Below are 72,089 nucleotides of genomic sequence, written 5' to 3'. Positions count from 1 at the left end.
AATTCTAGCACTCCAGTCGCGTCACCCTCGCCAATTTCAATAAATTCTGGTGTTAAGGAGATTTCATTGGGTTTTCCACATTTTGATGGACATACTCCAGTCATGGAATGGATTTTCAAGGCAGAGAAATTCTTCAACTATCATAATACTCCAAATCAGGATCGTGTTGATATAGCTTCAATTCATTTTGAGAAAGATGTAATTTCGTGGTTTCAAATGCTACAGAGAATGGAGACGGTGAATACTTGGACTGAGCTTCGACGTGCGTTGGAATCTCAGTTTGGTCCTTTACTTTTTGATTGTCCTATGGCAGAGTTATTCAAACTTCAACAACAAGGTACAACTGCTGATTATTATTTGAAATTTATGTCATTAGCTCATAGATTTGATGGTTTGACTCCTGAGGCCTTACTTAATTGTTTAATTAGTGGATTGAACAAGGACATACGTAGAGATGTGGTTGCTCAGGCTCCTAATGATTTGTTACGTGTTGTTGCTTTGGCTAAATTGTATGAGGAAAAGTATGTTACAGTGCCTATTACTCATCCTATTCCATTTTCACCTAGATACTCAAACTTGTCTTCTTCTAATACTCATAATAATGTCCAAAAAAATCCAGTGAAAAATAGTTTACCCCCATTGCTGCCTACTCCAAATGTACCTCCTATTTGAAATACTTTAGTAAAAAGAATAACTCCTGTTGAGATGCAATTGAGAAGAGAGAAAGGCCTATGTTACTTTTGTGATGAGAATTTTTCATTCAACCATAAGTGTCCTAATAGACAATTATTGTTGTTACAATCTAAGAATGATGATGCTGAGCTTGAATTTTATGATAGTGAAGACATATTTGATAGTGTGGCTGATAATGCGAAGGTGATTCTTGAGGATCATCACTTGTCATTGAATGCTTTAAAAGGTGGTATGGGTGTAGGTACAATTCGATTTATGGCTTATATTGGCAAGCTCCTAGTTAAGGTTTTGGTGGATGGGGGCAGCTCAAACAATTTCTTACAGCCAAGAGTGGCTAAATTTCTCAAATTACCTGTGGAACCAACACCTTTTTTTAAGGTTATGGTGGGAAATGGGAATTATATGGAAGCTGAAGGAATGATTAGCAAGTTAACTATCAAAGCTCAAAATGCCAGGTTTCAATTGCCTGTACTTTTATTACCAGTATCAGGTGCTGATCTTATCTGAGGAGCTAGTTGGTTGAAAACTGTTGGTCCTCACATAGCTAATTATGACAAGTTACAATTGAAATTTATGTATGATGGAAAATTTATAACCTTACAAGGAGAGAATGATATAATTCCAGGACAGGCTCATTTGCCTCATATCAGGAGGATGTTGAAGACATATGCTATTGCTGAAATTTTTACCATGCAATTAATTGAGCCCAATTCTATGCAATTTCCTTTATTGAAGTTGCCCACTGATATAGAACTTGAATTGGCCTTACTTCTGCATTCTTATAGTGTTGTGTTTGAAACTCCTACATCATTACCTCCTACACGAGCTCATGATCATTCCATTCCTTTAGTGGATGGTTATCAACCTGTTAAAGTCAAACCTTATAGGTACCCTCACAGCCAGAAGGAGGAAATAGAGAAATTCGTGAATGGTATGCTTGAAAAAGGAATTATTCAGCCAAGTAAAAGTCCTTTTTCATCTCCAATTATTTTGGTAAAACAAAAAGATGGATCTTGGAGAGTATGCACATATTATAGAGCACTTAATGCCATAACTATCAAGGACACCTTTCTAATTCCAACTATTGATGAATTAATTGATGAACTTTATGGGGCAGTCTTCTTTTCTAAGTTGGATTTAAGATCCGGTTATCATCAGATTCTTCTTAATTCTAAAGATAGACACAAAACCGCTTTTAGAACACATCATGGACACTATGAATGGCTAGTTATGCCATTTGGTTTGACCAATGCCCCAGCCACTTTTCAGAGTTTGATGAGTGACATTTTCAAAGGTGCTTTAAGAAGATTTGTTTTGGTATTCTTTGATGATATTCTTATATTCAGTCCTTCATGGAAGGATCATTTGTCTCATTTGGAATTTGTGTTGAGCATTTTGAAGCAACATCAGTTGTTTGCTAGATTCTCTAAATGTGCTTTTGGAGTTAGAGAGATTGATTATTTGGGACACACCTTATCAAGAGCTAGCAATGGAGACAACGAAATTACAAGCTGTTTTGGATTAGCCATTACCAAATTCTCTTAAGCAATTAAGAGGATTTCAGGGCTTGACAGGACATTATAGAAGATTTGTGAAAGGTTATGCTACCATAGCAACACCATTAACTGATCTTTTAAAGAATGACTCGTTTAAGTGGTCTGCAAGTGCCACTACTGCCCTTAATAAGTTGAAGGAAATCATGACTTCAGCTCCAGTCTTAGCCATTCCTAACTTCAAATAACCTTTTGTACTAGAGACTGATGCTTCAGGTACTGGAATTAGGGCTGTATTAATTCAGAATGAACATCCAATAGCTTATTTTTCCAAAAAGCTATCATCTAGAATGCAAAAACAATCTGCTTACATTAGAGAGTTTCATGCCATTATGGAAGCTTTGGCTAAGTTCAGACACTACCTATTGGGCCATAAATTCATTATCCGTACTGATCAAAAAAGCTTGAAGGAATTATTAAAGCAAAGGTTGAAAACTCCTGAGCAACAGTAGTGGTTACCCAAATTTTTGGGATATGATTCTGTTATTCAGTACAAGCCGGGTAGGGAGAATGTTCTTGCGGATGCATTATCCAAAAGTTTTTCTATGGCATGGTCTGAAGTAGTAGGAGTGTGGATGACTCAAGTAGCAACATTAATGAAGGAGGATGCTATTCTGGCTGCACTTTATAAACAATGTATAGAGGGAACTATGTCAGGAACTGAATATACAGTGAATAATGGATTGTTGTTTTGGAAAGGCAAGATGATGATTCCTTCGAATGAAGCATTGAAGCACAAAATTATTCATGAGTTTCATGTTTCTAAGATTGGAGTTCATGAAGGAGTCACCAAATCAGTTTCCAGATTTCGTAAAGAATTTTATTGGCCTAAAATGCAGCAAGATATAAGGGATTTTGTGAAAAAGTATAGTATTTTCCAAGAAGCCAAGGTAGAACAAGCGTTGCCAGCTGACTTATTACAACCACTTCCAATTCCTCAAAGAATTTGGGAGGACATTGCTACGGACTTTATTACACATTTGCCATCATCACATGGTTACTCTACTATCCTTGTTGTTGTTGATAGACAATCTAAATTTGCTCATTTTATACCATAAAAGTTGAATTCATCGGCAAATCTGTGGCAGATGCCTTTATTGTTAATATAGTAAAGATGCATGGCTTTCCTAAGACCATTGTTTCATATCGAGATCGTGTTTTTATTAGTGCCTTTTGGCAACAGTTATTCAAAGCCTAGGGCACCACATTGGCTATGAGTTCTGCTTATCATCCTCAGTCGGATGGCCAAACAGAGGTGTTGAATAAGACACTAGAGATGTACTTGAGATATTTTGTGTTTGATCATCCTAAAACTTGGTTTGAGATGCTTCCTTGGGCTCAACTTTGGTACAACACTTCCTTTCATCACAACATTGGTATGTCTCCCTTTAAGGCTGTTTATGGTAGGGATCCACCATCTGTTATTCCTTATGAATGTAATTTGAAAGATCCAGTTTCTGTGCAAGATTCTTTGATTACTCGAGATGCTTTGTTACAACAATTGAAATCTAATCTTTTAAGAGCCCAGAATTATATGAAGTAGAATGCAGATAAAAAAAAGAAGGGATTGTCAATTAGAAATTGGAGATTTGGCTTTGGTTAAATTACAGCCCTATACACAACACTCGGTTGCATTGAAAAAAAAAATCAGAAATTGGGAATGAAGTATTTTGGTCCATTTGAAGTGGTGGATCGAATTGGCATAGTGGCATATAAGTTGAAAATGCCTGAAACAGCTCATATACATCCTATTTTTCACATTTTTGTATTGAAGAAGTTCGTTGGTAGCTCAAATCAGCCTTACCATTACCCTTAACAGTGGGTGAAAGTGGTCCAATGGTTCAACCCATAGCAGTATTGGATTCAAGGGTGTTATTGAGAGACTCTTCTCAAGTGGAACAAGTGTTGATTCAATGGGAAATTGCTGGTCCTGAGGAAGCTACATGGGAGGATGTGACTTGGGTTAAGGCAAGTTATCCTCACTTCAACCTTGAGGACAAGGTTGTTTATAAAGGGGAGGGTAATGTAACATGTGGGAAGCAGGAAGGAAAATTGGTGCGTGAGTCAGTTACAAAGGAAGGACACGTGGCTGATGATCTGCATGTAGGGGTCAGAAAAAGCACACGTGTTAGGAGGGAGAATATAAGGTTGTGTAAATACTCATTCTAGGTCATGTTGATGGTGAACACTCTTCCTGATTGCTTCTCTGATCCTTCTGATATTTCCTTCTTCTCTATACCTTCTCTGAACCTTTCTGCTCTCCCTAATCTTCAGGTGCTATTCTGAACCGGTGATGGTATCGTTGTAGAATGCTGACTCTGCGTTGTTGATTCCACCTCTTTCCTTTTGCTGAAACACTATAGCTATTTTTCGATTTCGTTGTGAACATCGTTCCTTGTTGGTATACACACTATTTTCTGCAATCAATACAAATTATACGTTTCATAATGATAAACTGAACTTGAAATTGCAACTACAATTGTTGTGATACTTGCAGGTTCAAAGGATAAATAGTGCATATTTCCTAAAAGTTAATGCAATTTACCAACAGATGAATAGAAAACTTCAACAGGTTGGTGATTTATTCAAACAAATTATGATTCTAGAAAACTTGGATTTTGCATATTTTGTTACTACTAATCTTTTCTATTTATATTAAATTTCTCCAGCTTGAGTCTTCTCCTCAAGAACCAAACACATTGGAAAGAATAAGATTCAGTATGAAAGTATTAGAAAATCTTTTGGCACTCTTAAGTGTGAATAAATTCCAGATTACCACTAAATTCAAGGAGAAACTAGATAAAGTAGAAAAGTTTATACTACGTAACTTTTTCTCAAAGAATGTTTCTTCACGTTCTCAAGGACAACAACCTTTAGCTGATGTGCAATCCAGGCAACAATCTGATCCATCACATTCTAGTATTTCTCCATCGAAAATACTTGAAACAAAAACATCACCACAATCATTGGGGACACAAAACTATCATATGATGATGAATCTTTCTCGGCAAAAGAATATGTGTTTGCAAGAGCAGCAAGTGGCAAAAGAATATAGAAATTCACAACAGTCTGGTCCATCACATTCTTGTATTTGCCTAGTGAAAATACTTGAAACGAAACCATTACCACAATCATTGGCAACACAAAACTATCATATGATGAAGGATGTTTCTCAAAAAAAGAAGATGTATTTACAAGAGCAGCAAGTGGCCAAACAATATAGCAATTCACAACAGTCTGGTCCATCACATTCTAATATTTGCCCAGTGAAAATACTTGAAACGAAACCATCACCACAATCATTGGGAACACAGAACTATCATATGGTGAAGGATGTTTCTCAGCAAAAGAAGATGTGTTTACAAGAGCAGCAAGTGGCCAAACAATATAGCAACTCACAACAGTCAGGTCCATCACATTCTAGTATTTGCCCAGTGAAAATACTTGAAACAAAACCATCACAACAATCATTGGGAACACAGAACTATCATCTGATGAAGGATGTTTCTCAGCAAAAGAAGATGTGTTTACAAGTGCAGCAAGTGGCCAAACAATATAGCAATTCAGAACAGTCAGGTCCATCACATTCTAGTATTTTTCCATTGAAAATACTTGAAACAAAAACATCACCACAAGCATTGGGGACAAAGAACTATCATATGGTGAAGAATCTTTCTCAGCAAAAGAATGTGTTTACAAGAGTAGCAAGTGACAAAACAATATATAAATTCACAACAGTCTGGTCCATCACATTCTAGTATTTGCCCAGTGAAAATACAAGGGGCACAGAAAGCAACTGAAGCATTTAGTCTCAATGTCAAAAATCCGGGGATTTCAGCTTCACCCTTGATTGAAAACAGCAATATGCTTAAAGAAATTTCCTGTAAACCTACACTCACTTCTGATGAGCCGAGTGCTGCAATGCAATGCTTTCTTAAAGTGGTAGGTCTAAAACTTACTGTTTGCATGCTTCTATTTGTTTTTCTTTGAATAAAAAAAAGTGGTTGTCCTAAATTGTATTATTGTGATATACTTTCAGTTAACCTCCAGTTCACCTGAAGCATTAAATGCATCGCTTGGTGAAATTAGAAAGGTAGTCCATTTGAATGATGTGATACCAAGTTCAGAATTGATAAATGGACTAGGGACAAATTTAGCATCGGATATTGAGCCATTTTCACAAGATAGATACATCACTTGCAATGGTTTTGTTCCAAGGGGAAGGAAGAGGTCTCGCAGCATGATTTCAATGACTGCCTTTGGCACTTCTAGTATTTATACTAGTTCATGTGACAGTAACCAGTTGACTGATGCTGAGAAACCTGACTTGACTTTAGTCACATCTACAATAAAGCATCCTAGAATTGTGGTAATATGTCTTCTTTCTAATTTGTTTTTCACAAATGCAATCTACTAAAGAATATATCATTATTTTATTCAGTGAAATATGAAATTCTATATGTTGTACTTAAATATCAGTTTCTTCATTTCTGCAATGAAATTCATATTTTGGATAAGATTATGTGTTGGGCTTATATTTAGTATACATCACATTTCCTTTTGAATGGAATCTCACTAGTATATATGTCGAGGAAGTGAACATCTTTTTGTTGATTTCCTCTTTGTTTTTGTTGTTTTCTGCTTTTTACATATGCTAATTATGATATCTTATCCTTCGTTCTCTTTGTATTTTTTTCCCGTGACTTAAAATTGTTCTATTATAAACAAAGAAAAAATAATTCATATGCTAAAAAGGTTTCACAATCATACCATTAGTTATTACATCAACAATAGATCTAAGTTTATGGCCATATTTATAAATCTTTTTTGATGAAAACCAAGGATAAATGGTTCTGATGTTGGTGACATTCTATGGTAGACGACGTTCTATGGTAAATTTACCATAGCTCCAGTCAGTTGCTGAGAAGTAACCATTTTGGATTTTAGGCGATGTCAATTCCCAATGGTTCTCTCTTAACATATAAAATTTTTCTATCCTTAAAAGCTTCCTTGTATGTTTTTTATGCCCTCAAATTTTCATTTCTTGCTTTTTCCAATAAATTTTGTGACATTATCACACTTTGCATCATTGTTGTTAGAAAGGTCAGCTTATGTTATGATTGTTCCTTGGACGAATCACTTTTTCCTTTTCAATGACTTCACAATTGAAAACTATAAGAATGCAGCTTTCCGTTATATATAGTATTACTTCGCTTGTTTCTAAAACTTTGCCTCCTTCATATAACATAATAATTGGTAACTCTACCAGGAAAAATGTTCTCTCTTAGAAGAAATAAAGGAGATAAATAAACTATTGATAGACAATGAGATAGTTATTGGAGAAAAAGACAGCATTCAAAGTGCAGCTGGAGGAGCTGCTGAAGACGCTGAAGGATTGGTTATTAAATTCTTTTTCAATGTAGTAACTTGCAATCAGAACCTAATATCCCATCTCTCTGCTGATAAAAAGGTGAATTATTTTATATTCTGTTTTGAACTATGCATATTGATTTTTGTCTTTTATTTTATTGACTATGTATATTGGTCATGCAGTCAATAATCAAACCGTTGTGGTTGCTTGTTCCCGAAAGTTATTCATTTTGCCCACCTGTTGTTTTAGACAAAATGCCGTTGGAAGTATTAAAGATATAAAGGAATGCCATGGATGAACTCAAATGAAGAAGAAGAGATAGCTTATGAAGAAAATTATTGGAATAGAAAGAATATTTGATCATAGAAAAATGGTTCAGAATTATTATTACAAGAGTATCATACAAAGTATCTTTCATTACTTATATACACTCTATAACTACCATAATAGAAAACTAACCACCTCTAACTAATTATAACAGACTTAGTTAGGTAACTAACAACTAACAAACTTAGTTAGTTAGGATGGTTAATACCCCCCTCAAGTTGGAGAATGTATATCTGACATTCCCAACTTGCACTGAAGAAAATTGAAGGCGCCTGGTGAAAGTGCTTTAGTATATATGTCTGCAAGTTGTTGAGCAGAAGCAATGGGCAGCAACTTGATAAGTCCTGAATGCAGTTTCTCTCGCATAATGTGACAGTCTATCTCAATATGTTTCGTGTGTTCATGAAAGATAGGATTAGCAACAATGTGAAAAGCGGAGCAATTGTCACCAAACAAAAGAGCTAGTCGAGTGTAAACAATCCCAAAATCATTAAGCAAGTGGGTTAACCATTGTAATTCATATGTAGCACTGGCTAGTGCTCGATACTCAGCCTCGGAAGAACTTCTAGAGACCGTGGCCTGCTTTTTGGATTTCCAAGAAATAAGGGAATTACCAACATAAACTGAGTAGCCAATGATAGACCGCCTAGCATCAATGCATCCTGTCCAGTCAGAGTCACTAAATGCTTTGAGATGCAATATGCTGGAAGCAGAGAAAAATATACTAGAACCTAGTTCTGCTTTCAAGTATCTAAGAATCCTATAGGCTGCTTGTTGATGAACTGAAGAAGGATGAGCTACAAATTGACTTAAGTGTTGCATTGCATATGATATCGGGCCTTGTATTGGTGAGGTAAATAAGGCGACCAATGAGCCTACGATATGATGAATTTGATGTATCATCAAGTGGAGTTCCAGATTGTTGGTCTAGTCTTACAACATAATCAACTGGAGTAGAGACAGGTTTGCTTTCTAACATGCATGCATCATGTAATATATCAAGAACATATTTTCTTTGACAAATATTGATCCCTTGTTTACTATGAGCCACTTCAAGTCCAAGAAAATTTTTTAAGTCACCAAGGTCTTTGATTTTAAAGACTTCATCCAGAAGCTTAGTGATGGACTTAATAAACAAAGAATGATCAGAAGAGCACTATCTATAGCCATGTGAGATGAGGAAAGTAGACAATCGAGCATACCACTGTCTACTGGCTTATTTAAGGCCATACAAAGATCTTTGCAATCTACAAACTTGATTAGATTTTGTTGAATGCATACCAGGAGGCAAAGTCATGTAAACTTCTTCATTAAGGTCTCCATGCAAAAAGGCATTGTTCACATCTAAGTGCTTTAAATGCCAGTTGTTAACAATAGCTAAAGCAAGTAACAATCTCACAGTAGTTATCTTAACCATTGTGGAAAAAGTATCAAGGCAGTCTTGACCCTCAATCTGAGTATACCCCTTGGCTACTAACCTAACCTTATATCTTTCTACTGACCCATCAACCTTGTGTTTTACTTTATAAACCCATTTACATCCAATAGCAGATTTGTTAGGAGGGAAGTCAGTCAAAATCCAAGTATGATTAGCCTCTAAAGCCTCAATTTCAGCATTCATTGCTTTGTTCCATTTGTCTAATTGGGAAGCTTCTTTAAATGACTTAGGTTCTGTCTCTGAGGATGTAGCCATAATAAAACTGCGGTATGTAGGAGACAAATTTTTGTAAGATAGAATAGAAGCTAAAGGATAACGAGTACCTGAGGATTGACCAGTAACAGCTGATGTGAATGTAGCGTGAAAGTCTTGAAACTTATTTGGTCTGGTTCTATTCCTATTATATCTTCTAAGAGGAACAGTAATTGGTGAATTTGATGGATCAGAAGAAGTGTTTGAGGAATCCAATTGTGAATGATCAATAGAAATGTTAAATTGAGAATTATCAAGGATAGTAGAGTGTGAAGAAGGTGAAGAAAAAACCAAATCTTTACCATGGTCATAAATGGTAGGATAGGAATGTACAAGGAAAGTGGGAAAAGATTGAGAGGCACTAGGAGAGGCATAAGGGAAACAATCTTCATAAAAAATGACATGTCTAGATACCATTATGGCTCTAGAGGAAATATCAAAGGTAATATACCCTTTAGTGTGAGGCTTAAAGCCCAAGAAAATAGAAGTAGAGGCTCTAGGATCAAGCTTTTTCCTGTTATTAATGAGAGTGCTGGTGTAGCATAAGCAACCAAAGACTTTTAAAGAAGAAATGTCATATGCAGTGCCATATAATTTTTTAAAAGTAGACATATTATTAAGAAATGGAGTTGGCAAACAATTGATAAGTAAAACAACATGTTGTAAAGCAAAAGACCAAAAAATTGGTGGTAACTTGGACTGAAAAAGAAGGGCTCGAGTAACGTTTAATAAATGCTGATGTTTTCTCTCCACAATTCCATTTTGCTGTGGGGTTTCAACATAGGAAGTCTGGTGTATGATACCAGTATTATGATAAAACTATTTCATGATAAACTTTGCACCATTATCTGATCGAATAGCTTTCACTTTTGTATTAAATTGCCTCTCAACATAGGAAACAAAGGCTTGTAAATGAGTTTGAGTCTGAGCTTTTGAAGTCATTATAAAAATCCAAACAAATCTAGTATGATCATCCATAATTGTAAGAAAATACTTATGTCCATTCAAAGTAGTTGTGGTACAAGGACCCCAAATATCTACATGTATCAAAGAGAAAGGACTAGAAGCATAGGAGTCACTATTGGGAAATGGAAGTTTTCTCTGTTTTGCTTTATGGCAAGTATCACAAACAAAGGTTTTATCACAAGTCAACATAGGATAAGTTTGTTTCAACAATTGCATCCTATCATATGAAGGATGACCCAAACGGAAATGCCAAATATCAATGACTTCTTTATTACAAGACAACACAGATTTAATAGAAATGAAATTGTTGTTAGCCTTGGGAACTGAATTGGCAACAAGTATTCTAAGCTTGCACAAACCTTCCACTACATCAATTGTACCAATCATCCTCTAGCTGCTTATATCCTGAATCAAACATGAATTAGGAAGGAAGGTTAACTTGCAATTCAATGTAGAAACCAATTTTGATATAGAGATTAAATTGAAATTAAAAGATGGTAAGTATAGCACATCTTCTAAGTGTAAAAAGTCAGTAAATTTGATTGTTCCAGAGTGTGTGGCTATGACTTGTTGACCAGTAGGCAGGTGAACTATTATGGGATTTATTTCTCTATATGTAGAATAATAAGTCAATGAGGATGCAACATGATCTGTAGCACCAGAGTCCAAAATCCATGTTGCAGCTTCAAACTTGTGAATATTGCAAACAAAGGATAGTGTATTACCTATGGCTGATGTATGATCATAACTTGTACCAATCTGGTTAACCTGTGATCCATGAGAACTATTATGGTTGGCAGCCAGCAAAGACATAAGTGCTTGATACTGTTGCTGAGTGATTTTAATGTCTTGGCCATGATCACTAGTCTCTGAACTTGAAACATTTTCTTCTTCCTTAACAGTGTTATTAATTAAAGCTCCTTGAGGTTTATAGAACTTGTGACCAGGTGGTTAACAATGCTTCTTATAGCACTCATCCACTGTATGATTAGTGATACCACAGTGGGTGCAAACTTTACCATTGGTGCTTTTGCCTCCTATCCCCCCTCTACCAAAACCTCTACCTCCACCTCCTCTATTGGAGAAAAAGTTAGGTGGAAAACCATTTTTCTTATAACAAGTTTCTACTATGTGATTGTCTCTACCACAATAGCTGCAAGAATTAGATAATCTTTTATTAGCAGCAGCATTAACTAAACTTAGATTGCCAAGTGCATCAGAACTTGCAAATTGCCTTTCTTGTTGTGCCATATAAGAGAAGGCTTTGTTAATCGATGGCAAGGGATCCATCATGAGTATGTTTGATCTAACATGATTGTATTGATCATTGAGACCACGCATAAACTCCATTATTCTATCTTGATCTTTCCTTTTCTTTACTTTAACAAGAGCATCACAGCCACATTTAGAAGCACACGTACACACAGGATCGGGTTGATAACTCTCAAGCTCATCCCAAATTGTTCTTAGCTTTGTAAAATAATCAGTAATATTCATGTCTCCTTGTTTAATTAAAGCTAATTTATGTTGTAAATTAGAAATTTGAAGCAAATCACCTTATGAGTATCGGGCTTTCAAATCTTTCCAGATATCAACCGCGTTGTCCATCCATAAGATGCTTTGACGAATGGAAGTTGCAACTAAGTGTACAAGCCACGAAACCACCATGTTATTTGCTCTTTTCCAAGTTGTGTACAATCTATGATTCGAGGTTGGTCGAGGAAGGGAACCATAAAAAATTTCCACTTTATTCTTTGCACTCAAGGTCGTGAGAGCTTATCTGCTCCAAGAATTGTAATTTGTTGGATCCAGAAGAGGCGAAACTAATGTGATTGCTGGATTTTCACTAGGGTGCAAGTAGTAAGGGCTATGAACACTGAGAGATTCATCTTGTTCTTCATTCATCTTGAAGAATCAAGAGAGTACAAACAAGAGAAAGAGGAAGGATATAGCGCAGCAGAGTTCTTCAATTGAAGAGCACTGATATCATATTAAAGATGTAAAGGAATGTCATGGACGAACTCAAATGAAGAAGAAGAGCTAGCTTGTGAAGAAAATTATTGGAATAGAAAGAATATTTGATCATAGAAAAATGGTTCAGAATTATTATTACAAGAGTATCATACAAAGTATCTTTCATTACTTATATACACTCTATAACTACCATAACAGAAAACTAACCACCTCTAACTAACCTCTAACTAATTATAACAAACTTAGTTAGTTAGATAACTAACAACTAACAAACTTAGTTAGTTAGGATGGTTAATAGGAAGTCAGGTTAGAGATTATGATGGTTCTCTTTTATTTATACTTTTATGCAATTATTCATCTAATTTTGAGTAGTAATGTAGTCAAGTTTGTAACTAAGGAACTATTTGATTGGCCAAAAAAGAGGCAATAAGAATATTATTTAATAACCAAAAACTTAAAATCACAGTTTTTACTTTATTAAATCATAATTCATTAATGATTTTGATGTCTATTTCCTAAGCCTTGCATTTATCAGCATAATATAACTACATTTTTTTTTTACAGATATTCATCTCGTCTAGATAACAAAAATGTGAAATATTCATTCTCTATCCACTATATTGAGTTGAAAAAATCAATGATTTTGGCACCTGTCTTCTAAGCCTATACGAATAATTGGAATAGAATTATCTCAAAAATTAAATTATTTTCACCTTTCCTTCATTTTATCTTTATTACTTTGAAATTTACATGAACCTTTATCAAGGAGGAGGTTTGTAACAATTTATAAAGTTCATTGGAGGTTGGCATAGGTCTGTATGGGAGGTTTGCGTAGATTTGGTATTTATTCAAGAGCTAGTTTGGTTAAACCTTTAAACAAACACTTATAGTAGAAGAAAATTAAATGAATCAAGGATGTAAATTGAATAAAACACGTAAGTTAAAATCCATTTAAGCACCATAACTTTTTTAGAAGCTCCCTTATTATCTATTTACTCCATAATCACCTATGAAATTAAAGAGGCTCAGCACTCTAACGTTAGAAAAGTCTTAACAATAGAGTAAATCTTTCAGAAGAAGTATCTGTATTTCATGGCCCCGCAAAAATGTTTATAATTTGAAAAATGATCAAGCCTCTAAATTCAAACTTTGGCCTTTAAGTCTGATAAAAGATTATCCTGAAGACCATAACACAATAACCAAACTTATAGTCAAATTTATTATAATGGTTGAACTCCAGCTTGGTCATCGTCTTTGAAAGTTATAATTTCAATGTCCTTGTGAGGATTAACCTTTGATTGTGAAACTTACCATTCCAAATTCAGTAGTATAGTTGTCTAATCATTTTGTAATTTATTTTAGTATCATACACTTATATTTGTTAGATTTCATCTGAAAACCAATTGACATTAAATCAATAGATAGATAAGCTTCTCCCCAAGAATTAAGTAGGTGTGATGTGGGACCTTCCAACTCTCCTAGATGCTTGCTAGAACAGATGAGCCTACCAAAATAGAAAATTTACCAAGGTAGGTTATAAGCTCTCTTATACCATGTTAGATTTTATTTTAAAATAAATTGACATTAAATGAAATTTTTCAATAAATATATGGACTACATCTCAAGAATGAAGACAAGCGATCTGGAACCTTCCAACAATATTTTAATGAGAATTGAAACTCTATTTTAAATAATATATTTTGAATTTTTGTACAGTTACTAAGTCAATTGGTAGGGACTTTATTGTGAATAATATCCCTCATGATTTGGTTTATAACCGAGCCCAATAACGTTGTTCAATCTGTGTAGTTGACCTCAGCTGGTGGGATAAAAATTTTGTTGTTGTACTTTGTCAATTGGTGGTATGGTATTTTAAATTTAGGTACTTCTAAACTCCAGATTGTGATCCTTCACTCTTGTAGTCAGATGGAAGTAGTTCCCTGCATTCAGCAATTATATTTTTCAGGTCCCTGCCCCCTGCATTTGATATGTGGACCGGAAGTTCTTATAAGGGTTCACTAGCAACTAGTATGGTGACAGCACATTGGAAGTATAGTGCACTAAATAACATTGTAGAATGTGCAAATGCAGTAGTATGAGAAAATAGGAAATAGAAATCAACCACATGCCATGATGACAAATGATACTACAAAATAAAAGAAATGTTCCTTAAAAATTCTGGGATTGGAAATGCTTCAATTGTCTAAACCTAATTGATACGATGTCTCATTTATTCAAAATTCTGATCATAAAAGTAGACTCTGACTTCTAATTACTATCCTATACATTTGAAACTATATTGATGTTTCTAAATGTTTCATGTTATACTGTCGATAGTCACACAGTTCTTAATCCTGCATGATAGGCTTTTAGGAGACAGGTGTTAAGATCTAAGATATTGGATTCTATATATGTTAAGTTTCATATATAACTAGTGGAGAGTCTGTGCGATGCACGGGTCAGTATTTTACTGTAAGTGACATAAATACTATTGATCAGGGTGTTGTTTGTATATAACATAAAGATTGTTTGTAAAAAGAGTTGATTGTGTCAGAAACATGTAAGTGGTATAAATATTGTGTAGATAGTTTTTTTAAAGGAATGAGTAATTGGTGATTGTAATTACAATAGATCGAGGATATATCAGATGTTTATTAAGAACAAATTGTAAATTATGTAAGGAGGTAGTTAATATATTGTTGGATACGCATGTCAAACGTTGTTATCATGATTCCATGTAAATAATGTGGCAAGCAGTGCGGGTTTTAAGATGATATTGTGAGAGGGATAAAAATACTAACATTGTTGGATGATAACAAAAGAAAAGATTGTTCAATACCGTAAGATATTTAAGTTTGTTTGTTTAAAAATACAAAATAAATTTGTTCATTGAAGAGAAGACAGTTGTCAAGGTGGATGTCATCCTCGTCCCATTCAATATCTTTCCTGATCCAAAGCTCCCATGCATGGTCATCAAACTGGAAGTAGAAGACAACCTCATCTCCGACCATCAATTTTTTTTCATGAAGGTACTGGAACCATGGGTCTGCAATAGATGGCACACCATCGTGGTTGCTGAAGCGTAATATATTTTTTGGAACCATATACAAATTTGAAAGTCGGTGCTGGAAGAAACTGTATCAACACCGAAAAGAATAGTCATACAATTTGAACAATTTTTTCATTTCCCTTCATTTCTCGCACTGCAAAAAGCTTCTCCCCCCCCCCCCCCTCCCCTTCCTATTTCCATTCCAGGCTGATGCATAGGTTGGAACTTTATTGTTAGTGGTATACATATTATGTGAACAAAAGACTCAAATGCTTTATGAAGAACAAAATTTAAATCACGAAATTGATAAATTTAAAATCAAATGTATATGAATATATGAGGAGGTAGTTAATGTTGCTTCAATCCAAGTTTAATTTTAGTAAATTTGTTATCATGATTCCATGCAGATGAAAAGAAGTCAGCCTTCAAGGTGGATGTCCTCCTCCTCCCATTCAACTTCTTTTCTGATCAAAAGCTTCCATTCATGGTCATAAAATCGGAAGTAGAAGACAACTTCATCTCCTTCCATTCATAGGGGTAAGAAAGTTATTGTTAAGAGTGAGAGAGAGAGAGAGAGAGGGACTATTTTTAGGCCACATTTGTCATCTTCTTTTCGATGTTTGTGTTGATAGAATACAACTAAAATTTTGCAAAGAGTGCTTTTCTATTGTTGAGACCAAGATAAGAAGGCGATCCATTGAGTAGCAGATAAATCCAAAGGCTGAGAAAAGTTTCCCACGGTGGAGGACCTATGCCCCTTTCCCATGCTAGAAGGCACCCTACTTGTAGTTTTCATATTCCTTTCCCTTTACTTCTTTTTGTCTTCAGAGTTAAATTCAATTGAACACTTCTAATCTTTTCTTGTTTCAATATGTTTACTCCTCCTGGACCTGTGCGGACGCCCGGGCTGACATCTTACTGTAAGTGGTATAAATATTGTGTAGATAGTTTTTTTAAAAAGATTGAGTAATTGGTGATTGTAATTACAACAGAGGATATATCAATTGCTTATTAAGAACAAATTGTAAATTATGTAAGGAGGTAATTAATATATTGTTGGATATGCATGTCAAACATTGTTATCATGATTCCATGTAAATAACGTGACGGGCAGTGCAGGTTAAAAAATGATATTGTCAGAGGGATAAAAATACTAACGTTGTTGGATGATAAGAAAAGAAAAGATTGTTCAATATCATAAGGTATTTAAGTTTGTTTGTTTAAAAATACAAAATAAATTTGTTCATTGAAGAGAAGTCAGTCGTCAAGGTGGATGTCCTCCTCGTCCCATTCGATATCTTTCCTGATCAAAAACTCTCATGCATGGTCATCAAACCGGAAGTAGAAGACAACCTCATCTCCGGCCATCAATTTTTTTTCATGAAGGTACTGGAACCATGAGTCAGCAATTGATGGAACACCATCGTGGATGGGGACCTACCATTGGGTGCGTTTTCCTAGGCCTCACTGAAGCATAATATATTTTTTGAAACCATATACAAATCTGGAAGCCGTTGCTGGAAGAAACTATATCAACACCAAAAAGAATGGTCATACAATTTGAACAATTTTTTCATTTCCCTTCATTTCTCGCACTGCAAAAAGCTTCTCCCCCCCCCCCTCCCCCTCCCCTTCCTATTTCCATTCCGGGCTGATGCACAGGTTGGAACTTAACTATTAGTGGTATAAATATTATGTGAACAAAAGACTCATATGCTTATTAAGAACAAATTTTAAATCACGAAACTGGTATATTTTAAAATCAAACGTATATAAATATATGAGGAGGTAGTTAATGTTGCTTCAATCCAAGTTTAATTTTAGTAAATTTGCTATCACAATTCCATGCAGATGAAAAGAAGTCAATCTTCAAGGTGGATGTCCTCCTCCTCCCATTCAATTTATATTTTGATCAAAAGCTCCCATGTATGGTCATAAAACCGTAAGTAGAAGACAACTTCATCTCCGACCATCAATTTTTTTTTTTATCAAGATACTGGAACCATGGGTCAGCAATTGATGGCACACCATCGTGGATGGTGACCTGCCGTTGGGTGCATTTTCCTAGTCGCCGATGAAGCGTAATATATTTTTTGGAACCATATACAAATTTTGAAGCCGCTGCTGGAAGAAACTGTATCAACACCGAAAAGAATGGTCATACAATTTGAAATATTTTTTTATTTCCCTTCATTTCTCGCACTACAAAAAGCTTCTTCCCTTCCCTTCCTATTTCCATTTTTTTCATTTTTCGTCGTTTCTTCGTGCATTAATTGTGGCACAGTTATCACCACACCAAATACGTGTATTTCCTTATTTTATTTTCATTCCGGTCATTTCTACCTATTGTGCATTAATTGTGGCACAATTATCGACGCACCATGCCGATACACAGCAGGGACCTTCTGTCTGCGGGAAAAAAATTCCCGTGGGAAAAAAACCAAAGCTCTACATAAAGAAGACAAAGTTTTTTTTATATAAAAAAAAAGGTCTGTCGCGTATCGCAATGAGCTTAAACAGACAGTCAATGCCTTGTTTATAAGGGAAAAAATTCCCGTGAAAAAAAAAAAAAAACCAAAGCTCTGCATAGAGAAGACAGTTTTTTTTAATTAAAAAAGAAAAAAGGTTTGGTACTCCAATTTGAGTATTAGAAAGTTGGAATAGTTAATGTCAAACTACATGAAGGTAATAAAGTTTGATTTTAAGGTAACATGTTAATATTATACATTGTTTGATATTGTTAGGAATAAAAGAAAGGATGAAAAATTAAAATATGTGAATCAAACAATTACATGATTGGATAATATAAACCTCACTAAGTCATGAAACATGAAAACACTAAGGCATGAAACACCAAGATGCAGAAAAAAGATATGAGATAAATATAAGTGTTGGCTGTTAGCCCGTGCATTTAAAGTGTTGGCTATGTTTTTTTCTTTGTCTCCTTTTTTTATTGAATCCCCTCTACCATACATTAAAGAAAGCAATTCTTGTTGCATGAAGAAAACATTGAGATTCCTTAAATGTTTTTTAATTATTTATAAATCACCTTTCTAATACTCTCCCATACACTTGAACAAATGTTCACAGGAAAGACACACCTAATACATGAATAAATGAATAATAAGTATGTAGAAAAAATGATAATTAATAAGTAAAGATACATATAAAAAATACAACATTTTTAGTATAAATAAAGATATTAATAATATTTTTAGCCTGGACACTATAAAAATAGACCAAAAAAGATAGAATATTTAAAATTGATTGTTAAGTACATACCAAAAGATTTTTTCAAATTAGTAATTCAAATTGTGCTTCATAACTAATATAAAAAATGTGTATATTTTGAGAGTACAAAGCATTAATGACTCAGTATAACGAAATATTATTTTATTATATATTAAAATTGAACCATTGGGATCAGCGTGTATATATGAAAAAAAAAAAGATAACAACGATGCAATATCATTTTATTATGTACTAAAATAGAATCATTGTGGTCAGCGTGTATATATGTTAGGAAAAAAAATAACAGCTTCTAGTGACTTTCCAAATAGCGATTCAATTAATTTAGCATATACAAAATTAATTCAAATGGGAAGATGACATGTGATAACCTCATATTAATCATGCAATTAATTAAATCGTAATTAGTTAATCCAAAGAATATGTTTGATTCAAAATATACAATGATTCAATTTTGATTAATTCCAAATAATTTTGATTTTGTAATGTTTAAATTGATAGTATATTAGGAATAATTCAACGGCTAAATTATGAGTATTTTCCTATACTAACAGAATATGATAATTAATTTGAAGGTTATGATTATTCCCATATTTGAACAAAATATTTAAAAATGATTGTGAAGTACCTGTTAATGGTTTTTATAAATTTTTCTAACTTTGTGTTTGATTTGCAGTTGTATAAAATGTATATACTTTAAAATATGAATTTGATTGATTCAAAAATATATTGTGATTCAATTTTGATTGTTTCAAAAAATTTGATTGATTCCAGATAATTTGTAATTAATCGAAATAATTTTTAAAAGGGAAGATGACATGTGATAACCGCATGTTTTAATTTTGATTGATTCCAAATAATAAATAATAAATACAATTAATTTTTTGTATTCATAGTAACATATCATTATATTGAATTTGATTATATAATAAATCAAATGTAATAATGACAATAATATGTTTACTATTACTATTAGCACCAACATTGAATAAATTAAATAAATATTAATTGATTACATGTTAATAATTGAATAAATAAATTAATAATATCAGTTAAAGTATTATATATTAACCTTAATGATATCATAAATCAAATTAAAAATTTGAAATTTTAAAATTTTGCATGATGAGTTTCAATTTTATAGAGACATTAAACATAAAATGTAGAGAAAAAATCTTTAAAATTGCAACCAATGCATTTCAGAAAACCATCAATTTGCAAGCTCCTTTTACTTCCAAAATCCCGAAATTGCTATAAATTAAAATAGAGAAAGAACAAAATGTGATAAACAAAATACTCTTCACTATATGTGCCTCTCCTTCATAAATCGGGTTTATAATACTAGAATCAATTTTCGTAACTTCGTTATTATCAAAACAAAAAGATCATATCATACTTTTAATGGAAAATTTTTTTTCATACGAAAGTGAAATAAATAAAATTACTAATATTAAATAACTCAGTGTAACTAATATAAAAAATGTGTTTTCAATTTATGTTTTTCAGCAAATTGTAAACAATAAAATGCATTATCTGGAAACCATAATGATTAAATTGTAACTTTAAATTGTCAAAAAAAGTAACATAAAAATTTCTCGATCAATCAAAATGGGGTCATCATCACTCTATTTTTCTCAGAACATGGTAACTATTTTTCACCTCCTCAGTTGCAGGCTTGCAGCTTCACCACACCATCCTATCAAAACAGAAATACTGAATGATATAAGAAACAATTTAAGGCTATCATAAAAATTGCAAGAAAAATAGAATTTTAATAAAGAAAATCACAACTGATAAAATCCGAATATACTCAATTTTGTTTATGAATTGGTAACAAAAAAAAAGCACTTGGTATCATAAAAATATTTCAACTTCGTGAAAATGTCTTTGATCACATGGGTACAATAAAAATGATTTCAAGAAGACATTTTTATGATATCTACTTCCAGGTCCATATATTTTATTTATGGCATTCAAACGTTTTTTGATGGAAAGTATCAAATCAAAATACAAATTTAGATAATAATAATAATAATAATTAAACAAAAAAAGCACTAGGTAGAATTACCCACACATCCTTACCCCATAGCTGCAGTTCTGCAAATTGCTCACAACATCTACACAAAACAAAGGAAATATATAATAGATGTTAACATTCAGAAGGGAAAGTATCAACTTTGATGACTGATTTAAAAAAATACCACAAAAATCAGATACCATAAAAATGGAGATACCATAAAAATATAGCAACTCTGTCTTGAAAATGTCTTTAGCATCGCCATTATCACTTTAGTAGCAAAAATAAATCAGCAATAACTCTTGCAGCAAAAATGGCAGAAGATAATTTAACAAAAAAAAGGGGGAAAATGTAAAAATGACACCTTTATTCTTCAACACATTCAGCACCGTTGTTAGCCTGTCCCAAAAATCAAACAATACAAAATCATACCACAAAAAATTAGACAAAAAGAAACGGGCAAAAAATAGATAAAAATGGAACCTTTATTCATCAACACCATCCTGTGAATCATATTGTTGCAAAAAATCAGCAACAACTCTTGTAACAAAAAAGGTAGAAGATCATTTTTTAAAAAAATGAAAAAGAATAGAAGAGAAAAAAAAAAGAAATCAACAACAACTCTTGTAGCAAAAATGACAGAAGATAATTTTTTTTAAAAAGGAAATTAGGAAAAAAAGGGGAAAAAATAACACCTTTATTCTTCAACACCTTTAGCACTGTCCCAAAAATCAAACCACAAAATCATACCACAAAAAATTAGACAAAAAACGGAAAAAAAAATAGATAAAAAGGGAACATTTATTCTTTAACACTGTTCTGTGAATCATATTGAAAAAAATAAACGAAAAAAAGTAGAATAGAAACAAAAAGAAATCAGCAACAACTCTTGTAGCAAAAATGGCAGAAGATAAATTTTTTCAAAAAGGAAATTAGGAAAAAAAGCAAAAAAAATGACGCCTTTATTCTTCAACACTGTCGTTACGAACCTGTACCCATGTAGAAAACAAAATAAAGGCAGCACACCCAAAAAAAGTAAAGTTTTTATGTTTACGAACCTACACTCATGAAGTTTTTGGGATAAAAATCGCAACTTTAATGTTCTTTCACCTTCTCTGCATACAACATGCCAAGAAATATATTGAACCATTACACCACCAAAAAAGGACGAAAACACAAAAAGTTGGGTATAGGAAGCAATGAGCATAGTGGAGAAGGTTCAGTAACACAAAAAAAAATTTAAACTTTTGTATTTCGAGAAGTCAGAAAACAAAATAAAGGCAGAACACCCAAAAAAATTTAAGCTTTTGTGTTTTCGAACCTGTAGTCATGGAGTTTTTGAGATAAAAATGACATCTTTAATGTGTTCTTCCAACTTCTCTGCATACAACATGCCAAAAAATATATTGAACCATTACACCACCAAAAAAGGACGAAAACACAAAAAGCTGGGCATATAAAGCAATGGGCACGTTGGACAAAGCTCAGGAACACAAAAAAATTTAAACTTTTGTATTGCGAGAAGTCAGAAAACAATATAAAGGTAGAACACCCAAAAAAATTTAAGCTTTTGTGTTTACGAACCTGTACTCATGAAGTTTTTGAGATAAAAATCGCAGCTTTAATATGTTCTTCCGCCTTCTGTGCATACAACATGCTAAAAAATATATTGAACCATTACACAACACAAAAAATGGGCATAGGAAGCAATGAGCACGTTGGAGAAGCCTTAGCAACAAAAAAAAATGCAAACTTTTGTATTACGAGAATCCAGAAACTGTAACCTTCAACACCATCGTTAGCCTGTCCCAAAAATCAAACCACAAAAAATCAGACCACAAAAAATTAGGCAAAAAAAGGAGAAAAAAATAGATAAAAATGGAACCTTTATTCTTCAATACCTTTATTCTTCAATAGCCTATCCCAACTCTTCCATGGGCAAAGCGTTGTAACCTTCAGTACCGTCGTTAGACTGTCGTAAAAATCAAACCACAAATAATTAGACAAAAAAGGGAAAAAATAGAATATTGACGTGAAACAAAATATGGACAAACGCAAAAGAATAAAGGAGGAGAAACAAAAGCGGAGAAGGAAAAAAGAGAAGTTGAGGAAGAGAAAAAAGGGGAAATCGAATATTGATAGAGAAGAAAAGAGAAGAAGTTGAGGAAGAGAAAGAAGGGGAGGGGGGGGGGGGAGAGAATCTAGACGGATGCAAGAGAAATGGAAGAGAGAGAAGAAAGTTCTGGAATTAAGGAGAATTAAATGGTGCGGTAAAATCTGGCAATTAGAAAGTGACATATGGCTTGGTGGTTGTGAAAATAAGGAATTGCAACAGCTGGCACAAAGAAGAGAGAAGAGGCCTTGTAAAACACAAACCTTCAAAAAAGGATGAAGCCTTCACGTGGACTGAAGTGAGCAAAGAAGGTAGATGGTTTATTATTTTTTTATTGGACAAGTGTTAACAGGACAGAGAATAGACAGTTGAACAGATGTCAACAGGACAAAGCTCAGGTAGTCAGGGGCTTCTTTGTATAATAGATAGAGATAATCTAGACCTTACATTTGATTAGTATTTCTCATTTTTTCATGACTACATTTACATCTTAGCAGTTAATGGTAATTGGTTACCTTATATTTTTGAATGACTTTACACAAAGCTTCCTGACATCAACAATACTTCATAAATGAGGACTATTTGTTGTAGTTGTGTGATTGACTGATTTCAACTCTTCATTTTGGTGTTTCTATTTGAAGTTTAAAATCTTCCTTGTTTTCTTTTTTCTTATAATTTGAACAGTGAGGACATGGAAGATCTATCAATAATTACTGGCAGATTCAAGATCCTAAGTCAATGGGTGGAAATTATAAAAAATAAAATTAGTGGGTTCAATTATATAAATATAAATAAAATAAACTATAAGTTTTTATTTGCAAATTTAATAAATTTTAAAAAATGAGAGGGTGCAAGTGCACACCTTTACAACCATATAGGTCCGCCAACAATAGCAAGATCAAAGTTGAGACATTTTCACCAATGCTTGAATCAACCCAGGTCACTCCGGGATATAGCAATGCTATGTGAACGCTGTGCCAGAGAAGCAATCCTTGATTATGCCAATTGCCAAATGCATTGGTGGAGGAACCTTTAGCTCAATATATGGAGGGTGGAAGATGTGTCAAAAGTTATGCTGAAAAGGAAGTTGAATTTAGTCAACCAAGCATGTACATTTTGTTGTGGTTGTGCTTTGTTGTGGTTGTGCTGGCATGTCTTGAATAGACTTGATGTATAGTAGTAGCTCTACAGTAGATAGTATTAAATTGTTCATCCTATTAAATTTGTTGGAACTTGGAAGCTTTAAAGTTCTAGTTGATTAAAAATCAGTGTTTTTTAGTAATGCTTGTTCATGGGAACAATTCGCTACTACATATACACAGCTATAAAGGAAATCTATAAATTAATTGGTATATGGATAAATTAATTTGTAATTGTATTAACTTGTCTGTAGTGAGACAAGCCATCGTTTTAATTCTTTTGTTTTCTTTTTGTTTACGTTTGTTTGCTTTTGATTTAAAATTAAAAAATAAAATAAAAACGAATTACTCATGTAGTATTATTCTGATTATTATTTATATCAAATTAAGATAATTTCAATATTTCTAATGGATAATTTTTTAATATAAATTCACTTAAATTTTAAATATCATATTGAACTTTAAATATGATGAATATTAATTAATTTTAAATTATATTTATATACATAATTTATTTCATTAAATTTTTTAATTTAACAATTAAATTAATATAGTTTCACACTAATAATATACTACCTTACCAAATTTAACATTTTATACCGATTCTTACACACAAATTTGTGGTTTCGTGTTGAAAACCGACATGACTGAGATAGTTAAGGTAACGGTGTCATTGGAAAGCGGAACAAAATCAAAATAGAAAATTTTGATGACGTTAAACGTAAGTCATGTTGGTGGGATCCAAAACATTGAAAAATACTTGTTTGTCCCTCTCGTATCTAATTTTTAATGAAAGCGAAAGCGCTCTTTTTTTTTTATAGTAAAAGTTTAATAGACGTGCAGTTGAATGATTTTTAAGGTAGATTTTTTTTGTAAAGCTAGATGTTAAAAAGTTTAATTTCTATGTAATAAAATAATTATTGCATATAAAATGTTTACTATTAATAACAGTTAATAAAATTTTAATAAATTTATTACATATAATAATGTGATTAAATGTCAATACATAAAATGTTTACTTTTAATAAAAGTTAATAAATTTATTTATAATTTTCAATTAATTAAACTAATGTTTGAATCCGTGCAATGCAATTCACAATGCAATGCACGATTTTAGTAAAACAAAAAAGTGATAGAAAAAAGTAATAGGATAAAATTTTTAAAGTTTTAAAAACAAAAATAAAATACATTAAAAACACAAGAAACTATATAACCTGTTCAGCCATTAACAAGCGAGGACGGCCGGACGGCTTTTATAACACTGTAAAGTGAAAATATTATTTTTTTTGTTTTAGTAATTTTCCTTTTTAATAATGAAAAAGAATGGGATCCTAAACATCGTACTTAATTATATAATATTGTTTTTCCTCAAACCTGGTGACAAAGACACAGAGAAAGTGCCGCGTGGGTAACAGAAAAAAGAAAAAGAAAAAACTAAATTTTGTTGCAAGAAGAAAAAGGAGGAAAAACCTTTATATTATTAGAAAACACAGCAAAATCAAAATCAGAAAAAAGGGAGAGAAAGAATAAGGAGGAGAAACAAACCAACACAGAATCGCCAATCATCTTCAGAGGCCCTGTTGTTTGGTTCATAGGTCTGTTTCTTTGATCCATTCCTTCTCTTCAACCACCCTTGGATGTGGGTTGTTCTATGTTTTCTGTGAATTTAATGTTTGATTGCATTTTTTTTTTTGTTTTGTTTCTGGTTTTAAGCCCATGATCTGATTTTCTGTGATTTTTGGATGTTTTGTTTGATGGGTGCGGGTAAAGTTTGGATCTTTAGGATGCTATCTTGGTGAGTTGGAGCAATTTCTTCTGTGAAATGTTTTCGGATGATGGCAGTGATGTTTGATTTTTGTGGCTGGAAAGGAAGATGGTTCAGCCTACCTGATTTTGATAATTGTTAGAGGTTTTTAATTGTTTAAAAAACTTGAGTTCAAATTTTCTGTTTTTTTTTTCCTAATTGATTGGATTTGATTGTTGATCAAAAAGAAAAAAAAATGATTGGATTTGATTAATGTTTGGTATAATTTTATTTAAACTGGTGAAATTGGTGTCTTAGAAATGCATACAATTACTATCATATCGATTACACCTTGGTCCCCCTTAAGAACACGTTTTTATTTACCTATTATTTATTTAATTATTGTTGGCAAGGTTCCTTGGACAAATAGAAATGGATTCTGACCTTAATTCTGGGATTCTTTGTTAGCTGTGGTATATCTGTAGATGAGTTTTGTATTTCTCATGGTGTTCAATTCCCATGCTTTTGGTTCTCAAAGGTTTTTCAGTTTTCTTTATATGTGTGTATTCATCTTTAATTTCATTTTATCTCAATTATAAAAAATAAAATGATTTTTTTGTGTTTTCAAAAAGGTTTGTCCATAGGAAGTTCTGGTATATGATGTCCATTCAGCATTGTACATGGTGGCCTGGTCCACGACAGCTAATTTTTCATTCATTCAGTTTGGAGATGAAATGCGTTTCAATTTCATTCATTTCCTTTTTTTTTTAATTTCAAGATTAATTTTGGAAATTTTTGCCTGTTAACTTGGTGCAACCAATATTATACACCCCAATTGTGTGAAAATGCAATGGTTATTGCATTGGGGTTATAGTTGAACTGAATCTTATATTGTAAACTTTTTGGATACATGCTGATATAGGAACTGCATTTAGCAATTTTGATTCAATGCATGTTTAATTAACATGATCATTTATCATCAGACTACAATGCCTAGCTGCTTTGATCGGGGTTATAACATTCGCCTATTGAATTATTGGAAAATTTCCTACATAATTCAGTTATTATTGTAGTGTTTGACAGTTTTTGTACATATAAAATGAAGTCTGATTCTATTTTATTTTTGTCTATATATATATGTGTGTGTGTGTGCAGGACAAGTATTGCACAACCGATACAATGTCTCCATCAGCGAAATCAAAATCCAAGTCCCAGGAGAAGGCCTCTGCAAGGGGGGGTAAGGAACAACATAAGACTTCTCCAAAGACTTCCAAGTCTCCAACTCATGGGAGTGGCACTCCTGCTAGTGCACACAATCCCATCTCGGGAACATTTCAAACTCCAGAAACATCATTGGTTGCTTCCTCTACTCAAGTTCATGACAACAGTCATTTCCCAAAAATAGATGATGCAGATGAGCATTCTAGAAGTCCTCAAGGAATGGTGTCTGAATGTGATTCGGTTTCTAACAATGGTAGCTGCTCTGGTGAATCAGAAGAGTCTAAAGAGAAGGTAACAGTAACAAACTCTTCTACTCAGCCAGACAGTATACTTGGTTGTGATAATGATAGAAGGGAGAAGATCCGCTTGAAGAACGAGAGGAAGCACCAGAGGCAGAGGGAAAGGAGAGCACAGGAGTTGCATGACCGTTGTTGCGGGTACCTAATGTCAAGAAAGCTAGAATCACTTGCACAGAAGTTAGTGGCGATGGGGTTCTCTTCTGAGCGAGCGACGTTGGCCTTAATGTTAAATGACGGAAAATTAGAGCAATCAGTTTCCTGGCTATTTGAAGGGAGTGAAGAACAATCACAAAGCAAGGATACTACTAGCCTTATAAGTGAGGGTAATATGAAAATTGACATACGTGATGAGCTTGCTCAGATATCTGCCCTGGAGGTAAAGTACAATTGTTCAAAGCAAGAGGTTGAAAGAGCAGTTGTTGCTTGTGAAGGTGATCTTCAAAAGGCAGAAAATACCTTAAGAACACAGAATCAGGAATTTCCTACAACCCAATCGAAGTCAGAAGATTCTGCTCAAAATAATAGTAGTCTGGTGAGATCACAAGGATCACCAGCAGCATCGGTTTCAATGCAGCACAGAGGGAATGAAAATGACTTTAACCATTACAACAGGGTAGGTGGTTCAGATTCCATGTTTCCGGATGTTGAAACCGGGAATGTACATTCTCTACAATCGAATCATCCAAATTTAATGACTGAGAAAAGATGGAGTGGTGTTCCAGGATCAAGCCTGTCTGCTATGTTTGCCATGGCACCATCCATGCAAGCAGTGCCTCCATTTGTTAAAATGGAGGGCGGATGGCCTATTTCCCTTGCAAATGAAGGAAGAATGATTCAACAAGGAGTAGGAAGGGAGCCGGTAATGATGCAACATCCACAATTCACAAATGCCAAACAGAACTCTATGATGTCTTTAAATTCCTTTCCTTCAGGAGCAGCAGGTTGGTATGCAAATAGTATTCCAGGTGCTGACAATGTGAGATCAAATGGGAAGTTACTACAAACTCAAAGCATAAGAAGTGTGAGCCCAAATCATTTGGAGCAATTTGGTCAAGCTCCGTATAGGGAATATTCTCATTTCCTTGGACCAGTAGACTACTCATCTGCTGGAGTGGGTGGTTATTGCAAGCCAATGGGTGCATCATCATCACCTCCACCTACAATTCCTCCTCGGCATCAAGGTTCATGGAGCACGGGCGCGTCTTCACCATCGCTCATGGTGCCAACTTCCCTTGGACTATTTTCTGGTCATCAGAATGCAGCCAGAACATTCAACTCACATTCACACATGGATTGGAACACTGTGGGTTTCATGCCAGAATTTGACTACAGCAGCATAGATTGGAGTTTGAATGCGCCATCTTCTTCCGTGTCGGGTGGACTGTGGCTAGGGATCTCTTCAATGTTGAGAAACAGTTATGGGGATAGGAGGGGCAGTCAATGCATGAGTGGATTGCAAATGGCTAGGGAAACTTCATCATCTGGTGGATTGAGAGAGTGGACCACTCCTTTTGCTGGGAAGGACATATTCAGAGTTCCTAGGCAGTTTGTTACCTCTCCTCCTATGTAGTCTTGTGTCATGGGAACTAAAGGCGATTAGTACTTGAAAAAAAGTGTCTTAATGGTTGTTTCTGGTTTTCCAGTGAAATTAATTCATCTTCTAATTTATGGTCTATGATTTTTTTCAGATGGTTGCTTTTTGGATAAAAAAAGATTGATTAAGTTCTTAATCAATGAACTCTCATCACTTAAGGATTTATGTCATGAATTTGATTTGAAACTTATTAGAAAAGACTAAAAGAGCAAAATTTCTCTGAGAAAACTATATATTTTAATTGGAATGTACTGATAGAATAATTTTCTTTTTATACTTTCATGTCATGACAAAGTCTAGCGTGGTCAAGCTTCACAAGTGAATCATGGTGGTCCACTATCTAACAACTGTCAGATCTATTATTAAAATGTTGAAGGGTGTAGGTTAGTTATGCGCAACTTTTTGTGTGTTATTAATAATTAAAATTAATTTTTTCAGGTTTGGTGAGGGTGATTTATTTTGTCACTATTCGATTTGAATCCACCATTGGGTTTGCGGTTGTGAATGAGTTGTGATGAGCTTGCGGTTGTCGTTGCCACCGTGAGAATGACCCCGAATTGGAGGAATATTGGTAAATGGTGACGGTCAAAGTGACGAGGACCATAAATATGGTGGATTGGAGACGACATTTTGCAGTAGTGTGCCCTACAATTTCCCCTTCTTTTATGAAATGTGATTTTCTATTTAATCTCAGAATTCCAAATTCTAAAATCAATCCCGAAAACCTCAGAAACCCTTCATATTCTATTTAGGATCTATGGCCACTGCTCCAACAACTCGTTGGAAAAATTAGTCGTTCTTCCATAACCTTCGGGAATCGATCATAAACTCAAGTTGTGGAGGCACGAAGATGGAGCTGTGTCGAGATGAATAAGCCGCATTGGTTCTCAAGTTCGTCACCATCATCTCCATTCTCCTCGCCGGCATGGCAGAAATCCCCATCCCTCTCGTTGGAAAACACCGTCGCTTCCTCCGCACCACCAACAACAAGAGAGATAGAACTCCCGTTGAGATTTGCCAAACTGTGGTGTGGGATAAAAAAGGCAAAGAAAAAAGACGAGAGAAAGAAAGATTGAGGGAAAGAAAAAAACGAGAAGGGAATCCAAATATGCATTAAAGACCGTTGGCTTGTCGTTGAGATTTGATGCTATCCCTTCACTCCCTTGTTCACGGATCTTTATATCGTCTTTCTATCCCAATCTTTCTCTATATTATTTTACTCTCTATTTTTTTTTTTGTCATTGATTCTTGAAGGGCTTCAAATTCCGTTGCAGCAAAAAGATCCTTTTTTGAGCCTCTCCCACGATAATCTGCTTCAAATTCCTTTTTTGCTATCCCGATCTTCAAAAGATTTACTATATTGGATGGTCTGTTTTTGTTTGTGGTTCATGATCTGTTATTTTTACTCATGCATCTGATTTGATTTTGAAGAAAGAAGATGCATCTAATTATTGATTTTTTTTTTATATAATTTGTGATAAAATCATGCTTTAAAATTTTTATTAAAAATCAAATTCTGATGGTCAAAACCCACCAAAAGTTGCACATTATATATTTTCCATTTTTCAATCACTAATGCATAAACAAATAAGGGCTCGAAAAAGAATTTCACAATTTAAAGGGATCGAAAAACAATAACTTTTAATTTGAGCGACTAAAACAGAAAAAAAAATTATTTGAAGGATTAAAAATATATTTAAGTCTAAATTTAATTTCTCCAATAAGAGGATATGTTAAAGAGTATACCACTAGTAGCACTCTTATGCGAATTTCTATTTCATATATATATTGATTCTTAAATTCCACATTGTATATTAAAAATAGCAATTGTTGTTCATGTGAAAGGTCTTCATTATAAGTAAAAAAAAGAGACATATTTCACACTTATTAAGAAAATTAGTTAATTTTATTAAATTGTGTCATTTTCAATCAAAAAATAAATATTTTTTTTCTTAAACTATCATTCAATGGAACTTGATATCAAACATAAAAAGTCCTATATCTTATTAAATGAATGATATTTTGGAGATAGTCTCATTAAATAAGACATAAGAATTAAACTTTACTTGTATTTAAGGCAAAAAAAAAAAAAACTTTTACTACTTATATTTGAGACTCAAAAGAGTATTTGTTAAACAAACTTTCCAAATACAATAAAATTTTGAATTAAAAAAAGAAAAGAAAAGCTACTAGAGCATGATTTATTTTGTCATTCTCTATTTGTTAGTGACCAAGTTAGAGTGCATGGTTGTCTCTTCTTGCATTGTTATATTTGATTAGTGCCATCGTGACATTGATTATGTCATTGTCTCTTCAAAAGTCCAAATGCATGGTAGGAACCCATTTTGAAGTACCTTTAGTTAGGGGTGCTCATGAATTGGATTTTTGAAAATCCAATCCAACTTCAATTAAATAGATTGGATTTAAAATCCGTATCACTTAATTGGATAAAAGTGGTTTGGATTTTTTTAAAATCGGTTTATAGTTCAAAACCATTTTGGTTTTAAATCTAGTTTTAAACCATAAAACAATTTTTAACCTACTTTGGCTAGAGTTGCTTTTAGCTAACTTTGGTCATGATTATTTTTGTCAACTTCTACTTGTGGTTATTTTCGATTGACATTGATCAAACTATTTTCGGTTGATGTGGAACTATTTTTTGGTCGAGCTTGACTAGGTTTTTTCAATCAATGATGGTTGATAATATTTTAACGACATCGACCAAGACTATTTTTGGTCGAGGTCACAAAGGACTATTTTTTTTACTAACATAGACTAGGATATTTCAGTCAATGTCAGTTGTGACTATTTTTTGGTAGATGTTAACTAGAGTTTTTTTGGTCAACGTCGGTCGAGGCTACTTTTCAACTGATGTTGGTCAAGTTTTATTTGGTTGACATCATCCAATGATGTTTTTTTTGCCAACATCGACCAATCATGTTTTTTTGCCGACTTCGACCAGTCATGTTTTTTTGGCCAGGACATTTTTTGATCAATGTTAGTTGGTGTTTTTTGTCCGACATCAGCTAAAGCTATTTTTCGAGCAATGTCGATCAAGGCTATTTTTTTAGCAATGCCAGCTATGGTCACTGATGCAAGAAAAAAATAGCATTGACCAAAGTTGACCAAAAAATAGTCGTGGTTGATGTCGACTGAAAAAAATCATTGACCAACGTCAACCAAAAAAACCTAGGCAACATCATTTAAAATAGTCTCGTTCGAAAAATAATCTTGGTCAACGTCAACCACAAACAACCTTCGTCGACATCGCCTGAAAAATAGTCCAACTGATGTTAATCACAAAAAACCCTAGTTGACATTGACCTAAAAATAGCCTCCACCGATGTTGACCGAAAAAATCATCAATCAACATCATCCAAAAAAACACTGGACAACATTGACAAAAAAAATTAGTTTCAACCAACGTTGGTTGACAAAAACCTAGCCGACATCAACCGAAAAATAGCCTCAGCCATAAAACATCATTAATTGACATTAGTCGAAAACACTCTAGATGACATTGGCTAAAAAATAGCCCCGACCAATGTTCACTGAAAAACCCTAGTCGATGTCCTTTAGAAAATAGTCTCAGGCAAGGTTTATTGAGAAACATTATCAACCAATGTTGGCCAAGAAAACTTCAGATGACGTCTATAAAAAAATATCCTCATTCGACATTGGTCGGAAAATAGCCTTGACCGATGTCGACTAAAAAACTTCTTTTGACCTACCTCAACCAAGATTGTTTTGAAGGAATGGTTTAAAATTTGAAAATCAAATAAAATATCCAATCCATATCAAATAATTGGATCGGATTTAAAATCCAAAAAACTGGATTTAGATGTAAAACCAATCCATTAAAATGGATTTAAGGTGGTTTGGATATGGTCAATTATGGATTGGTGTTATATAACCAGATTTTTTGAACACCTTTACCTTTAGTTTTCCCCCGTATATTAGTGACGCTTAATTTCAACAATGTGGGGAGAACTTTTGATCTGGGTTCAAAGTAGGGTGAATGACTTTGGACGTGCTTGAAAAAACATTGGGTTCAACATAATCTACTTTTTTTTTTTCAATTCAGTAGTATGATTACTTCTTTATTTACTACTTCAAAACGTGTGAAAAAACGTTTGAAATCGTCAAACGAAAAATTAAACATGCACTTCATGTAAAGTGCGAGTTACGTTACATGTATTTATAGCATTGACTTGGGAAATTGGTTAGATATATAATAATTAAGGTATTCATATAGAAATTAGAATTTATAATGTCGTTGAAAAATAATGTTTTACTTATCATTTTCTCTTTCACTTTTTAATATATTGATGTTGAAATACATTATGCATCTAATTTTTAGAGCATGTTTAGGCTAAAAACACACGTTTAATTATAAAGTTCTTAAGTGATGGATTGTAAAAAAATAGATGTATCTTGTTGGTATTTGTAGTGTTAATCAATTTCTTTGGGTCATTCTCAACTATACAATTATTCCATGCCCGATAAAACCTTTAGATCCCTCTCATTCGAGTGTATATTTGATTATTCATGTATCACTATCCTGTTGAAAGCCTATAGGGAACTACCCCTTGTACGTAAAGAAAATTCACATAAATTCCATTAATTAAATGGAACAAATTTTCTTTTTTATTAAGTAGATATCATTGTAACTTAAATAATTGAGCAAACTATACTCATCCCTCTTGAGTTTATGACTTCTTACACGTACACCCCTTATGTTAAAATGCATTACTTTTCTCTTCCCTAAGTCATTGCCATTAAATGATGGTGTTAATGTTGAGTGAAATAAAAAAAAACTTCCCATTTTACCTATTCACATTGTTAAAACTTCACACCTAAATCCCTAATCCTATTCCTTCCACCACAAGATGCACCACCCCCACCAAGTCCAAAAACCATGTTGTCATGAAATCACTACCAGGAGGGTGAACCAATCCCACCAAATCCAAACACCATGTTGCCATGAAACCACCATTGGGAAGTTGAAGGTGATTGGACCCTAATCGCTAACCCCTATATCTATTTAACCTAACTCGCAGAGGCTAAATCAGATGCCTGGATTCGCTGCAGAGTGACATGGGTTAGCCTTTCTTTTCTTTTTTAATTCAAAATTTTATTTTATTTGGAAAGTTTGTTAAACAAATACTCACTTTTATAAGTATATTCACTCTTATACGGTTTTTTTTTTGTTGGGACTAAGAACCACTTTTCTTTTAGTGCTTTGCTTTATGTTTGGTAAACTTTGAAAAAAAACTGAAGTTTCGAAAAAACCTTCCATAATTACAAATTTGTAAATTATATTTTCTCTCAAATGTGTCATTCTTCCAATGCAAATCTTTTTTACTTTCCATAATTCTACCTTCTTAATGATTTAGCCATTTCCAGGGTTGGTCTATGATAAATGCTTTATTGAGAAAAAAATATACATTTCCACTTTTGACATTTTGGGTTTCATCTTTTGTCAAGTCGATCCGTGTATGGACGAATCAATCCGCATGTGCCAACTTTCTCTAAGATTTGGTAAGTTGACATTTATAATCATACAAAGAGTTCACATAGTTCACACGCACACACAAATCAATCTACATGTGCCTTAATGTTTTTTACTCTTGTGTGTGTGAACTATGTGAACTTTTTGTATGATTATAAATGCCAATTTACTAGATCTTAGAGGAAGTTGTCATGTGCAAATTGATTTGTCTCCACAGGGATCAACGAAAGATGAAACCCAAAATCTCAAAGTTGGAAATATGTACTTTTTTCTCAATAAAGCATTTATCACCGACCAATGCTATAAACGAATAAATTATTAAGAAGGTAGAATTATGGAAAGTAAAATAATTTGCACTGCAAGAATACCACATTGGAGAGGAAAGATAATTTGAAAATTTTCAATTGTAGAAGGTTTTTTCAAAGACTTCAGTTTTTCAAAGTTTAACAAACATAAAGCAAAACATTGTAAGAAAAGTGGTTCTTACCCCCACAAAAAGACATGTATAGGAGTGAATATATTCATAATAGTGGGTATTTGTGAAAAAAAAATTCCAAATAAAATAAAATTTTGAATTAAGAAAGAAAAGAAAGGTTACCTCAACATGATCATTTTTGTCATTCTCTATTGGTTGGTGACCAAGCCAGAGTGTATGGTTGTCTCTTCTTGCATCATTGTGTTTGATTAGTGCCAACAACATGACATTCATTATGTCATTGTCTCTTCACAAGTCTAAATACACGGTGGGAACACATTTTGAAGTACCTTTAGGTTGCCCCCTGGATAATAGTGACACTTAATTCAACAATGTGGGGAGTCCTTTTGATCTGTGTTTGGGGTGGGGTGAGTGACTTTAGGTATGTTGGAAAAAATGTTTGAGTTAAACATAATCTATATTTTTTTTCTTCAATTGAGTAGTATAGTTAGTATAGTTACTTCTCTGCTTGTCCACTTTAAAACTTGTGAACAAACATTTGAAATCGTCAAATGACAAATTAAACATGCCCTATATGTGAAATGCAAGTTAGGTTACATGTATATATAACATTGATGCAGGAAATCAGTTACATATATAACAATTAGGGTATTCATATAAAAATAGAATTTATTATGTTGTTAAAAAATAGTGTTTCACTTCTCATTTTTCTCTCACTTTTTAAAACATTAATGTTGAAATACATTATGCATTTACTTTTCAGACCATGTTTAGGCTAGAAAGCATGTTTAACCTCAAAAAATAAGAATGAAAATTACGTTTAAAAAAAATAAGAATGAAAAGACATATGAACTTATCCCAAAAATAAGAATGAAAATTACATTTAAAAAAATAGAAAATGGGCTTAATTAAGTATTTAGCCCAAAAGCTAGGCAATCCTCCCAAATAAACTTCGGCCTACAAAAGCATCTTGAGTATTCATCGTTGGGGGTAATTTTGCTTTCCAAATTATTATTTCCAAGTTTGCTGAAATAATCTTCAAATTATACATATGAGACAATTCTTGAATTGGGATTTGATTTAGCTAATTCTTCTTTATAATGCACCTCCATGATTAAGCTTTGAAATGTTTCTTTTGCTTCTTTTAACTTCTACTTTTGTCAATGAGCCTTCCATCCATTGCAAAGGATATTTGAAATAACCGAACCTTGACATGTTCATATAAGATGGAGTACCAAAAGGTAGATGCATTTTGTTGCTATATGTAGTGTTAATTAATTTTTTTAAGTCATCTTTAACTATACATTAGTCCCACACCTGCAAAACCATTGGATTCCTCTCATTCGAGTGTGTATTTGATTATTCATGTATCGCTGTCTTGTTGAAAGTTTGTCATGAACTACTCCTTGGTCATGAATAAAATACACATAAATTCTATTAATTAAATGGAACAACATTTATTTTTAATTTAGTAGATATCATTATAATTTAAATAATTGAGTAAATTACACATGTTAATTAAAAAGACATTTGTGTCTTAAGAAAAATCAACACCTTTAAATATTTTGATTAGATCCAAATAAATACTAAGGTTAAAAGTTGAGTCTTATGTGATATTAGGCCATGCTTCACAAATCTGTGTTTGGAGTTCCATACAGAAGTAAAGATATCTCATGATTTGATACATCATTAAAGAATGCAATTAAGGCTTCATTTAATATTATATGTTCTAGATTCATTTTGCAACAACTTTGTTACAATACATTCTCTTAGATCTATCGAATCCAATGAAGAATATATTAAGCCCAAACTCTTTGGAGTTGCTAAACCATATTAAAAGACGTGTCATGTTCTTATAGACCTATTTTGAAGAAAAGGGGTTTCCTATTGAAGTGTTCTTCACAAAAGCTAAAGAGGGTGATTTTCAAGCATGAAGCGCACATGGATTCAATGCAACCATTAAATGTTATGATGATCACAATCTTCATATACAAGCTTAAGGGAAGAAATACGTCCATTTAGAGACAACGAACACTTGAAGAAGAAGACCTATAAATACCATAAGCTTTGAAAAAGGGTAACAATCCTATGTGCTAACATTCAAATTCTTTCCATGAAAAGCTTTTTGTATATTTCTTGTAACATTCAAATACCATATTTTTTGTATATTTCTTGTTAAGAGAAAAGACTAAGTGCTTAGATTGTAAATATGTCTGTAAGATGATTAAGAATTAGTTAATGGGTCAACCTATCAATAAATCTTTTGATTTGTATTGGAGCAAGAAATGGATTGATAAGACAAAGAATACTAGGTTGTTTGTAAGCTTGGTGTAAAGCTTGTTGTGTAAGAGCCAAAAGTGACAATGTTGAGTCCTTGTAACTTTGAGAAGTTAGTGAAACTTGGTGATTTGCCAAGAACTAGACGTAATCTCAATGGTAGAGGCGAATCAATATAAAATCTATTGTGGTTGACATATATCTTTATCTATGTTTTATCCGACCTTGGGTGTGAGTTTGATTTTTTGTTTTTGAAATTATGTTTTTACAAAGGCTATTTCAATCATCTCTGATTGTATAAATTTGAGAAATTTTGTTATCTATCTTTCAAAGAACTTTTTTCAGATGTTAAGATTTGTGTTTTTGAAAAAGGTTTAGGAAAATTCTAAAATCACAAATCAACCCCCAATTTTGTGATATTTTCCTTTACAATTTAGTATTAGAGCTCAATCTTTATGGGTTGAGCACCTGGCAGTTTATGGAGGAAAAAGATCCTGATGGCAGATAACAATGGTCATTTCATTACTCAGGGAGCATCCCTCACAAGGCCTCCAGGCTTCACAAGAAAGGATTATCCTCATTATACTTTAACATGTGCTTTATCCAAAAATGAGTATAACAAAGTCTACAGACTTAAAATAGATAGAGATCTAGGATTCATTGAGCATCTATTATGAAGATACAAAAGATGTACAATTGAGAAAGATTGTCACTCTAATTGAGACACTATAAGACTTTCTCCATGAAAGGAGAATCTGTGGATGACATGTTTGGAAGACTACAAGTGCTTTTGAACAGGCTAGAAAATTTGGGACATACCTTCACCAAAGCTCATATAAACTTGAAGGTACTTGATAGCTTTCCCAAGGTGTAGGAACCAAAAATAGCGATCATTAACGAAGCTAGAAACCTTGAGACTCTTGCATGGGATAAATTAGTTGGCATCCTCCAAGTTCATGAAGTTCATCTTCATAACAAATATCATCTGCCAAAGAGATTCCACTGCCCTAATGTCTAGATAAACTAACTTGAGAAGAGAATAAAAGAAGAGCTTCTCTAAAGCTTTTTAAGTGCAGATGGCTGAGTTTGATGCATCACAAATTTTCTTTTGAGGATCCATAGATGATTAAGTTTCTCTCATGTCCAAAAAGTTCAAGTCAATTTTGAAAAAAAACAAAAATTTTCAAGATTCCTCCAAAAGAAAAAACACTAGATTCAAGAAGTATAAGGAGGAGAGTAATGGGATCATTTGCTTTGAATGCAAAAAGCATCAACACATGAAAGCTTAGTGTCCCCAATTGAAAAAGAAAATTCTAATGGTCACCTAGGATGACTTAGTGAAAAGAGTAGTGGTTCAGACGATGAGCAAGCCAACATATACTCGATGGTTGACACATATGAGAAAGTCGAGATATTCTTGGTAGGAAAAGGCCAGAGTTTAAGTTGGTACTTGGATAATGGCTACTCATGACACATGACGGGGAAAGGTCTATGTTCCTCGACCTAAAACTAGTTGAAGGAGGAATAGTTGCCTTTTGAGGCATGGGTAAAGGGAAGATCATTGTTATAGATAAAGGTTGTATTCCTTCTCTAGTCTCCATAGACAATGTCTTATACGTTGAAAATTTGAAATATAATATGTTAATCATAATTCAATTATGTGACAATGGCTATATTGAGTCATTCAACAAAGACCAATGTATAGTTAAGATAGAAGATGATGGGTCATTCTTTACTATTGTACGACACAACAATATGTATGAGATGAATCTGATAGGTCTTAGTAAACAAAATGTAATGTGGTTGTTGCCCAGAGAAGATGAAAGATTGATTTGACAAAAAAAAACTTGGGCATGCCAATCTAAAACATATTTCAAAATTGTCTAAAAAGGATTTAGCAAAAGGATTGTTTAAAAACCCATCTTATTTGTGAAGTATGTCAACAAGGGAAGTAAATCAAAACTTTTTTTTTAAATCTAAAGGTGTTGTTTCCACTTCTAGACCATTACAATTGTTGCACATGGATTTTTTGGACCAACTAGAATGTGGAGTCTGGGAGGTAAGAAATATGGTTTTGTCATAGTTGATGACCATTCAAGATATACATGGGTATACTTCCTTGTGCATAAACATAGAATTCTGCAAGAAATGGCTAGACCATGTTTTGCGAAAATTCTCTTCTTTAGCACTTCTTGGTAAAAGCAGTGAACACAACTTGCTATGTTTAAAATAGAATAACGATCAGACCTTTGATAAAAAAAAAGAATCCTTATGAACTATAGAGAGGAAGAAGACCCAATATTTCATACTTTCATCCCTTTGGATGTGAGTGTTTTATCCTAAACATAAGAGAACTTGCAAAATTTGATTCAAAGGTGGATAAAGGAACCTTCCAAGGGTATTATGGTACATCTAAAGACTATAAAGTGTTTAACCCATGGACTTTGGTTGTAGAGGAATCCATCCATGTTAAGTTCAATGATAGAATAATGTATGATAGGAAGCTATAAGATCTTGAGGATGATTTTGTAGATTTGCAGATTGGTCCATCTGTTGAACCTAAAGAAGATGAAGTAAAAAAGTCTTAGGAAATTCTTCCTCAGTTTGAAGGATCATTTGATCAACAAGCTCAAACAAAGGATTGGAAGTTTGTGAACTGCCACTTTCAAGATAAGATTATTGGAGATCATATTAAAGGAGACAAAACTAGATCATTATTCAAAGATATTGTTTCTTATGCCTATGTGTCAAAAATAGAACCTAAAATGATAGACGAGGCACTGGAAAATGATGATTGGATCATTGCCATGTAAGAGGAGCTTTACCAGTTTACCAAAAATGAAGTATGAGCACTTGTACCAAGCCGGAGAACAAAAATATTATTGGAACAAGATGGGTGTTTAGAAATAAACTGAATGAACAAGGTAAAGTGGTAAGAAACAAAGCAAGATTAGTAGCTTAAGGCTATAGGCAACAAGAAGGTATAAGCTTCACTAAAACCTTTGATCTTGTTGATAGACTTGGAGCTATGAGAATCATGCTTGCCTTTGTTGCTCATAAAAACATAAATCTTTTACAAAAGGGTGTTAAGAGTGCCTTTTTAAATGGTTTCATTGAGGAGGAACTCTATGTTTAAGAACCTCCTGGTTTTGAAGATCACACTTTTCTAGATCATGTGTTTAAACTTAAAAATGCTATGTATGATTTGAAACAAGCACCTCGTGCATGGTATGATAGACTGAGCTCTTTTCTTTTAGAAAATGGTTTTTTCGGAGGCAAAGTTAATACTACTCTTTTTAGAAGAGAAGTTGGAAATGGTTTCATTATATTTTAAATTTATGTAGATGATATTATATTTGGAGTTACTAATGAATCTTTGTGCAAGGATTTCTTTGATATGATGAAGATTGAGTTTGAAATGAGCATGATGGGAGAACTTAAGTTCATTTTGGGACTTCAGATTAAGCAAGAAAGCAAAGGTATATACATACATCAGTAGAAGTACATCAAAGAACTTATGAATAATTTAAATATGGAAGGTGCTAAGCCTATGAAACCTCTGTGCAAGCCTCCAATCCCCTGAGCAAAGATGAATCAAATAAACCAATAGATCATACGATCTGCATGGTATGATTTGTTCACTTCTATATCTGATAGCTAGTAGACATAATATTATGTATAATGCTTGTTTATGTGCTAAATTTGAGTCTGATCCTTAAGAGTCACATCTCAAAGTTGTTAAGAGGATCTTACATTATCTTGTTGGCACCACTAACCTTAGTATGTTTTATAAGAAAAATCAAGATTGTAGGTTAGTAGGATACTGCGATGCATACTATGTAGGAGACAAAGTAGAATGAATAAGCACAAGTGGTTGATGTCACTTTATTAGGGCTTGTATGGTATCTTGGGAAATCTAGAAGCAAAGTTCCATTACTCTAGCTACATCCGAAGCTGAGTATGTGTCTACTACCAATTGTTTCTCACAACAACTATGTCTAAAGTGTCAGCTAGAAGATTACTCTAGTTTTGAGAACAATGAACCTGTATATTGTGACAATACTAGTGCAATCAACCTATCTAAAAATCCTATACAACATTCAAAGGGTAAGCATATTGAGATAGGATATCATTTTATTCTGATTAAGTGCAAAAAAGTGTTTTTGATATAAAATTTGTAGATGTAGATCATCAATGAGCTGATATCTTTACTAAGCCTTTGTCTGAAGATCACTTCTTCTGTATTAAGGAACATTTGAATATGCTTAAGTTATCAGATTATTGATATGCCCTTTATTCCACATACAATATCATTGTCTTATAAGTTTTCATTAATCTATTAGGATTGATGTGTGTTTAGGTCTACAGACGAAAATGGAATCATGTTCACAAAGATAAAAACCCTTTGTTTTCTCTTAAAAGATGTGTGCTACCCTTTTCACTATGATTGAAGTGGTATTTTTTGAAAAATATTTAATCTAATTTGAACAATTATTGTTCATTTCTCTCTCTTCTTTTCAAAACATATAAAAGGTAAGGCGGGAACTCAAAGAGAATCTTTTGGAACATTGAATTCTCATGACAAAGTCAACATAAGAGGAACGAAGGTGGTCATCTCTCCAACAACCATCGTGATTGTGTTTGTATGTCTGAAAGAGGGTTTGATGTTTGATAAAGATTGGAAGACGAATATTTCCTAGGAGATAGTGGACCTAATGATATACGGCAGTCCTAGGCTAGACACAACTAATAGAAAGAGGTTGAACTACTTTCTGACTATTACAAATATGTCATATATATGCGTACTCATCCACAACATCCTGTTAAACATGGTGATGCTCAAACTCCAGTCCATAGACTATGTGAGCAACAAAGATAGACTCTGGATGTATAAGGTGATGGTAACAGAGAAGGCAAATCTGTCAGAAGTTATCTTCTGCTATTGCTTGCAAGCATTCAAGGACAGATTCAACCCAGAGGACAAGAAAAACCTAGTTCCTTATGGTATGGTTTTTACCTAAATCACGAGGAATGTTGGTGTTGGTGTTGATGTTTCTGGAATGATGTCTTTTGGTGAAGCAACACAACTGAACGAAATGACTTTTCTGAAGATGAGGATTGCTGAAAAATTCTTAGAATATGTTAAAAAACACATAAAAAGAAGGTCAAGAAGGAATCCAAGGAGGAATCACAATTTTTGGTAGGCTAGATGACATGAACTCAAGATCAACATGCAAGGGGAGCAATCTCAACCTAAACACAAACCTACCCCTCAGACCAAACCTGCCTAGCCTAGATCCAAACTTTCCACCAAAAGAAAATACTTACACCACCTTTAGACCTTAAGCCCTTAGACCAACCAAAGAAGCGCAGAAAACAACCACGCTTAAATCCTAAACTAAGACTACCCAAAAAAGAAAGGCTAAAGACTATAAGTTTGAACCCAGATTTGAACCTGTACCTAAAAGACCAACCATCAAGATCAAACACCTTGCCCTTCAATCCTTCTCTTCACTTAAGGATCAAGAGTCTGAAGTTGAGATTCTTAAGACTCCAACCCCTTAATCTTCATCTTCACTAGCCCTTCCACTTCAGTCTTCACTAGCCCTTCCACTTAAGTCTTCACCTCCTCCATCACCTCAACCTCAACTAAAACCTTCACCCCCTTGAGCAAAAAGTGAGAAGATGCTTTTGTTAAGGTCTAAAATATGTCCTTAGATGAATCAAGGAATAAGGGAAACATTGATAAGTCCCTAGAAAGGAAAAAGGCCATTAAGATGGAGGAAGGCATCCTGGCCTCGGTTGAAGCTCTGTCTATTGAATAGCACATGAAGAAGCTTGTTGAGCATGCGAGGCTAGTTGCCTTGGCTGGCAAGGAGTTTCAAGAAAATCCAGATAATGTTGTTTGGAATCTCTGAAGGCTTGGTTTGCTGAGGAAGTGATGTAGAAAAATGTTGAAGACGCCACCATGATGGAAGTAGATAGTGAGTTTATGCTTGAGGATGTACTTTTGGAGTTTGTGAAGGCTCAATTAGAAGATGAGCAGAAAAAGGTTGAGCTTGAGAAGACAGAAGGGCAATCTACAATAGAGCATGAAGTTGAACTCATGTCTTTGGATGTTGCGGAAAAGCAAGTTGAGCTGCAATATGGAATTGTTGATGACAACATGAACCCTTCTAAGAGGGAAACATTGGAAGAGGCAATGCTTTAGTTCTCCATTTAAACATCTCTTAAAGAAAAAGAACAATGTCTGAAGCTGGCGAACAAATTATTGTTGTTGCTTTGTCTGATGCAATAGACGAGGAATGACTTAGAAGAATGGAGGAATAATATAGAGTGAAAAAGTCAGTGTCCATTGAAGAAATGGTAGAACTTTGGGAAGCTCATAAGGTAGTTGACATTACTTCCAAGCCTATAGGACTTTCTCATATCTACTCCATATGAAACAAAGTTCTAATGAAGCCAGACACAAGACCTCTAAATTTGATCCTTCCTACTCATCCATTTGTTGAGCCTTCACATGTTTTGCCTATTGATCTGAATGTTAATGTCAATCTCCATCTTGGGTTCAAAGATTACAAGATTTGTGAGTGACAAACTTGCAATAGAGTTTGGAGAGGAAAAGGTGAAGTTGGATCCTACATACTTCATCTAGAAGTGCAGCAAGTGGAACTTGACAAGATCAATCTCCTAGATCTCTGAAAAAAAAGGCTTCCTTGGGATCATGGTTTTGAAACCCAGACTGGACCGGTCGGTTTGACCAGCAACTGGTCACTTGTTTGATCTAACGCTTCCTAAAAATTGACGCGTTCTTAAATTGGCTCAAAACCGCTGTACTGGTCAAAAACTAGTAAAACCCAATTGGATAATTGGTTTAACCGATTTCACTTAAAACTATTTTTCTTTAAAAAAAATACTTTCAAAATGACGTCGTTTTGTTTTATTTTTTAAAATAGAAATATTATAACTTATGACACTTTTATGTGAAGTTTACTTTTTATTATTATCAATTTATGTACATTTGTTCAATATTACTAGGATATTATATTGAAATATTAAAAAATTATTTTATTAAAATTGGTTCAACTTGAACTAGTGCCTTCACCAATTTGATGGTCAGTTCGATTATGAGAATACTGCCTAGGATATATCCCTTTAACTATCCTTATTGCTATACTTGGGAAGTGCACCCAAACAAAGAAGTAGATGCATTTAGGTGATATAGGCAAAGGGAACAAGTGTTTAAGGAATTCCCCATCAGACAAAGTATTCCTTGCAATCCCAACAATCTCATCTTTGAGCATAAGCCAACAAAACAGTGAAGCCTACCACCTAGTGCCATAGTTTGGAGAAGTAGAGAAGCCGAATCATATGAGATGCCCTTCTTTTTTCCATTGGGCCATAAAAAATTAATGGGTCTCATTTGTGCTCTTGTTCTTCCTTGAAATCTCACAAAATCTAGAAAGACTTTCCAGGTTGAAGATTTCCTTAAAGTCACTTGAGGAAAGTACCAACTTTCAAGAGAGGGAACAACCAAACTTTTGACCAGAACAAAGATGAAGTTATCTACTTACAAAGAAGAAATTCGACTAAGGCAGACTTCCTTAAGACATTTGGAGAGGTTCAAAACTTAGCTCCAGTTCATGCTTGGATCACAATTTTCTTGCATTGCCACTCCAAACACTTAGTTCCAAATAACAATTGATAAGCCTATGTTGTACTAGCAGGCTAACTGCTACAAGGGAAATTAGGTATTGATTGAAGAAGATGAGGATGCTCCACCAACTAGATATGCTACAAAGTTCTCCTTGGAAGGCTCTTTAAGCACAAACTTGAGGCTATCAAGAAGAAAAGAGAGCACACAAATCTAGATTGGTATGCGATGATGAGATTCTACAAACTAAAGGCACACTACTCAGGTTTGGAACCTAATGAGTAGCCTCCTAGAGATGGAATTCATCATGAGATATGACAATGCTATCAAACTTTGAACCACACTTGCTTTACAAAGGATACTCCTTTCAACATGGTCTGCTCATGGACAAGGGAGTTCTATTCTAAGTCTGACTGCATCAATTCCTTTATTGTGTGTCTTCCTTTCTCTAGATTCTTCTTCACCTCTCATATGAATCCCTTAATTGAAGAAGAAGACCCTGGTCTAGCATTGGAAGTATATGATCCTTCACTAGAAAGGGATTATGTTAGAAGGATCAAGGTTGAGCTGCTAAGACTTGAGAAGTACTTGCACGCTCTCTGGAAGACAAATGATATGTTGAAGGGCAAACTATATAAGTGACACTTGATTGGATACTTATTTTAGAAAATGGCTACAAGTTCAGAACCTACTAGAAGTCCTTCATCTCCAAGGAGTGCTTCACACCCAAGACATCTCATTGAAGTCTCCTCAGACTCAGACTCTTTTGGGGACAAGTTCACTACTAGAAAATATGCTTTTAACATCGGTTATTAAGGACTTCCAACATCCGTTATAAACCAATGTTGAAACTACCAACATTAAAGGTCTCAACGTTAAAATCGATTTTCTAAAACTGATGTTAAGTAAATTATACAACATCAATTTGATACAAAACTGATGTCGTATCATAAAAAAATAACAAAAAAAAAAAATTTAGAAGTGCACATTATGAAAACCGATGTTGTCAGTCAAAAACAACATCGATTTTCTATGAAAACTGATGTTGTCATTCTAAAACAACATCATTTTTTTTTTATGAAAACTGATATTTTTTTTTGTATTTATTTAATATACTATCTATTTTTTAATTACCCCAATTAACTTGTAAATTCAAAAGCAGTACCAGACAAGACCATTTTTATCAACCAGTTTTGTCCACTATATATAATTGAATATTTACAATGAATTATAAGAAAAATGAAAGTCATAAAATCATTTGTAACCTAATCAAAATTAACATAATAACTACTCTACAATTTTAAAATCCTAGTGTTAGATTTTTAACTTTCAAATAATATATTGCCCACTAAATACAAATTTTCTCCATTCTCTTTGGTTCCAATGGTCTTTGATTAGTAAAATACTGCATGATATAATAGAACACATAAGTTAATAAATGAGTCTAAATAACAACAATTATAAGAAATTGAATTAGTTTTGAAGTAAACAATTACTGTTTCCCAGTTATCCTTGAAGCCTCCTAGGACTATTGTTGACATCCAATGCATTACGTAGTACCCGCACTGAGTGCTTCCTTTTCGCTTATTACACTAAATTTAATAGGATATTTATATATTCAAAGTTAACTGAAGCATAATAAAATTTAATTTTTAAGACATGAAATATTATTTAAATGACTTACTTTAACTACAATCCATCTAGTAGCTACCTTGGATTTACTTCCTTAATTGTTGTTGAATCCTTTCAAAGAACTGATTAAGCAAAACATGGATGTGTATTATACAATAAAAATATTGAATTCAAATTGTAATCATAAAGTAAATGTATTACAAAATATATCTGACCTCTTAATAATTCCTTTCAAGTAGTTTTCGGGACTATTGTGCTAGGAAGAAAACCAAATGACAACATTGTTCTTAGGCAAAATAACAACCATTTGTCAATGTGCATTACATTGGAGAACATGATTTAAATTGATTTGATCAATTTAACTTACCCATTCAAGTAGGCTCCTAGGTACACATCACTTTGTGAATTCTGCATCCATTTCTTAATATAATCTTCTGATTCAAATTGCAATTCCCTATATCTTTGTATAAATTGTGGTTCAAGAAATCCATACACATCGAAATTCCCCACTCGCATAGTTCTGTCAGTCATATGCCTATTGTTGTTAAAATATGGTACATTATGCATGAATATAAAACAATCACTTAGGTAATATACAATAATGTAAAGTAACTTATAGAATCCGCAATTGTATAACAGAGATGCTTAGACATTGATCATCATGAGCTATTTCAGAAATATCTTCATGCTTTATGTACAATGAAAAGTTATCATTATACGCCCCAAGCTAGCATCCCATGACACTTGCAACAACTTTAGGAAAAGTTGTGAAATGGTCAATGTCATCTGGTACAGCGGATCGACGTTAGGATCCGACATATTTACAGGTTTCACCGGTCCCTCAGCTACCTACTTATCCTACACAGTTAATAAACATTAAGCGAATGACAATCAAAAAATTATTTGCAACAAATAATTTATTAATAATTATTAAAAAAAACAAAATGAAATACCTGTTGTGAAAAAGGCTTTACGAGATATGCCAGCCAAGCAAGAAAGGTGTTAAGTGTCTGGCCCACTAACTGAACCTCTTGAGTGGGTACAGGAATGCGAGCATCCGCATCTCAAACTTCCTCAACACTAACCTTGAGTTGATCATTGCCCAAAGGAATGTTGTGGAAAGTCGTGGATTCCTTATCAACTCTTCCAACAACAACCAATACGGGAGGACTGTCATCGACATATAAGCCACATTTGTCCGAGTCTCCTATTTTTAGGTCCTGCCCTGAGGGATCGACACAACTTTCCTTTATGCTAACACGAGCCATAGAAAGACCAACCTCAACCTCAGGAGGAAGTGAGAGTCCATGTGATTGCATTTGCGACTGCATTTGAGACTGCATTTGGCTGAAGGACATCATTAATTTTTTAGTCACTTTTTGTGTGATAGACTCTTTCAGCTGGTCTTTGATCTTTTGTGTCAGCTACTCTAGGTCTTCAGCAACCATGGAGGAAGAGGTGTGAAAGTCCTTTGAAGCCGGTCTAAAGTAGTGTTTGATCGTCACACTGACTACAGTAGCATGAACACAACCATGGTGCTCTTGTCGCCGAATGAGAGCAATTAGTACATCCTGACGTCCATGGGCGACAAAGCTTCCCTGTGAGATCTGTTCCTCCAAGGAATCCTATAGTCAATAGATGAAACAATATTGGTTTACTCATCTAACAATTGTTATAAAAAATGACCACTGACAAATGAAATTAATTTACGATCATGTCTCCAATTTCCTTTGCAGCATCAGACGTCATTTGACTAGTTTTCTTCTTGTAAGCCATTTTCCACTTTACGAGTCGTCTGATGGGAGATGGAGGATCAACGATTGTGTTAGTGCTCTTGGATTGGTTGCTTCCTCCAATCGTTTCTTTTGCTTTTCCTACATCAAGTTTTTTTTCTCAAGAAAATCATGTCTCCCACGAGACAACACGTGAGGGGCAGTGTTTTGTTTCTAAATGGCTTGCGCCTTCTTTCGAACATCCTATGACAATAACACATAATGGTAACTGGTCTAGTTGAAAATAATAAGTAAATATGAAGATTTAAAAACATTGAAAATCAACTAACCTCGCACGAAGGATCTTTACAGCTCTAACAATACTGGGTCCACTTCTCTTTGCTTATTCCATACTTATCGCAGACTTTGTCATCCATGATCTCCTTGTCGTGTGTTAGGGCCCATTTGGAGGTTAGATTTAACTTAAACTGCCTCCACCACTCTCCTATAGTTTGAAGTATTTTTTTTCTTTTTCCTCAAATCGGATGATTCAGGGATATCAAATTCATCCTGTAATAGAATAAATACATTTTGTAGTTAGTAAATTACAAATTATGATTTTTAGTACAACATATTACAACAACATTCAACATTTAATTGAAATACCTGAATATCCTCCCAATTATCATTTGTAACATCCACCTTATCGCGAGTGACAAGCCCTAAATATATTCTTAATTTCTTTCTGTGGGGACCATCGGCTTTCCCAGTGACAGGATCAACATGGACCACTGGTCTAGTAGCCAATGATCTGACCATCTTTAATCACCAATTGTTTTTTCGTGTAGAACCACTAACCATCTTTCATCAGAAGTATCCTCAACATAAAATACTCATTTAGCTTGTTTAGCCATGATGAAAGGCTCATTTTGATAAGCGAGCTTCTTCAGATCTACCAAAGTAAATCCGAAATCATTGGTTCGCACACTGATATTGCTATCTACCCATTTACACTTGAAAACACATACATTAAATTTTACATAATTTACCTCCCTGATTTCTTCAATGAATCCAAATTAAGACATGGAAGCTACATGGAGATCGTCATCATGTACCATAGCAAAGTATTGTGATTCAGCCCTTAGACTTACATCACTATTTTGCATTTTACTCTTGTCTGGTGATTTTGTGTAGAACGAATACTTGTTGATATCATATCCTTGCCAAGTTATAACATTTCTTTTAGGCCCATCTGCTAACTTCCTTAACGTTTCAAATACATTATGGTCGCCGAAGGTTATATCTTTAAAACGATTGAGGAAAGTCTTGTTATGCTCTTTCAACACCCTATTCATGGTCATTTTTGGGTTACTTTCATTGGCTAAAGCTTTGCGATGAAGTGTGTATGACAGAACTTTTGTTATTTAGTATATACAAATGAGCTTGTTGCAATTCTTTTAGACTTGGAGCGGTAACATATAGTCCTCTTTAACCCTTACCTCCCACTCTCTTGTCATGGTGAGACTCTGAAACCCCAATAGGTTTTGCTTTTTCCATGCTCCAAGTGGCCTCAGAATAATTAAGAAGGGGGGGGTTGAATTAATTATTCCTAAACCTTTACTAATTAAAAATTTACTCTTCTAAGGATTTTACTATGTTTTTAAGTAAATGAAGAATAGAAAAGAAACTTAACCAAAAGTAAAAGCGGGAATTAAAGTGCACAGCGAAAATTAAAAGAGTAGGGAAGAAGGAGACAAACACACCAGAGTTTTTATACTGGTTCGGCAACAAGCCGTGCCTACATCTAGTCCCCAAGCGACCTGTGGTCCTTGAGATTTCTTTTCAACCTTGTAAAAATCCTTTTACAAGCAAAGATCCACAAGGGATGCACCCTCCCATGTTCTCTTTGAACAACCTAGTGGATGTACCTTCCACTAGAACTGATCCACAAGAGATGTACCCTCTCTTGTTCTCAGTCAACAACCTAAGAAGATGTACCCTCTACTTGTACCACAAAGGATGTACCCTCCAATATGTTAAGACAAAGTTCTCAAGCGGTTAAACCTTTGAAACTTTGTGAATGGGGATACAAAAGAATTCTCAGGCGGTTAGTCCTTTGAAATCTTTTGTATATGGGAAAGGGAAGAATCAAAAGAATTCTCAGACTGTGTCGTCTTGAATTCTTTGACAAGGGAGAAGGGAGACACAAAAGAACTTAGGCGGTTAGTCCTTTGTTCTTTTGGAAAAGGGAGAAGAGAGACATAAAAAGAATTTAGGCGGTTAGTCCTTGGCGAATTTTTTTTGGCAAAGGGAGAAGGGAATGAAAAAGATGAATAGTACAATTTTCAAGGTTTGGAAAACCAGAAAACTTTGGAAAGCTTTTGGCAAAAGGAAGAGGAAGAAGTTCAAAGAGATTCAGAAATCAAAGTGAAAAAGTTGTTGTCAAAAGAATTGTTGAATGAATAATTCTAAAATGCAAATCAAAGTGTTGCTTTTATAGACTCTTCATGTCTGGTCAAGAGAACCATTAGAAGAGTTATAACCTTTAGAAAAACTTAAAAACCATTTGGAAAAGTTACAACTTTTAGAAAAACTTGAAAACTATTGGAAGAGTTACATCTTTTGATTTTGTTTAGAAACTATCACTGGTAATCGATTACCAAATCAGTGTAATCGATTACACAAAGCTTTTTGTGAAATGATGTGACTCTTCACATTTGAATTTGAATTTCAACGTTCAAACACACTGGTAATCGATTACCAAATCATTGTAATCGATTACAACATTTTGAAATCAATTGGAACGTTGTAAATTTAGTTGAAAGCTTTTTTGAAAACCATTTTGCTACTGGTAATCGATTACAATAATCTGGTAATCGATTACCAGAGAGTAAAAACTCTTTGGTAAAAGGTTTTGAGAAAAATTCATGTGCTACTCAGTTTTTGAAAAAACTTTTTAATACTTATCTTGATTGATTCTTCTCTTGATTCTTGAATCTTGAGTCTTGAGTCTTGATCTTGATTCTTGGAACTTGAATCTTGAAACTTAATTCTTGATTCTTGAAATCAAATTTCCTTTTGAACCTTGAAGTGTTCTTGATTCAATCTTGAACTCATTCTTTGATTCTTGAAGTCATCATCTTTGTTAACATGAAGTGTTCTTGACTTTTGAGCTTTTTGTCATTATCTTTGTTATCATCAAAATTCTTTGAATCAATCTTGATTCATCATGAAGCTTGCTTCTACAATCTCCCCCTTTTTGATGATGACAACTTCTGAAATCAAGAAACACACACACACATTTTTTCCTAGTCGATCACTCACATAAATTTCCATTCTCCCCCTTTGTTTTTGAATTTATGCTTCACTTAAAATAATTTATGCTTCACTTATTTTAAATATTTTTTTATCTTCATTCTATCTATTTTTAGCCTCCCCATCAAACACAACCCAAGATAAGGATATGTCCGTTAACTTGGTCTATTTAGGCGTGATTTGAGTTATAAGTTATAACTAAATAGATTGGAATAAGTTGGACACAATTTTCTCTCTCTCTCACACACACACATATAAATAGAAAAATATAATCCTCACAGAAAACATGTCCTGGTTGCAAATCATGTTCATGTCCTTCATAATTCTTCTGACCTCAAAGAAACAGGGAACACTGAGTTTGATGATCCTATAGAAGAGGGGTTTGTTCAGGTGAAAACAAAACACCAGAAAAAAGGTAAAACAATGCAACTCATAAAGACAACCCATACTAAGGATATGCACGCTGATGTCCAAAGAGGAAGAAATCATAAAGCTGTAACTAGGGTCGGGGAGGCTTCCTCCCGTCCGAATCCATGATCATTGCCTCTTGGAACATCAGAGGCTTTAATTTTCCTCTGAAGCATCATGCGATGCAGAGCTTCCTTCACTGCAAGGAAGTTAACGTCATGGTTGTGTTGGAAACTAAGTTGAATAAGGTTTCCGTTGAGGAAATCATGAGAAGAAACTTTGGTGACTGGCACTTCACCCATAACTTCGCTTCTCATAATGCTGGCAGAATTCTTATCCTCTAGAAGCAAGATAAGATCCATCTTTATGTTTTGGAGTCAAATGCCCAATTGATTCATTGTGCTATTGATTGTAAAATCACTGCCAAGCGCTTTCAGGTTTCATTCATCTATGGTCTTCACTCCATTGTGGCAAGAAGATCTCTTTGGATAAATTTGAATAGTATCAATGCTAATATGAGCTTCCCCTGGCTCCTCATTGGTGACTTCAACTCCATTATGTCTCCCACCGACCGTTTCAATGGAGCTAAGCCCAATGCTTATGAGTTGCAAGATTTTGTTGATTGCTGTTCTGACCTGGGGCTGGGGAGCATCAACTCTCATGGCCCCTTGTACACTTGGACTAATGGCAGGGTGTGGAACAAACTGGACAAAGCTTTATGTAATCAGGTCTAGTTCAATTCCTTTGGAAATTCTGCTTGTGAAGTTATGGAGTTTATTTCTATTTCAGACCATACTCCTCTAGTTGTCACCATTGAGTTGGTAGTGCCTAGAGGTAATTCTTCATTTAAATTCAACAATGCTATTGTGGATCATCCAAATTTATCAAGAATTATTGCAGATGGCTGGAAGAAAAATATTCATGGCTGTAGCATGTTCAAGGTCTGTAAGAAATTGAAAGCTCTTAAAGCTCCCTTGAAGAATCTTTTTAAGCAGGAGTTCAACAACATCTCCAACCGAGTGGAGCTAGTTGAGGCTGAATATAACAGTGTGCTTAATTCTCTAAAGCAAAATCCTTAGGACCATTCCCTTCTTGCTCTGGCAAACCGCACTAGAGGGCAGACCATTATGCTTAGAAAAGTAGAGTCTATGAAGTTCGATCAACTCATCAAAAACAGATATCTCCTATAGGCTGATAAATGCTCCAAATTTTTTCATGCTTTAATCAAGCGCAACAGACACAACCGGTTTATTGCTGCCATAAGGCTAGAGGATGGGCATAACACTTCCTCCTAAGATGAAATTGCCCTTGGTTTTGTGAATCACTTTAGGAATTTGTTTAGTGCTCATGAGCTGACCCAAACTCCAACAGGGGTTCTAAGGTTCCCACTGATTGCTTTGCGGCCTTACTTTGTCCTACTTCTAAGCAAGAGGTTTGGAATGTTATTTCTGTGATGGATAACAATAAAGCTCCAGGGTCAGATGGTTTCAATGCTTTATTCTTCAAGAAGGCTTGGAATATCATTGGTGATGATATCTTTGAGGAGGTTAATGAATTCTTTACAACTGGAAAATTTTTAAAGTAGATCAACCATGCTATTATTGCGCTTATTCCTAAGCATGATCAGGCCTCCCAGGTTAACCATTTTAGACCCATATCTTGTTGTAATTTGTTATACAAGATTGTGTCTAAAATTCTGGCCAACCGTATAGCCCCAGTGCTTGAGACTATTATTGGGGAAACTCAAACTGCCTTCATTAAGAACAGAAAGATGATGGACAACATCTTCCTAGTTCAAGATATTTTGCGTAAATATGAATGGAAAAGATCCTCTTCGAGATGCCTCCTGAAAATTGACTTGCATAAAGCTTATGATTCCATTTCCTGGGATGCTTAAGTCCATTGGCTTCCCAGCCCAGTTCTGTACTTGGATCATGGAATGTGTTTCTTCCACTTCCTTTAGTGTGGCAGTCAATGGATCCATTTATGGCCACTTCAAAGTGCAGCGGGGTCTTAGACAAGGGGATCCTCTCTCCCCTTATCTGTTTGTGCTTTGTTTGGAGTAATTTTCTAGAGATATGAGCAGCCTCAAGGATTATGCCAATTTTAAATTTCATCCCAACTGTGCAAGTATTCAGCTATCTCATTTGGCTTTTGCAGATGATATTATGCTTCTATCTAGAGGAGATATCCCTTCTGTGTCAACTATGTTTGCCAAGCTTCAGCACTTCTGTAGGGTTTTAGGGCTTTCCATCAGCTCTGATAAATCTGCCATATACTCAGCCGGTATTAGGCCTCATGAGCTTTCTCATATTTAGCAACTTACTGGATTTAGCTTGGGTGGCTTCCCTTTTAGATACTTGGGTGTTCCCCTTTTATCATCTAGATTAAATGTATGTCACTATGCTTCCTTGTTTTCCAAGATTACTGGCCTGATTCAGGAATGGAGCAGGAAGTCTTTATCTTATGCAGGTAAGCTAGAGTTGATCAGAGCAATTATTCAAGGAATTGTGAATTTCTGGATGAGGATTTTTCCTTTGCCTAAATCTGTTCTGGACCGGATCAATGCTTCGTGCCGTAATTTTCTGTGGGGCAAAGCTAATATTGGCAAAAACAAGCTCTTGGTTACTTGGTCAGTAGTTTGTTCTCCGAAAAAAGAAGGGGGTTTAGGCATTTTTAATCTCAAGGACTGGAACCTTGCACTTCTTTCCCGTATCCTGTGGGACTTTCATTGTAAGAAAGATTCTCTATGGGTTTGGTGGATTCACCATTACTATTTCAGAGGGAGCGATGTATGGAATTACAATACTTTTTCATCAGATTCAGTTTTGATAAAGAAAATCATTCAAATAAGGGACTTTATTATCTCCAAATAGCTAAGTACGGAAGAGGCCAAAAAGAGGATTCAATCTTGGAGCACCAATGAACAATTGCTTGTTGGCAAAGTCTATGAATACATTAGAGGTGACAAGCCTACTGTTAGTTGGTGTTCTGTTATATGGAACCCAGCAATCCCCCCTAAGATATCTTTCATTCTATGGCTTGCTAAGAGGAACCGGCTGCTTACTCTTGACAAAACTACTTTTTTGAACAAGGGTTCCCTCTACCCTTTATATTCAAATGAGGCTGAGTCAAATGCTCATTTGTTCTTTTCTTGCAGGAAATCTCTCCAAGTTTGGGCTCACATTTGTGATTTGGCTATTTTCCGCAGACGTTTCACTTCTTTGCAGCGCATTACTGACTCTTTAATTAGGGGCAAATCCACATCAGGTGTTCAAGGAAAATTTCGTTGTCTGGCTATAGCAATTACAGTCTACTGCATCTAGTTGTCTAGGAACAAGCTAATTTTTGAAGATTATCAATTTTTTGTAATAGAAATTATTAGCAAGATTAAGTTTCTTATGTATAGACAAACACACCTGTTGCATTTGTTTTAACATCTTGATATAGGTCTTCTTGTATTAGGGAGTCTTTTGATTTTCTCTAGTTGCGAGGTATGCCCCGTTTATTGTTGTATCATTTTGGGTTTAATATAATTTATATTTTTTCCAAAAAAGAAAAATATAAAAAAACATTATTGATATTATAAAAATCTCCTTTTACATTATGTATAACTGTTAATAATAATGAAAATTATCTAGTTTGAATACATTTACTTGAATATTTTTGTCCTTTAATTATATAGAAATCCAATTCTCTTTCAACCGCAGGTGTATCCCTCAAAGTCAAAGGATAAAATAAGAATAAATAACGTGTGCACAAAAAATTGAATGATACAAAGTTGTGCATGCAACAACAACCAAAAACCACATGAACAATAACCACAACAATAAGTTGTAACTGCATACTCTCCAACGTGGTTCCGTATGTTTTCTCCTTCACACACTTCTTCGTACAAAGATTCTCCGTTATTCCTTATGTTTCCTCCTTCACACTTCGTAGAGAGGGCAAAGAAAATCTGAGATTACATCTGACTATGTGGATGACCACCTTGCGACATTGAAGATATAAAGATATAACTTCCCTCGGGCAAGCCTCTCTCACACCTCTAATTTTTTTTATACTATACATTATTCAAATCTAACACAAAATTGTTATTATATTTAGTTCATAATTCTTAATTCAAATTTTTACATATTAAAAATTTCAAATATTTACAGCAATATTCACACATCAACTTATTATTTAAGTTATAATTTTTATATTAAAAAAGATAGTTTTAAACAAATATTTTGTTAAATTTATTTTTTTTAAGTGGAAATTCTTACTTTAGATTGATTGAAATATTTCGCAATAATTTAATTAGGGTTAATTATGTTTTTAGTCTGTCATTTAACTTCCAATTTTTAGTTCCTGAATTTTTTTTTGACAAATTTTTGTCTTCCATTAATTTTTTATCATCACTTTTAGTTCCTCTAATTTTTTATTTATTTTTAGTCTCTCATTTATTTTTATTGCTCATAATAACTCTCAAATATAAAATAAATGGGAGACTATAAATGAACAAAACATGAACTAATTTTGAGTAAAAAAAATAAACAAGGAACTAAAAATAAACAAAAATATTTAGAGGAACTAAAAATAGAGATGAAAAATTAATGAAGGATTAAAAATTTTCAATTTTTTTGAAGGACTAAAAATTGAAATCTAAAAATTTGAGGGACTAAAACCTTAATTAACATATTTAATTAATAAGTTTTTTAATAAGTAATTTATTTTTTATGTCTCATTTATTATATTTTAAAAACCATAGTCTTGTAGATATATAATCAGTTATATATATATATATATATATATATATATATATATATATATATATATATATATATATATATATTGATGACAATTATTAATGATTAAAATAAAATAAGAAAATTAATTGTAAATATTTCTAATAGAAATTTAAGAAAAAAATTTATCATTTAAAATATTTTATAACAATATTTATGTTAATAAAATGTTTATTCGTGCATGATAGGAGTCATACACTCAAGTGTGTGTATATATATATATATATATATATATATTATTTGTGTCATATGTTTATTACTGTAGTTAATAAATTATAGTGGTTTAGTAATAAGTTGATCTACTAAATACTTTTAATGTTTTGTGTTTGATTGCTGGATTGTCATTTTTATTATATTTTTCTTATTAAAGCTTGCATTTTAAAAAACATAAATAAATATTGGTTCAACTTATTCAGATCGGTTCAATACTTCAATCAGACTGATTCATCCGTAGAACCAAGAGGGTCAAACTGATTTGAATCGAGTCAAAGCGTATCCGGTTTAATTAATGAGCGGCTTAAACCGATTGTATCAACAATTCCCCATCCAATTGGTGGAACAGGCTAATCATGCGTCATTCGTCTTTTTATATGTCATGTAAGGTAACATCTCAAAAAAATGATTGATACACTAATTAATTCTTATGATAAACTAATAATTTTTTTTTTGAGAGAATGATAAACTAATCTTGTCTAACTAAAATATCCTTATATCATAAATGATCAACTACACCGGATAGTTACACCTACAAATTTATATTATTACATTATTTCTTGTATTCCAATTATGATCAAATAAAAAAGTTCTTCATTAATCTTATCTAACTAAAATATCCTTATATCATAAATGATCAACTACACCGGATAGTTACACCTACAAATTTATATTATTACATTATTTCTTGTATTCCAATTATGATCAAATAAAAAAATTCTTCATTGTATTCTTTTGTTGTTTTATTGGAAAAGAGCACTGCAATAAACAACTAATCTTATGAATAGAATTGTGAATGGAATCTGATCTGTATTGAATTACAATTTGAATTGTGGAACCAAAGTAAACGAAGAGATCTTTAAAATTTTAACAATATTTTATTCACCAGTTTAATTACATCAGGTATTCACTGGCGCAATTATATATCTAAATTAAATCAACACTTAGTAGTTACCTTTAAGAACATATCCAAAACTGAAAAATGTTACTGATTTGCCAGAGGCTCTTCATTATGTTACAAGGTATACAATATACGGGTTTCACCAGGAAAAAAAAAATATAGAACAACACTGATTGCCTTTTCCATTACCTTGGTAAAATGTTAGAGACTGTTACATCATTAATGGAAAGATTCTTGGAACTTTTTGATGTAGAGGCATCCTCTAAGGTCATTCTTCCGACTGAAAATGCAGGCTGGTTAGGTTTTGGAAGGGGCATTTTATCACATGCTAGCATTACAACAACAGTGGACATAGTTGGTCTATCTGCTGCATCTTCTTGAACACACAACAGACCAATGTGTATGCACTTCACAACTTCACTCTCTATGCAAGATTCCTCCAGCACTGGATCCAATAGTTCCAAACATTTTCCTGCACACCATATTTTCCAAGCCTGCAGGTAATTGCAAATTTTTAATATTGATTAACTCTAGTTAATAATACTGTTGAAAAATTAAATAATGTGGCAAATGAGAAATAGAAAAGAAAAAGAGAAAAAGGGACAGATATGATAAATGATGTAATGAGAAAGAAAGAGACAGATAGGATGAAAATAAATTGAAAAGGAGATGAGAAGAAAAAACGAGTGTATGATTACATTTATTCTAATGTCTTGATCAGGTAACAGTGAAAACTCACATATAAAGTAAGACTTTGGCCACATTCTGATAGATAGAAACCACTGTTCTTTTTCCCACAAATGATTTCTAGAACAAGAACTCCATAGCTGAAGACATCAGATTTCACTGAAAACAATCCTTCCATAGCATACTCTGGAGACATGTATCCACTGATGGAAATCATTAAAACTTTGTTAATTCTCTTATATTAAATAATAAATAACCAACAATTTCATTTTTCAACTAAGTGCTTAAAGTTAGATTTATGAATCCTATTGTTAAAAAAATGTTAGGTACAAGTAGCACTCACTAGGTGCCCATTACTCGTTTTGTATTTGCCTGGTTCTGGCCTTTTTCAAATGCCCTTGCCAATCCAAAATCTGATATTTTGGGATTCATTTCATCATCTAACAGAATGTTACTAGCTTTGAGATCTCTATGAATAACTTTGAGTCTAGAGTCCTCATGAAGGTATAAAAGACCTTTTGCTATGCCATTGATAATGCTTAATCTTAGATTCCAATCGAGTTGCCTTTTTTTTCTCTCATCTGACAAGATAAACACAGAAGAAATCTCAACCAAAAAGCATTATATGAAGGATAAAGACTCAAGGAAATTGACAAATCATGAATTGTAAGCGTGGGCCTTAGAATGGAAAAAAAATTAAAAAATGTACGCAGAACAAATATTTATTCACTCACTTTTCTAGAGATATAGCCTTTTTTACCCTGAAGTTATCTTAAAACACGGTAATTGATTACATTAGCTTCAATTTAGTTTCACAATATGAACAGGTAAAAGATGTGTCATAATTTATTGGATATTAATGATATAAATAGCATACGTACGAAAACAATTGGTGCTACCTGCTAACTATATATAATAAATTTCCACCCTACACCCAACTACTTTAATCCCCATAGCAGCAACATTTGACTTGTCTCTGCAGACAAGTCTAATTATAACTCAAATTATTGAAGAAAAAATCGAAGCAAAAAGTAGACAACCTACCACATGAACACAAATCAATGAAGCAAGCTAACTAAGAACATACCAAACAGGTGAAAGTCGAGACTTGCATTCGACAAATACTCATATACAAGTATCTTTTCATGTCCCTCCAAGCAGCACGCCAAAAGTCTTACAAGGTTGCGATGTTGCAATTTGGCTATAAACATCACTTCATTCTTGAACTCTTCTGAGCCTTGACCAGAAGCTTGTGAGAGTCTCTTGACTGCAATTTGTCTTCCATCTGGTAGAATTCCCTGATAAAAGTTTGCAATAAATATAAGGCTAAAAGCACATTGAAAGATGGTTAAAGTAGAGAATGTATGACTTAAATTCCAAATCACTAATACCTTGTAAACAGGGCCATATCCACCTTCCCCTAACTTAGATGCTTCTGAAAAGTTATCAGTACTCTTTAGAATTGTGATTAATGGGATTGTAGGCAGGTCTGTATTCAGTGTTTCCTCAGTTTGAACATTGTGATATGATGATTGATGTATGGTATCAGGTATCCTCCCATCTGCAGAGAAGACAAGTTTTCGAGTTCATATTTGAGTATGTGAAATAAGCTATATTAAACATATTCTTTTATTTTTATTTTTTGGAAATGCAAAACTGGATATTAAACAAATTCAAGCATGTGTTGATCCAGGAAATCACCTTTTCCTCTTCCTCTTCTAGTTCTTTTCCTGAACCAGAAGCAATAAACACTAAAACACAGTAAAGCTACTGCCCCCAGCACACTTAAGCCAATGATCAATATTATTCTTGACTTACTAGCACCCCTTTGTTTGGCTGTAAAAAATAAAACAAGAATTAATAATTACTTTATAATCTGACACATGTAATAATCCAAGTAAACTATAGATTATTCCTATCATAGAAGAAAGTGATTATTTATTATTGTTATAGAAGAAAAAAGCAATTGACGTGTCACCTGTTTGTGTATCAGATGCTTGAGTGCGAAAAAGGTAGAAAATATAATCATCATACTTTATGAGACAGCTTGCAGCCAAAACTTGCCACCCCAAATTTTGTTCACAACATTTGGGAACTTGTGCTAACATAGCCTCCAAACACTCTCTGCATCCATCATTTGTGAGATCTCTACTGCATTGCACCAAGCCATACCTTCTCTGAGTGGAACTCAAATTGAAGCCATCCATAAAGTACAAAAGATTGGTCTCCACAGTTGCTTTTCTGATCAAACCTCTCATAAAATCCAAACCTTTCTGAATCTCTTCTTTACTAGACACGATTTTCGGTCGAACGGCGTGCCATGATGGATACACTGTGACATTCCCAAAGAAGTTCTCATTAGAGTACCTCAGGATGCAGAAATCATACCACACAATTGCAGATACTCTATTGGGGCAGCGCTGAAGAACTTCTCTGGAAGCAGTAGAGACACAGAATTGACAAAAGTATCCGACTATGTCGCCGCGGCAATCATAGAGGCCATACACAGCATCAGAAGCATCTCCTCCAGAGGTGTTGTTGCCAAAGCTGTTGTGGTTGTAGCCTTTGCTTGTGGCTGCATCTGTGGAGAGCCATGAGAGGACACTGTTAAGGTTGGTTTTGTATGCACTGCTGAGAGCTTTTTGTTGGGTGGTATTTTGGCAATCATCTCCCACATAGTTGGGTGATTGTGCCTTTGTAACATGTGGTTTGAAGCTTAGCAATAGCAGGAAAAGAAAGGAATATATTGATCTCACATTTAGTAGTTTTCCCTCCATGGAGTACTTGTGAATTTGCTTAATTTAGTGCCTAGATGATAATTAAAGATATGTCACGTAGTATAATTTGGTTGTATATGTTAGATATCCTTGATCACACGGAAAGAGTGAATTTGTAAAGGTATTTGGATGTATATAATAGATAATCTTGTGATGATGAGTCAACAAGTCGTCTTTACATGTTCACCTTCCCGTGGTTGTAGGTAAATGGAAGAGAAATTATCCAGAGAGATGGGTTAATGAGATATTCTTTTAACATACTTTTTAATTTTAATATACTTTTTATTATTACTTAAAAATTATTTAAAATTTCAAAATACATAGAGATTTATTAAATAAAGAGTAAATTACACAAATCTTTCTTAAAAATTTTGTAAAATTATACAAATATGATTTTTAACATTTACTCTAACTTTCCTTCGGCAGAGTTTAATATAATATTTTTCAAATAATTAAGGGTGTCTCAATTATATTTTAAAATAACTAAGGGAGTTAGTGTAGGAATAAATAAAGACAGGATACTTGTTTAATTTTAGCAAACTTAAAAAGATGTTAGTGTAATTTACTCTTCAATAAATTATAGGATAAAAAAAATTGTGATTTCTAATAAATTTTAAACAATAGAAAAATGCATTGAAAATATAGTGTATTTGAAAGTGCATTAAAGTTTCTCATTATTTAAAATTGATACATGCTAACTAATATTCTTAGAATTAATATTGGTTAAAAAATAGAACAAATTATAATAAAATCCCCAGAACTTTTATCAAATTACAGATAAACTCACACTTTTTGATTTTCATGCACTATCTCTTGAAGTTTGAAAATATTACACTAGCATCACTTACATGTTTGAAAACATTACATTGACACTCCTTAACACACACAAATCTTACATTAACACTCACTACAAGGAAGTTAAATATAATGGTTAAAAAGTAGGGACGTTTGTGTAATTATACAAATGATTTGCTCTGACAAATAAAATGAAAATTTTTGATAAAAAAATTACATTAATGCACATTAATTGCAATTTTAAGTGCATTCCCAACTTGAATATTTCAATAAAAAATTATATTTTGAGTCCTAAGGTCATTGTTTTGCAAGACCATTCAGAACTAAAGTTATCATAACTACCTTTACAAATCCATTTTTTGTTTTACCAACATGTCATCAAATGGCAATTAATCACATCTTTTAATTAAGATCTTGAATTAAAGTTTTTTGGATGAAATAAACGTGGTTGGAAGAGAATATTTTACTAAAGATGATCCGTAATGTTTACTAATTACTCAAGATTAGTTATTAGTAAATTTGATAAATATTTTATACCAATATTATAATAAAAAAATCTATTTTTATGTATATATATAAATGTATGAGAGAATATCTAAACTAATTTTAAACCCACAGGTTTCTTGTAGGAATATGTTGCCCAATTGCCACCAAAACAAAATGTTCCCCAATTGAATTGAATTGAGTTTTTTTTGGTACAATGATATTTTTTTTGGATACATGAATTGAATTAGTTTTTGAGGAAAAAGACAACATGATTTAAATGTGTTTTTTCTAATTCCTCATACAACTTATTTGATTTAAAATTTAAATCCAATTAACCCTAATCCAACCGAAAACGGTTTGAATTTGATAAATTTTTATTTTCATTTAATTTTTATTTTCTTAATTTATGAAATGTATTAAATAAATGGTAAAATACATAATAAATATAGCAAATAGTTGTATAATTTTTAAAAATATAAAATTAAAAATAAATTTACACTTGATAATTATATATATAACATTAATCAAATAATCACTAAAAAATTATCTTTAATTAAATATATTTTCATAAATAAGTATATGTTTTGTGACAACTTTACAAATAAATAAGAAATTAGAAAATAAACATGAGTGAAGATATAAATTTATATACTAATAAACAATATATATGTATGTAGTATAAGTTTGGTTTGGCTTCAATTCTAAAATTTGATGGAGTTTGACAAGATACTAAAATAAAGTCGTGTATTATCTAAGTTTATTTTGGTGAAAATAACCCGTAAATTTCTCAAAAATTTCATTACACTCATCCAAAGCTTATATATGCAACTATTAATTAACTTCTAATTCGTGCACAATAAATAAATGAATAAATTTCCAATTCAACAACATAAATCTCCTAGAATTCAACAACACAAATATCCTAGATTTTACATTTTATTTTTCCTCCAATATTTGAGATTACTCTTTAAGCGCAGCCCTAGGTGCATGGCCTGCTGCTATATTAGATATTTTGCATAGTATCATCGTGGACCAACCTTCTCTTAAGATTTCTCCATTCACTACTAGAAAAGTTGTTTTCCACATCGTGGTATCTACGTCGGTTATCAAAAACCGATGTAGTACATGGTGCGATGACATTTTCGTAATTAATGTCAACTTTATTATGCTGTTAACGACGGTTTTTTATAAACTTCCTTTGATGTTAACGTTACAAAGACGATTTTATAAAAACCGTCTTTGATCAAGTATTTTTAATTATTTTATTCATTTTCACTTTCATTAATTCACAACCACTAAACCTAAAAAGCTTCCAGGAGAAATATGCTCCTCACGAGAAAGGAGGAGCGTTATGTGGGGTTGCTGGCAGAGAAGGACGCAGAGGAAGGCTTGTGGTGTTGTCAGAGAAGAAGCCACCAAGCCCGCGCGACACACAGTGAAGAAGACCATGAAGCGGTAACCTCTCTCTCTACTATTTCCCCCCTTTTCCCTTCTACTTAGGGTTAGGTTTCTCTCTTTCTCTCTCTCTCTCTCTTCAATTCTTTAGGTTTTTCTTTCTATTTCTTTTGAATCGAAACTCCTTCGGAGAAATTAACGAAACCACAACAATTACTGCCATCGATTCATTCCACAATTTTTTTTTCTGTGTTTGATTTTCTTCGATAAAACGCTACTGAGAGACGCGTCGATGCAGTGTGTGTGGAACACGTGACTGCACTTAGGTAGCAAGCGAAGCGCGTTGGCGTCGTCGAACTCCGCCAAACTCACTGCACACTGAAACACAGGGTTTTGCGACATCCTCATTTTAACTGTGGAGTAGGACGTGATGGGACACGTGGCGAGCACACGCGGGTCGACTCCGCGCGGTATGGCACGCGTGGCTTCTGGAAGCACCTGGGGTTGTTCTTCATGGGAGCAGTAGCAAATGAAGATGGAGCAAAATGCGGTGAAGAGGAGGGCGAAGAGGAAGATCACGAGTAACATGGGAAGCGTTGCTCTGGTGGAAGGGACATGAGCCACTGCTGGTGCTGCAGGGGATTGAGCGTATGAATATGATGATGATGATGATGACGATGATGATGATGTTAGGAGGAAGAAGAGTACAATGAATTTCATTTGGATTCTTAATTAGTGTGTGTGTGACAAATTAAGGTTGTTGGCTTTTAATGATATTTTGAGTGAGAGTGGTTTTTGCTATGTTTAAATAAGTGTTTGTGCTGATGTGTTGCCGTAGTTAGTTTGGTAAGAAGAGAAAGGAACATGGGAATGTTTTGTTTGTTTAACTTGTTAGGATAAGAAGCAGTTTTGGATGTGTCGTGATGGTTTTTATGATGGATAGAAATTAGAGTAGATAACATGCATGCAAAACAGGTTTTCATATTATTCTTTTATTTTGACGTCCTATTGTTTTGAAGTATTGTGCGCTCTTATTATTCTTTTATTTCACTATTTTTGATTTTATTGGTTAGATTGTTGCTATTAGGGTGATTGGAATGAAGCTGGAGCTCACTCAAACTACAGGTAACATAACATAAAGCCTATATTGTATTTTACTTTTTCTGATTATTGTTTGAATTATTTCCATTTTGAGAACTTGAAATGAATGGTGATTTCAGCACCAAGTCCATGGAAAACCTTAAAATATCACAATATTTTTCTTGTAGTTGTTAATAGGTGGATGTAAATTTATACCACACTACTACAAAAGTCATATAGTACGACGTACCAACAAGGACGGTCCACAGAAAACGGCGTAGAATCTTTAGATTGGAAGTTCAAGGACGGTTATTTTGAAAACCCGTCTTTGAATTGTTATATTTTTTTCTCTCTCTTATCTTATCTTCTTGGATACACTGCTGACCCTTCATTTTCCACTAACCCTTCATTTTCTTCTCTCATTGTTGCCATGCATTTCCCTTTCTCTTTGTCATTTTCTCTCTCTGGAAGAGGACGGCATGGGTGGATGTGGACCACGAGCTTCACTCCAATGACCTCACCACCTCACGTGCCACCGCCTGAGTGTCATCTCCCTCACCTTCACGAGAAGCTCTGGGTGCAATTCGAGCAACGCCACCGCCCACAGAAGCGACGAAGTGGACGCGTCTTGCGCCGCCAAGAGGAAGTCGAAGAGGTAGCCACTGATCTCGGCGTCGATGGAGATCGGCTGCGGCATGTCTCCGGCGAGCTTGGCCTCCTTGATTTCACTGAGTGTGTCTTGCTCCCTTGGCAGCTGAGCCTCCAATTCTTTGATGAAGCGAGACACTGGCGCCGGCGGCGGTGATTCCTCCCCTCTCATTCCCGACAACCACCTCGCTGACGACGACGTGCACGATTGACACTCGTCCAAGGACCGCGATCGGCACATGTGCTTCTTCTTCACCGACGACCCTAGGGTTTCGCCTCACAACTCCAGGATCTCTCTTGTTTTCGCATTACTTCTTCTTATTGTTGGTTTAGTCTCCCTTTTCACCATCTTGAATAATCTTGTTAGTCCTCATCTCCTTGGCTGCATTTTCAGATTCACTACTAAATCACTAATGCATTGCATCCTTCTTCGCCTTTCGGTGTATGGAAAACGAAATTCCTTATCTGTAATGTGCAGTGTTATTCTGTTTATCTTAAATTGAATTAAACTACCTATTGTTTTGATTTTGATTTGGTAATGCTCAGCTATTGTATAACTTCAGTAATGAGTAGATGTGCAAGTAATTTATTTTTTTTGGATACCGAAAGAAACAATTCAGCTGCAGTTATATTTTTTAATATTATTTTTAGCTAGTTCTTATAATTGAATTTGTGTTCAATTTTTTTGTAGAATGCACCTTACTTGTGTAAAAAAGATGGGATTGTTCTTCATTGCCCGCATGTAAGTTCTCTAAAGGACTAGTGTTTTGGAGTTTCGTTTCTCCTTCTATATTGTTCAATGCCAATGGTGTTTTTTTCCCATTCACATGGACTCTTTGGTATTATTTTTAGGTTAAAGAATCACCATCACTTTGGGAAAATCCTTTCTCTTCCCCAACATCTTGGAAGCCCTGTGCTGAGCGCCAGGATGGTGTTTTACCAGGTTTCCTTTTTTTTTTTCTTCTGTTCCTTAATAGATATTTAAGACCTCATTAGCATTGCAAGCCATGCTAAAACAGGGAATTAACAAATAGAGTAATAAGAATATCTTAACCCAGAAGTTGTGACAACTTAACATATTTTGCATTTGTCAGTAGCATCCACTTAGAGCAATTATAAGTGGTATCTCAACAAATCCGTGACTGCAATTCAATTCTTGTTTATGGAGCGAGTGGACCCTTTAACTTTTTTATCACCTTCATCTTCATTAAAAAAATACTCTGCAAAATCCTTAGGTTTGAAGATTTTTAGTTGTAACTAGGGAGTTATGTAAAAGTGATCTACAATTTTTTTGTTTTGTTTCTTTCTTCTGTAATATATGTTATTGGGGATTATGTTCATACTAGTGTTGTGTATGTTGTAACAAGGGAGTACCATTGCAATTATTGATAGTATTTTTATACCTCCATGTAGAACTTCCTCCTGAAAATGAAACAAATGGCTATATATTCATCCATGTTGAAGGTGGTCTAAATTAGCAAAGAATTGCGGTATGAGATATGTTCTTCCATGGAAAGGGGTTTGCTTGACAATATCAACTATTCGACTTATTTATTTTTATTATTATTAGGAATACAATTTTTTTAATATTTTTTTTATTTGTTAAAATTTATTAAAAATAATAAGTTTTATGACTCTTGTATCTTATTTAATTGGCTAGTTTCCTCTAAGTTTGTTATTTGCAAATTTGCCGCACCTCTCATTGAGTACCATTGATGTGCTAGATAGTTTTTCTATTATAATGGATAGAGGGTTAATAGGAATGTATCATGATTGGTGTTAGTCCTTTACATTTGATGTCGTGGGCTTGTGACTGTATTTCATTTTCCCTTGTGTATATTTCTATTTTATTTAATTAAACATTGTAATTCATCATAGGTTTCTGTTACATTATATATATATATATATATATATATATATATATATATATATGTAGAAATCTATTTACTTTAATTGTTAGTAGTTCATCAACTTCATGCATTAGTGTAGGATTAATATATTTTAATATGATTTTATGCAATATAAATATTTTTCTAAGACGGTGTTGACATCATGAATGTCTTAGAAAGTCAGGTTTCAAAGACGGTGTTGACATCACGAACGTCTTAAAAAGTCAGGCTTCTAAGACGGTGCTGACATCACGACCATCTTAGAAAGCCAGGCTTCAAAGGCGATGCTGACGTCAGCAACACCTTAGAAAGCCAACCTTCAAAGACAGTCGTGACGCCAACACCATCTTTGAAGCCTGACATTCTAAGACGATCATGATGTCAGTACCGTCTTTGAAAGTTGATATTTTCTAAGACGGTGTCCCTTCGACCGTCGTTAAAAGTTAGACACTTTCAGCGACGTTAGATTCAAAGACGGTCAAACACCGTCATTGTTTGTCTCTTTCCACCGTCGTTGAAACCGCTTTTTCTACCAGTGCCATCAAGTATCAACTAATAAAGAATTGAATTATTCCCTTTAATCCTTTTCATAAAAAATAAGTAATTGTGTTAAAAAATACTACTATGTTATGACTTCTTTCGTAATGATTGGAACTAATATGCAAGGCTTTAGTCCTTAGTTTCTTGTTTTTTTCCTCCTAAAAGTGATTTTTGAAAGTTATCCAAACAGGGCCTGAGTATGTTTCTGTGATTGCGAATCAATTCATGTTTTACGTTTCAAACCATTAATGGAATGTTCTGTATGCATGCACAGAGCTAAGTTTATTTAGTTCAGAAAGGGTTATAGTGAGTCTGCGGAAGATGATGCTTGCCATGTCCAACTACATTCCAAATTTTAATCTAACTAGCCAGCATGTAGAGTTGTGTGTGTGCTTAAGGTTGAGTCTATACAATAAAAATTATCTATTTATCTCATGATAGAAAAGTCAGGACTCCACTTATGTAATAAAGTAGATCCCCAAATATTTTAAACATATGGTGTAGTATCAAATCCCAAAGATAAAAAGACTTTACAAGAAAGAAAAGACTTTTTCCAAGATTCTAAAAAAAAGTCACTAGGTTAAAATTAACTTATACTCTCTAACTTTCTCGAAAACTTGTACTACTATAACTTTTCTTAAAGTTAAGAATAAAATACTTGACTAAAAGCTTACATAAGCTAGAAGCTAATCCAAGTTGGACCATAGTTATTTACTTATATGGAATCCATTTAAGTGCTTGACATCCTGATTCAATTCTAATGGAAATCTATTTTTTGTATTCAGTAAGAGTTAGATCAAGGCCAGCTGATGCTACAATTGCTAGACTTATTCAAGGAACAAAGGTGCTTACATCAGGAGGGCCTGATAAGCTATTTCAACAAACATTTGGGGGTTTTCCAAGAGAGAAGCTCTTACAGCCATGTGGTTGCTACATATCAACAAACTCTGGACCTCTAATTGGAACACTCTATATATCCACCAAAAGATTAGCATTTTGCAGTGACTCTCTATTGTGCCATCATCCATTCTCCCTGCAACAGTATGAATGCGTTTATTATAAGGTACCTTTTCACCTCATTGCCTAGTTATATTTTTATGCAGTTCACATGAATTAGTTTTAGGGATGATATTCACACACTATTCATCAAAGTCTCATTGCCTAGTATTTTTTATTAGTATTAAATTTGTTTTAGTTACTTATCTCAGGTCTCAGATGAAATACGGTTGTATATTTCAAAGAAATATTTCTGTCATTTTTTGTTCCAATTTTTTATAAATGTTTTGTTTGCTTTCGGAATTAATGGTGATTTCATGAATTTAGATGTTGTCCTCTGCTGGACTTGAGCTTATGCATGATTTTGGTATAAATATTATTAAAAATTTTGCTGTTTATTTTAATCATGCTAATTTTGAATGCAATAACATCTTTGTGTATCCATATTTATGTTTCTTTACTTGTATTTCATTAATAAGCAGTTCATCTGCAGAATATGTAACTAATTTCTGGATAAAGTGATTTCTTTATTTGAATTTTTTGGGAAGAGTGAAATAGCGGCATCACCTGGCATCATTTTTGATATTTTGAATTCCTAAGGTATCATTTAATAACTTCTCATGTATGCATAATTCCTTTCTCCCTTTCTGAATGATGAACTAAAACAGATTTTTGGTTTTGATGGAGAAATTAGACAAGTTGTTCTTGTTGGTTTTTGTTGCAACATGGTTGCTGCTACCATTTTAAATGTGCAAACCTTGCTTTTGTAGTATGATGCAACAGTCACAGAAGGGAAAAGATGAACCTGATTTTGGTCATAGTTTGAGTGACAACATATCCTTAAGGCATGAAGGTATTATTTTTGTCTGCTTTCACTTGTCTTTTTTTCCTCGTATGGTATCATTGGTATATATATCCATGACTCAAAAGGCCTTTTGAATTTAACTTTCTTGCCCATTTGCATTTCACATCTTTCAAGTGTGCGTCCTTTATCTTTCCAAACATTCTTTTACTTTTGAAGTTAAGTATGTATAATTCTTTTGTAAAATTCACAGCATTTTCGTTTAAGTTGCTTTTAGTTTAGCTGCTCTATTTTAGAGGTCTGCACTTAATTTTGGTTTAAATTCTTTTATATTTCTGAAATTTACATACCTTTTTTATATTTTTGGCTATTTAGGAAAGATATTTTAACTAGATTTTAATTTTTTTACTAACTAAAAAATGTATTTAATTATTTGATAAATAATTTTTTTAATAAATTTTAATATTTTTTGAAACACTAATTCAAATAAATTTTCAAGACCGAACGCGCCCCGCTGCCATCACCAAGACCATCGTCGAAGTCGTTCAGGTTCAATCTACTGCCTTGATCTGTGGTTTTTTCAGTTTGTTGGATTTGAATTTGTGTGAAAAAACTGAAAATTGAAATCAGATTATGATAAGAAGAAGGGAAAAAATGAAGTTAATGGGCTTGATTGGTAAATTAAATGTGTCCGTAAGAAAATTATTTATCAACACAAACTCAAAAAATTAGTTTTTTTTTTCTAAATTGAAAATTTTCTATAGTTTTATGCAAAAAATAATAGCTCTAGGTGTGAGTAGATATATAGGCATAGACCCAGGATTACATCATAACCTTGTTTCGAATATAAAAAAAAAATTATCATAAATTTTATTGAGTAATAGCATAATTAATCCTTAAAAAAAACGTTATCGAAATTGGATTACCACGCAGCTTATGATTGGTACGAAGCTTATGTATCATTGCATCAATTTATGTCAATATTTGGTCTTCTAATCTACCAGCGTAAATCTTGTAAATGTGAGTGGGGGTATATGTTTGGATGCTTTTTTGGTGAGTGGATATATATATATATATATATATATATATATATATATATATATATATATATATATATATATATATATATATATATATATATATCCCAATTGAGTATAAACTATGATAAGAATGAAGGTTTAATTTTTATTTTTCTTTCACGTCACTGTCTTTTACTTTTTATACCTTCTAGTAAAAGTATATATTTTCGGTAGGACTAAAACTTAAGTTTAATAATTTTAGAGAGGCATATGATGATGCTAGACGAATACATTTTCCCGGTGCTAATAATTTTAAACCCCCTAGTACGTCCAATACATGTTTTATAACATACTAGTAAATTGAAAGAAATACAAAAGCAATTAGAAATAAAAATTGATAATTGATTATCACTCTAATGTACATTATTGCAATTAACATGAAGAAAATGCATGAATGTTTTCAGGCCCTGGTTGTTCCTCAATTGGTTATGGAGAAGCAGAGGAGCTAGGACCCTTCTTTCCTCAGGATAGCAGACAACCAAAGCTCAAGTTAAATCCTTATTCTTGGAATAACGGTTGGTCAATTTTGATTCATAGCCCATAATTTTTTCACTAAATACATGGTCATTAATTCATAAGTTGATTTGTAAATTTGGTAAATGTGTCAAGACCCATATTTGGAAGAAACTGGAAAGGAGGGCTGGCAAAATTGTAAGTTTCCCTCTTTTTTACTCTGTAGGACAGTAAAATTAAAGACCCATTCCATTTCTTAAACTATTCTTTTATTTTACTCTTTAGCGTGATGTTTGTTCCTTTCTAAAAGACTTAATACATAATATATTGTTATAATATGTAACGAGAAGAGAAATCCGAAGCTAGAAGCTACTAATTTGGAAAAGGCCAAAGAACTTTATACCAGAGTAGGTCATTTGGGAACAACTTAAGTACCAGGTTGACTTGGTCCTTGATATGGTATTATAGCTACTATGAATAAGTGGTCAGGAGTTTGATCCATGCTGCCTCCATTCTTCATAATTGTAACTAAATTTCAGTTGCATGGTTGTGCATTGTCTGTGCTTTTGCCTATTATTTGTATAATTAAAATATTGTCCTAATATGGTTATAG

At 33.6% G+C, this 72,089-nt stretch overlaps 4 protein-coding genes and 2 long non-coding RNA genes across 6 annotated transcripts; 2 read left to right on the top strand and 4 right to left on the bottom strand.

Annotated features, from left to right (window-relative positions):
- The first annotated feature begins 3,459 nt into the window (after positions 1 to 3,459).
- On the top strand, positions 3,460 to 7,898 carry LOC114386163 (mediator of RNA polymerase II transcription subunit 15a-like). Its single transcript, XM_028346156.1, has 9 exons — positions 3,460 to 3,682; positions 4,066 to 4,301; positions 4,416 to 4,520; positions 4,744 to 4,818; positions 4,916 to 5,822; positions 6,085 to 6,188; positions 6,286 to 6,615; positions 7,516 to 7,716; positions 7,800 to 7,898. Exons 1-9 carry the CDS (start codon positions 3,460 to 3,462, stop codon positions 7,896 to 7,898), a joined length of 2,280 nt encoding a protein of 759 aa, XP_028201957.1.
- Positions 7,899 to 20,418: 12,520 nt separating this feature from the next.
- On the bottom strand, positions 20,419 to 21,496 carry LOC114387115. The gene is made up of 3 exons (XR_003661232.1): positions 21,107 to 21,496; positions 20,955 to 20,989; positions 20,419 to 20,568 (listed from the first exon to the last, which is right to left on the bottom strand). It is a non-coding gene; the product is annotated as an uncharacterized LOC114387115 (long non-coding RNA).
- A 366-nt stretch (positions 21,497 to 21,862) lies between these two features.
- LOC114386974 lies at positions 21,863 to 22,968 on the bottom strand. Its single transcript, XR_003661206.1, has 4 exons — positions 22,791 to 22,968; positions 22,474 to 22,692; positions 22,211 to 22,269; positions 21,863 to 22,004 (listed from the first exon to the last, which is right to left on the bottom strand). It is a non-coding gene; the product is annotated as an uncharacterized LOC114386974 (long non-coding RNA).
- A 2,636-nt stretch (positions 22,969 to 25,604) lies between these two features.
- Positions 25,605 to 30,218, top strand: LOC114386868. Its single transcript, XM_028346928.1, has 2 exons — positions 25,605 to 25,736; positions 27,041 to 30,218. Exon 2 carries the CDS (start codon positions 27,065 to 27,067, stop codon positions 28,973 to 28,975), a length of 1,911 nt encoding a protein of 636 aa, XP_028202729.1. The 5' UTR covers positions 25,605 to 25,736; positions 27,041 to 27,064; the 3' UTR covers positions 28,976 to 30,218.
- A 27,681-nt stretch (positions 30,219 to 57,899) lies between these two features.
- LOC114386885 (putative receptor-like protein kinase At4g00960) lies at positions 57,900 to 61,424 on the bottom strand. Its single transcript, XM_028346947.1, has 7 exons — positions 60,515 to 61,424; positions 60,238 to 60,372; positions 59,928 to 60,097; positions 59,624 to 59,834; positions 58,880 to 59,117; positions 58,589 to 58,739; positions 57,900 to 58,343 (listed from the first exon to the last, which is right to left on the bottom strand). The coding sequence occupies exons 1-7, from the start codon at positions 61,311 to 61,313 to the stop codon at positions 58,035 to 58,037; spliced, it is 2,013 nt and encodes a 670-aa protein (XP_028202748.1). The 5' UTR covers positions 61,314 to 61,424; the 3' UTR covers positions 57,900 to 58,034.
- Positions 61,425 to 64,202: 2,778 nt separating this feature from the next.
- Positions 64,203 to 64,709, bottom strand: LOC114386162 (E3 ubiquitin-protein ligase ATL6-like). The gene has a single exon (XM_028346154.1). The coding sequence runs from the start codon at positions 64,707 to 64,709 to the stop codon at positions 64,203 to 64,205; it is 507 nt and encodes a 168-aa protein (XP_028201955.1).
- Positions 64,710 to 72,089: the final 7,380 nt, after the last annotated feature.

The sequence above is a fragment of the Glycine soja genome, chromosome 15, assembly GCF_004193775.1.
Source record: "Glycine soja cultivar W05 chromosome 15, ASM419377v2, whole genome shotgun sequence".
Lineage (NCBI taxonomy): Eukaryota > Viridiplantae > Streptophyta > Magnoliopsida > Fabales > Fabaceae > Glycine > Glycine soja.
Note: the sequence above shows the minus strand (reverse complement) of the source record. Positions and strands in the feature narration are given on the sequence as shown.

Coding starts and splice junctions, on each gene's coding strand:
- LOC114386868 (XM_028346928.1), top strand. CDS start 27,065: ATGTCTCCATCAGCGAAATCAAAATCCAAGTCCCAGGAGAAGGCCTCT.
- LOC114386885 (XM_028346947.1), bottom strand. CDS start 61,313: ATGGAGGGAAAACTACTAAATGTGAGATCAATATATTCCTTTCTTTTC. Junction 59,835..59,927: donor GATATGGCCCTGTTTACAAG/GTATTAGTGATT, acceptor AACTTTTATCAG/GGAATTCTACCAGATGGAAG. Junction 58,344..58,588: donor GCCAAAGTCTTACTTTATAT/GTGAGTTTTCAC, acceptor AATTACCTGCAG/GCTTGGAAAATATGGTGTGC.
- LOC114386162 (XM_028346154.1), bottom strand. CDS start 64,709: ATGAAATTCATTGTACTCTTCTTCCTCCTAACATCATCATCATCGTCA.
- LOC114386163 (XM_028346156.1), top strand. CDS start 3,460: ATGAGTTCTGCTTATCATCCTCAGTCGGATGGCCAAACAGAGGTGTTG. Junction 4,302..4,415: donor GGAAGCAGGAAGGAAAATTG/GTGCGTGAGTCA, acceptor TACTCATTCTAG/GTCATGTTGATGGTGAACAC. Junction 7,717..7,799: donor ATCTCTCTGCTGATAAAAAG/GTGAATTATTTT, acceptor TTGGTCATGCAG/TCAATAATCAAACCGTTGTG.